A 58,710-nucleotide genomic window follows, 5' to 3' on the forward strand; every position below is an offset into this window, starting at 1 on the left:
GATTTTATCTCGCTCATTCAGCACTAATATATCGCACTTTGCTTTTTGCATTCATAATCATATCACTAACTTAATCATCGAATGGATCACACCAGAAACATCTCTGGCAGCCCTGTCCCCCTAACCGTATTTTTGTTTGTCCAGACCCCTGAGCACCAGCCCGACCTTAGCATCGACCTGACCTGACCCAACCCCAAAGCTTGGAAGATTTGAAGACCCGTTCACCAGACCGAACTCAAGATAAAATTTTGCTATCATCAGGAGGATTTCGTCCCAGAGCACACTCGTGAAGGAGGAGGAAAAAATATGACTATAGCTAGAAATAGAAGGCGTGGGCTTCGACGAAGAAGGATACACGATGTGGACAAAGATATAAGGACAAAGAGAAGTGAGAGAGCTAAGAAGTGGAGACAGTTGGCATTGATTACACGGGTTGTATCGAATAATACTACGCAGAGGTTAACGTTGTGGGATGACATGATTGCAGCTGAAACTAGAAACAATGGATTTCAATGCGAGAGGACAGGTAAAATATAGAGATCTATCTTACATGGTGATCTCATAAACGCTTGATTCTCACACAATTAATATCAATATCATTATGTTCTAATAGCAAAGAATATAGTTCTTGAGAAGGAAGCATGACCGTTGAGTTGTTAAAAATTTAAATAATTTGAGTCTTGTTTCTACTCGTTATAATTTTTGCGAATGATGACGAAGCTGATTTATTTATTCATATATTTTTTTTTTTTTTGAAAAAACATGATTTTATGTTTCTAACTCTAGATAAAAAATCCATCGTGATCTGCTTTCTGAAATAAGAAACATTGATTAATGTTGAAATTTGGCAGAAGGTTGACTTGGACGAGGAGCAAAGAATCATTGAATGCATATACACAAAGAAAACGAATTGTTGCTTTAAATAAACAACAAAAGATCCAAAAAATATCATACACGCACTATAACATCTGCAAGTACTGAAGATTTAAGAAATCTTCCCAAGAACAATATACTCATGAATGATCCAATCTTCTAACTCTCAACACCTTTATTCTTCAGTTTCCACGACATCGATAAATAGTTTGGTAACTTTTCATACCATAACGAAAATCGAAAACGACTTCATTGAGTAACTGTTGATCCTGAATGAAGAGTCGGGGCTTCCAAAACCGGCTCACTATCTTCATTTGCGGATTCCATGCGATAAGATTTACAACTGAAGTAGAAAACGGTGCTATTCATTGAGTCTACTAGCACCACAAAAGAATACATTGCGACAAGAAGAGGCCCTTCCCATATCCTGGAAGAGCCATCTCCATAGCTCAAAGTCTTCACTCTGTGCTCGTATAGACCCTCCACAAAAGCCATTCCAATTGTCGATCCAAGAAATAACAAGAGACCGACTTGAGTTTGCCCCTTGATTAATGAACTAGACCTTAACAAGGCCTGTGGCCCCAAAACATCCTCCAAAACAGAGATCACAATCGCAATGTTGCAAATAATGATAGCATTCGCCAAAGTGACCGAGAATATCAATCCTATTACCATAGCAGGATATAGAATCAGGTCTGGTGGGAATCCCATTACAGAAAATGCGCTGCTCACTACGACTAAAAGGACGAGGAACAATGTGATGCAGCCAGAGATCACACCACACACCCACAGATATGTGATCAAAACACGCTTCCAAATCTTGGAAATAATCACATAAAACTTCGAGGAATCGAACTTTTTCCTTGAATACGTACAATCGACAGAGTAAACTACAGCTGCTTTCGACAGAAGTGACAATGTGACGAATAATGGGAAGCACATTGTTGCAGAAACGACGGATTCCGACAACTTTTGGCACGACTGTTTGATAAAAGGCTTGATAGGGAGTCCACTAGAATTTGCAACAAGCAATAGTCTTACAGTCAGTCTCTTCACAAGGGATTGATCTATAAACAAGTTCGACAACAACACGGCTGAAACTGGACAAATTAACACTGCCGCAATGGCCATGAAACCCGACAAATTATACCTTAGAATCCTCACCGTTTCCCTTAAAATCTCCAACGCACTCGTGGAGTGAAACTGGTGATCCGGTCGAATAGTATTTTGCTCTCTGTTTATCGTAATTATGCCGTGTCTGGGACTTGGCCCATTCGACACCTCCATTTTTCACAATTCTTGCTTTATCTACAACCCCAACGAAATTAATTAAACCTATCACCCTCCAAACAAGCCTTACTCATGAAGAAAAAAATACCATTCATACCTGACCTACAAGCACCTAAATCATACCACTGAAAGCATTCGCCGCAGGCCATTGGATCCAAAAAAACCAAACAAAACTACACATTTCAGTAACAACCCAAAAAGTCAACATGATTTTATATATCAGTGACATCAAGAAACACGAGGGAAAGGGGACCTTCACGTGAAAAATGAGCAGAACACACAATAAAAGCTGGGTGGAGGTGAGAATGAGATCAATTATAAAGCAATTTCAAGAGAATTCATCGATTAATAATGCGAAGAATTAAATAATTCTGTGAAGAGGGCCGAAGTGTAGAACCTTTTCTTGATTTTGAGGCGTGAAAAGTAAGTGAATTATCGAAGTTTGGGATTTTTGGCTTCTTTACGTTACGTGGGAATGAGACCGAGAGGGAAAACTGGCGTGGCGCTGTAAGTTTTGCACTAAAGCTTCATGAGCTGTGCGAGTACTAAAACCTCACGATACAAGTTTGAGGGAAAAAAAAAAAACTAATTTACAATTTGGGACTTTTGTCTTTAAATAATTTTTGTAGCAATATTGTTGTATCCTTGAACGAATAATTATTAAGTTTTTCCAAAAAATTATAAATGTAAATAGTCATGATATTGTTGAGCTAATGGCGCTACGAGTGATTATTCTGTTAAAATCGATCGAACCTGACTTCTTAAAATTGAACTAACTGGTTTTTTTTAATAATTCGAATCAACCAAAGTTTGGTACTAAAATCATATAAACATAACCAATAAAAAAATCAATTATTTTGATTGATAACCAGAATAATTGAATTTTAGGAACAGTTTTAAAAATCATAGTAAACTTTATTTGATAATTAAATAATACAATATTTTTTTTTTAAATAAAAATTTCGATTTGTTTGGTTTAACCAAACATTCGTCTTACTAAAAATGGAAACCAAACCAAACTATTAACTATTTTGTTAAAATAAAACCGAACTAACCTAACCCAAAGTTTAAATTAATTTGGTCCCGTTGATTATTTTAAATGAAGTGATTTTTTGCAAACCTCTACTCGTTGGATGATATAATAAAAAATGAAATAATAAATTTAAAAATAACAATGACATATCTATTTTTTAATTTAATTATTATAAAACTTGAGCAAACAATATATGGTGCAATTAAGTTAAATCCCATCTCATCTTTCATACCATACGGTTTTCTAATTGATAGAGTTGGTCATTCTATTATTTTACTTATTAAAGATTTGTTTTATTTATCTTGTAAATTATAATTATTATTGAAATTTATTTTGATTGTATAATATTACACCACTTATGAAATCCTATATATATATATATATATACATATATACATATATTGAAAGTAGTTTTCTTCTCTGTTTAATGAAGATAGAATGTAATGATCCGAATCTTTATTTTAAATGAAATACTAAGAGATTAATAAAGAGTTGTTAATTAAGCATTATTAAAAAATTGATAATTCAGAATCAACCTGTTGGGTTCCACTGAATTTAAAATGGACAACCCAATCTATTTCAGCTTACGTTATGCCGAAAAATCCAACTAGACGAATGAGATTCTGACACGTGACAAATAAGATTTATTCGTATTTTCTGAACTAGTTCGGATGCATCCTGAAAGTTCCGTTTCCACAGTGTAAATGTGATGAAGGTGAGTGTTGTGTGTATCAGAATGTAGGTATTGTGCGTAGGTATTGTAACACCCACGACAACATGCAGCGGAAATTATAATTTAACACATTAACACGCAACTGGAATGATAACAAAACGAGAGACGAGATATAAATTATGCACGAGTATAAAATACTTGTGTGGTGTCCTCAGGGCAAAATAATTTACTAGAAAAAACTTGTATGTTTACAAAAACCAACACTACTGAAAGAATAAAACAACTCCCTTATTAAGGCGAGTAACAAACTTGCATCATAAATCTCTAACAAACCGTATAACCAATATACAGATGATACATCAACCGAGAAGTAAAAACTTTCAAAAATTAACACACTAATCAAAACAGTGATTAGGTGTTGTCTTCAGATGATGTCAGCACTTCCCAGCAACACTTTAACAATAGGAATGAGATTGCTTCGATCTCGAAAACTCTTTCAACCACACCGTCTCTCACGAACTTCTTTTCTTTTTTATATTATCTCGTCTACCCTCTCTCAACTTCTCTTTTTGAGTCCTATTAAACATGGAAAAACAATTTCATTAGGAAACAAACTCTTTTTAAAATAAGGATATCATATCTGAAGGATATTATGATATCATATCTTTGAGATATTACGAGTCATATCAAATATTAAATCTACACGAGATCATATCTGTAGAACCCGTAAATTAGACTACGTATAAGTCATGCATAATTCTAGAATTTTAAATTAAAATGATTTTACTGCATGATTATTTAAATGCTTTTCTTTAAAGTTAATTATTTTACGCAGTAGTTTAATTGTTATCTTTTCAGTTAAATAAGTGAGGCCGGACTGGAGATGGAGTATTGAGATAGGTTAATAAAGACTTATTTAAGAAGTGGTAATTTAGCATGTTAGTAAATATATTTTTTTTAAAAAAATAAGTTGGCATGCATGCAAGCTATTAAACTTCTTTGGTATTTTATTTAATTGTTTTTAAAGCATTAAATGCATGTTTATTTCATTAATTTATGTTTTAATTATTTTTATGCATTTTAAGCATAATTCATGCATGATAGGATTTGTTTCATGAAATTTTAAAAGTTCGTGCATTAAGATTTTTAAGTTGCGTCCGAACGAGGAACGGAGAGCGGAGAACTTTCAGAAAAATTATTTTTATTACACGAGTTATTTTTATAAATTTATTTAAAACATTTTAGAGTATTTTTCAAAAAAAAAGGGAATTTTTGGGTATTTTTACCAGCAGGATTTTTATTTGTTACGGTACGCAAATTTTATCAAATCGGAGGACTTTTTAAGGGATTCGGCTATTATTTTCAAAATCTTTCTAACACGAGATATTTTTCGGGAGTGCGTTTGGATTTAATGGGCCCATTTTTAAACCTATTAGACTTAAATATTTTCTTAAACTTTTGATTAGCATTGAAGGCACATTTAATTAATCCTAAACCCTATATTTTACACCAAAGTATCTCCCTAAGCTCCCCACTAAACCTAATTAAGTTTTCAGTAGCCGCCCACCTCCTCCACTCACATTTCCTCTCGTGTATTGCTGCTGCTGAGTGTCGGTGATACCATTTTCCTTCACTTCAAGCACGAAGCTTCATCCTCGGTTGTGATCCCTCGATCGTTTTCCTTAAGCAACCATCAGGCACGCTTTGTAACATCCTTTTTGCATCACCCATGTTCATATTACTGATATATGTGTGTATTCATGCAAGAAAACATTCGATCCAAGCTTGAGCAAGAAGGGCTTTCGGTTTTACATGTCTTTGTGCATTTCATGCTTTGACACTCACGTTTTTGTGCTTGGCTGCAAGGGGGCTGCCGATTTGTGGTTTTCTAGGGACAAAGTTGCTGTGTTTATGGTGTTTCGAGGCACTTGGTGAAATCTGAGAGGATCGCGCCTGTGGCTAGAGTGTCGGGTGGTTTGGTGTAAGGTTTGGGATAGTTCAGTCGGGCAGGGGCTGAACCATGATGAGGCTCGATCCAAGAGGGTCCAACCGAGGCTAGGGGAGGTCCACCACCTCCTGGTCTTGCCCTTGGAACCGCTGGGAGTCGGGTGATCGGGTTTGGCCGCGAGTGAGTGTTGTTGGGTGGATGGCAAGTGCGAATGCTTCTCAGTTTGCATGGGACTGTAGGCTATGTTTAAGTGAGTCCAGTAGGGTCCTAGGAGAGTCTAGGCGAGGTCGAGTCATGGCTGGAACGGTCGGTAGGAGGTTAGGGACGTGAATGAGGATAGTAATCAATTAGTGAACTAATTGAGTAAATTGCCAATTTTCCACCCACATTATCTAGTGATGGCCGGGGAGTCTAGGGGTATGTTCTGAGGATTTTCAGGCTGCCAATTGAGTGTTTTAAGTATGTCATAAGGTTGGGAAAAATTTGGTTGGGTTTCGAGTCAATTCAGATTAAAACCGGGACTCCGGTCCAAGTTTTAAAAAAAATTGGTTAAGTTATAAATTGGGCCGAGTTTACGTCTAGGAATGCTTTTAAAAATGTTTTGGGACATTATAAAGAGTTTGGTAAGATTCGGGTCAATTTAGAGGTCCAGGGTTGAAACGATAATTTTTGGGTTTTCAGGGGGCAAAATGGTCATTTTACACCCGGGGTGAGAATTTGGTCCTGGCAGCTGCCCTGAGCACAATCATGATATTTTTAAATGATCATGCATCACGTTTACGATTTTTTTTCGCTATTATAATAATTATGGTGCATGCTTGGTTTAAAGGAATTAAGAGATAAAAAGTAAGAAAGTGAAGAGCACTTCGTCTCCGCCGCGCCGCATCGTCATTTCGTTTGTTTTCTGTCAAAACAAACCAAGGCATGTTTATATCTTCTTTCACTCTTCAATCAAGCCATATAGGTATTTTTAAATATCGCAAGTACATGATTTTAATGCAAGAAGATCGAAATTGTTCATATTTAATGATGTTATTTAATTATATCACGTGCAAAATATTCATTTTGAGATTTATGCGATATTGCTTGTGGCCACTTTACTATCATGAGATTATTACTTCATCCGGTCGCCAGTTACCAGGTCATGGGAGCATTACTAAATCTGGTCGCCAGTTATCGGTCCGGTCGCCAGTTACCGGTTAGTTCAGTTGTTTCACACAGTATACTGTGGCAGTTGTCTGATCAGACGTACATTATTAAATCCGGTCCCCAGTTACCGGTCCGGTCGCCAGTTACCGGTCAGTTCAATTCAGTTCAGTTCAGGGGCCACTTGCGTAGACCATAATCTCACCAGAAAATTATTACATGCTATTTCAGTACATGGCTCCAACAAGCAAACATTTTCACTATGATTTTCAGTTCAGTTATGCACGTATTATAATTGCTCATGACAAGTTATTTTCACATTATGCCTTATGACATGATATTTTTAAATCATGCAAAATTTTACTATTCAGTTACTTGCTATTTACGATATATGCATGCTGAGTCTTTAGGCTCACTAGACTTGATTGTTGTAGGTACTGATGATGTTGGGACCGAGGGCGGGGACCAGTGAGCTAGCTTGGGTCGGAAGTAGTGGAACCCGAGGACCTCATTTACAGCACTTGCCATTTTTATGCTCAAACAATTTTTATCAGTTTTTGGATACTTTAACTTGTTATTTTGGCGAGTAATGATTTCTTCCGCTGCTATTTTGAACATTTATACTTGATTTATCAGTTGATTTTGTGAATGAGGCAATTTTGATTATTTTTAAAAGAAAAATTTTAATTTTTCCGCATATTTTCAAACATGAATTTTCGGGCCATTATAATATCATAAGTTCGAGATCATTCTCATGTCTAGAAAGGCAAAACATTAAATATATTTTAAAAAAGAAAATATATCAAGGAATAAAAATCCTTTCAATCTCCCCCTTTTTGCCTTTCTGGACAAAACAATCCAAAAATGGTTATACGGCTCAACTCTCCCTGAGTTAGCAAATCAGTGACTCAACCAACTTTAGTTGACTCCCCCTGAATTCTATCGTTAGGCCTCCCCTGAAACAACATAGTAATTGTATGTTAGATGATGCAACATTCAAATCATACCATCGAAGCAGTTCATTAATCAGGAGAAACTAAGATCAGAGAAAAATACAAAAAACTAAAGTACTAAAACCATCAAGAGAGAAAAATGAAAGAAAACTCAAAATCTCCTTATCTTTCATTACTGCCAACATCATCATCATCAGCCATTTTTGCTCCACTGGTCCAGCTGTATCTACTCCCCCTTTTTGTCCAGAATGGACACCAACATCCAGCAGAAGCTCATAATCAGCCACTTGATTTTCATAATGTTCAATGGTCTTCTTGGCATTTTCAATCTGTTGTCGTCCATAGGCAATTTGAGCTTGAATGTAGGAGATAGACAGTGTTACATAACCAGTAGGAGGGACATTTGTAGGAGGCGGTTTAGTAGTCTCAGGCACAGGCTCAGATGTTGTATCGTCAGTGTTGCCAACATCCAGAGCAACACTAGAATTTAGCCAAGGCAGATCGATCTTTCTGTTGCCTTTGAAATAAGCAGGAGAAATCTTCAGATGATCTCCGACAGGACAATAATCTTCATCAATATCCTCAATGAAACCTTGAGATTCCAAAATTCCATAAATCAGTGAAGGGTAGGGCAGCTTGGTTTTCTTGAAGTCTCCTTCAGCATATTGCAATGCTGTCTTGAACATCAGCTTTCCAAAGTTAAAGGCCCTTCCAGTACCAATAGAAAACAATACCAGGGCCTGAGATCTAGTCACAGTAGTAGAATTGGTTGATGGTGTCCAATTCCAAATTGAGGTCTTGTGCAGCACAGAGAAGAAAGAAGTGAGATTGGCAGCACTCAACTTCTTGGGATGGTCAGGGAACACTTTGATCAGGCCTCCAGTGAGCACAGAGGTTACAACATTTATGTCCAGTTCCTCTTCGACTTCCTTAACATCAGGAGTGTTGTAGAATGCATTGATCACAGAAGGTGTGAACTTGTAGATACGATCACGAAAAAACACTCTCCCATACTTCACCTGATTGCTCATCTCCAACACTGCCCAGGAGATTGCAGTAGAATTCCAACACAACACGGCGGCAGTAGGGCATAACAGTAGTGACAGTGGAGATCAACCTTCGGTTCTTTAAAAACTCAATTAAGTTGTGTTTCTCATATGCAGCAACATCAATATTTTTCTCCTCGATCAGCTCTCTCTCAATAAACAGGGGCCACAATGCCAAAGCATCCTCAGAATAGAACTTGGGGGAAAAATACTTACTTAAATCATAGTCAGTAGAGTCAATGTTGTGCTCGGTGTTGTCAACATCTACTTCAACACCGGCAGCAGTAGCAGCACCATCTTCAGAAGACTCACTTTCTTCAGAGCCAACATCTTCAGGTTCAACATCATCTTGTTCCTCAGACTCAAAATCAGACACAGAAGATGAAGAGGAATCATCAGAAGCTCTAGGCCTGTTTTGCTCAAATTCCCTCATCATTTCTGAATCAGGCTCATCATCGTTGGAAATTTGTTTCTTGGCAGCCTTTTCTTCTTTAAGTTGAGCAAGAAACTCGGCCAGAGATTGTTCATCTTCTTCAGGCTCAGCAGGAAATCTTCCTTCTGCAACATTTTATGGATCTGTGACTGGGTTTTGCTTTTGAACATCAGAAGTAGAACTGAGTTCCCTTGCAGTAACATTGGTTTGGGGCGAGCTAACAACTCAAAATCATCATCATCGGAGTCATCTCCAGATGAGAAATCGGGGTCCAGAAGATTTGAGGAGGTAGATGCCCGTGGCTTCTTGGTTGGAACAAAGTCAGGATCGAACCCTGTTTGTCTCTTTGACCTTCGGCGCATAAGAGCAGGGGGAAAAGCTTTATTCAGGGCTTCAAAGTCCGGTGTATTCTCAACGTTGATCTCGTTCCCAGGTTCACCAGGGGCGATTATTTCCAGTGGAATTGGTTCTTCTGGCACAGCCACAATTCCCATCCCCTCAACATTGGCTTCGACTGTGGGTGTTGTGTCAGGTGACTTTCCACGCATGTTTGCAGCCATTTCACTCCTAATGTCGTGAGGATCGAAGCCAGCCATCTGCGAAGTCAAGAACAAAAGAAGTAGTGTAGTTCGGAGAACACAGAAAATCGCGAATCACAAAGATAGTTTGCGCAAAAAAAAAAGACTAGTGATGGCAGGAGGAATTTTTAGAATGTGAGGGAAAATAATAAACGGTAAAGTTAATCCTCATCCATTCCTAATTATTTAAGCACAACCCTCCAACGGTAACATTTTATTGAGCCGCAACTTCAGCACCTTTCCAAACCAAATTTTTACTCTCACCCAACGGTAACTTTCTGAGACAGTGTAATCATTATCTCAAGAAATCAGTCATAATAAAACACCATGTCGAATTAACCCACAAACAGTTAGAGATCAAGATATTTCAAAATTAAGTCGGTTATGGTTTTTTTCGTATTTCATGAATTGAAATCTGATAGCCCACTGGACTTGATCAATTCACACAACATTAGAATGAATGACTTAAATTTATGCCTAAAATACGATCAAAAATGAAATACTCATGCATGTGATCAAACTGTGATCTGTCTGTACTTGGGTGTTGGTAACACCTCCTGGCAACACTCACAATTTGGACTCAAACTTTCTTGAACATTTTTAAATCACACATGGTAGCTCTCACTCTAGAAGAACGGTCTTCATTGGACTCCTCTAGGTAGCTTTTTCCATTTTCTTCTAAAATTTTTGTTCTATTTTTCTCCTCTTTTCTATGTTTCACCTTATTTCTCAAGATTTTTCCAAGTCATTTTTCACATTGGACAAGATCATGTGATACACGAACATCCTCAACTACTTAATGACTTAGACTGAGCATAATCCACACTTTAAAAAATTTTGAGAGAAAATTTGATTCTCAACTGAGAGCACACCATTCAGTATCCTTCACTTGTACAGGCATCACACAAAACATGATGAATGCAATACGTCTAGCATCCTAAAATAAAATGCACATGCATGATGAATGTTGTCCACAGGTGTTGTAATACCCCGGACAACATCCGTGAGTGATCATTGAGCATACAAGCTGAGAGACTTCCTGAGATTGGAAAATCTCTTGAAATCCAATGGTTTTGTAAAAATATCAGCCAGTTGGTTCTCAGTTCCAATAAATTCCATTCGAATTGTACCCTTCTCAGTCAAATCTCGAATAAAATGATGTCTAATGTCTATGTGTTTTGTTCGAGAGTGTTGTACTGGATTTTTTGAAATATCAATTGCACTTGAATTGTCACAGTATACAATTAAGGTGTCATTGTTGAATCATAATCTTTAATCATTTGATTCATCCACAAGAGTTGTGAGCAGCAACTAGCAGCTGCAACATATTCAGATTCGACAGTGGACAAAGACACACAATTTTGCTTTCTATTATACCATGACACCAAATTGTTACCAAGATAAAAACATCCATCAGTGGTACTCTTCCTATCATCTAGGTTTCCAGCCCAAACATCATCACTAAAACCCACTAAATTGGTGTTTGTTTCTTTGGTGTACCACAAAACCTAAGTCAACTGTTCCAGCTATATATCTCAAAATTCTTTTGACAGCTTTTAAATGAGTGACTTTAGGATCAGCCTGGTACCTGGCACACAACATACACTAACATGATGTCGGGATGACTTGCACTCAAGTAAAGAAGACTGCCTATGATGCTGCGATACTAGGTGTTGTCAACACCTGCGGCAACATCGTCTTTAGACAATTTTTCAGTCGACCCCATTGAAGTTTTCATGTGTTTAGTGTTCTCGGCAGAAAATTTCTTTACCAAATTCTTAGCATACTTGGATTGACACAGAAAAATACCATCATGCAATTGTTTAATTTGCAATCCAAGAAAGAAACTTAATTCTCCTACCATGCTCATTTCAAATGTGGTAGACATGCTTTTAACAAAATCATCAACATGCTTTTGAGAAGAAGCACCAAAAATGATGTCATCCACATAAATTTGACACACAAGAATATCATGCTTCGACTTTTGAATAAAAAGGGATTTTATCAACCTCACCTCGTTTGAAGCCTAAGTCAAGTAGATATTCAGTAAGTCTGCCATACTATGCTCGTGGAGCTTGTTTCAGTCCATAAAGTGTCCTTCTTCAACTTGTAGACATGGTCCGGGTGGTGTGGATCTTCAAATCCTTTAGGTTGGCTTATATAAGCTTCCTCATTCAAAATACCGTTTAAAAATGCACTTTTCACATCCATTTGATATAGTTTTATGTCCATGTGACAAGCAATGGCAAGTAGAAGACGGACTGATTCAATTCGGGAAACAGGGGACAAATGTCTCATCAAAATCAATCCCTTCAATTTGTGTATACCCTTGAGCAACTAACCTTGCTTTATTTCTCACAACAATTCCAGATTCATCAGTTTTGTTCTTAAAAATCCATTTGGTTTCAATAACATTCATATTATTAGGTCTAGGAACCAAATCCCACACATCATTCCTAACAAATTGTTCAAGTTCCTCATGCATCGCATTGACCCAAAATTCATCTTTTAAGGCTTCATTATTATTTTTGGGTTCAATGAGCGAAACAAAACAAGAATGACTTACTTGAGAGTACACGGAAGTCATGCATACCAGACCAATAATTTTTCGATAATCTACTTTCTCCTTTCTTCGAGTTTGTATTCCTTCAAATGCTTCTCCAATGATCTGGGTTGATGGATGATTTTTCTGAATCTTACTGGGAATATCAATCCCTTCATTGGTTACATCATCATCATTTACAGCATTCTCTCCTGGTTCTTCATTTGATTCTGCCAGTGCAGGTGTTGTCTCAGGTGTTATAACAACGGGTACAACATCTGTGTTAGGCAGTGTCTCACTCATGTTCAGTAGCCCATCAACATCATCCTCGATTGTTTTTCCTGTTAGATCTGCAAGATCATCAAAAAAAAGTTAATAGATTCCATAGTCATTCTTGTTCTAAGATTATACATGCGATATGCACGACTATTGGATGAATAACCAAGGAATAAACACTTATCACTTTTTGAATCAAACTTTGCAAGATGGTCTCGATCATTTAAAACATAACATACATACCCAAAAAAATGAAAGTACTTTAGGTTTGGCCTCTTTCCCATGATAATTTCATAGGATGTCATAGTAGAACCACTCCTTAGGTACACACTATTTGAAATATGACATGCTGTGTTTAAGGCATCGGTCCAAAATCGTTTCGAAATATTCTTTGAACTCAACATGACCCTAGCCATTTCTTGCAATGTCCTATTCTTCCTTTCGGCTATTCCATTTTGTTGAGGAGTTTTAGAGGCAGAAAATTCATGAGTTATCCTCCCTCTTTTCACAGAATGATGTAAAGTGTGAATTTTCAAATTCCTTACCATGATCGGTCCTTATTTTACCAACCCTCAAATCATGTAAATTAGTAATCTTAACATGTAATTTCTTAAAAGCAGCAAATGTGTCGGATTTTTCTCTAAGAAAGCTTACTCATGTAAAACGAGAGAAATCATCCACACAAACAAATGAATACTTCTTACCTCCAAGGCTTTCCACTTCCATTGGACCCATAAGATCCATGTGCAAGAGTTCAAGACACCGTGTTGTCCCAAAGTGTTGCAACACTTGATGGGGAACACGTGTTTTCTTACCCTTTTGACATGCACCACAAACATAAGGAATTCCAGAGGATAAATTAGGCATACCTCTCACAGCATCGTACTTACCAAGGTTCTTTAATGTCTTGAAGTTTGCATGACCCAATTTTTGATGCCACAAGTTTAATTCACTCACCTTTGAATGATTGCACACAAGGTCCTCTCCAAGTTGATAACAGTTGTCAGCAGAACTTGTACATGTCAAAATACAAGTATTAGTGTTATCAAAAACTTCACAATTGTCTTTATCAAACTTAACATGTAAACCATCATCACAAAGTTGACTTATGCTGATTAATTTTGAGTTAAGTCCTTCGACATGAAGTACATTGTGTAGGTTAGGCAATCCATCAACATTCAAGGTCCTTTTGCCGAGCAATTCTTCCTTTAGCACCACCACCATACGTCACATGACCATTCCTCAGTTCAACATAATCAATCAAATGGTCTTTAGAACCTGTCATGTGGCGTGAACAGCCACTGTCAAAGTACCATATTCCTGCAATGTTAGTCTTTAATGAAGTATAGATAACAGAACATTGAATATTAGCCTTTGGCACCCAAACCCTTTTTACCGATGGTTTCCTATTGGCAGTGTTGCGCCGGGTGTTGTACAATACCTGAGGCAACACCTGTTCAGATTCCCATATCTTGTAGTCATCTCTCAGTTTAAAACAATAGGGTTTGATATGTCCAGGTCTAAAACAATAGTGGCAGATAAAGTGGCGTTTCCTGGACTTGGACTTCTTGGTAAATATTTTCCTTTTTGATGAAACACCTTTTTCAGTGTGTGTAGCATTCGAGATTTCAGCACTTTATTTGACAAAGACAGTTGGTTTTCTTTCAATATTGGAAGATTCTCCAATTTCAAACAGGTTATTCGTATAACCAAGTCCAGCTTTGTCATTCTTTCCAATCATCAAGAGTGAATCATGTTTGGATGAACTTGAATTAAGTTTAGCAAGAATTTGAGTTGCTTCTTCAAGCTCCTCCTTGACTTTGCATAATTCCAGATCTTTCTTGCTTAAGATTACTTCAAGTCGTGATACTTGTGACTTCAGCTCAGTGTTATCTTTGGAGAGAATTGCATTTAATTTATTTCTTTTGATCCAGTCTTCATACAATTCTTCATACATTGTCTGCACACTTTCCAGAGTGACTTCATCATCATCGACTTCTTGGGTTTCGAATGACTTGATTCACCAAGGGTTGTATAATTAAGACACACTGAATTTGAAGAGATGTTGCGACCAGGTATTGCAACACCTGTGGCAACACCCAAAGGATTGATTTGCATTAAATGTTTCTCCTTGATCACAGCAGACAACGAAGTGTGATTTTCAGATTCATTTGATCCTTGATCATCATCAGACTCTTCATCACTCAAAGTGACAGCCATGTCCTTTGTTTCTCCGAAGTCGATTGGCACACTCATTGGCATAGTGTCCAAATCCAGAACACTCTCTACATTGCACTGAATCCAGATTTCTGACATTTGATTGGATTTGCAATTCATTCCTTGGTCGAAATTGTCCCTTCATAGGAGTAAACTTTTGAGCTTTTGCAGAAGTGGTGATATTGGGCAACACATATTTTTGTCCAATTTTCTTCTTCTCTCTCATTTTCTTCAGATAATCACCAAATTTCTTAGTAATTAGAGAGATAGAATCTTCACCTAGATCAGACTCATTCACCTCTTTAGATATTTGAAGAATTTCATCATAAGAGTTGGTTGAAACCTCAAGGGCTATTGTCTTCCTTTATCCTTCTTTTATAAATCAAGATTCATCTCAAAAGTTCTGAGAGAACTCATTAATTCATCCAGGTTGATTGTTTAAGTGTCTTTAGATTCTTCAATTGCACAAACTTTGACATTAAATCTCTCAGAAAGAGATCTTAGAACTTTGTTCACCATTCTTTCATTGGACATGGGATCTCCAAGACTGTGAGCTTCATTAGAAAGTTGTCTCAAACGGCTATCGTACTCAAGAATAGACTCCTTGTTCTCTATTCTCAAGCTTTCAAATTTTGATGCCACCATCCTTAGCCTAGTTTTGCGCACACTCTCGGATCCTTCACAATGTTTCTGAAGTATATCCCAAGCTTCTTTGGCACAGACACAATTGGTGATTAGATTGAACATCCTTGTGTCAACAGACGACAATATAGCATTGAGAGCCTTGGAATTAAAATTTTAAGTTTGCACTTCATCGATTGTCCATGTACTTTCAGGTTTGAGCCGAGTGTCTCCATCAGCATCCTCAATCTTTGGTGGACTCCAACCATCAAGAACACGTTGCCAGGCTCTTTCTTCAATGGATTTAATAAAAACCCTCATCTTTACTTTCCACAAAGCATAGTTTGATCCATCCAACACAGGAGGTCTAAAAACAATGTTTTTTGATACTTCCATAATCCTTTTTCACTGTGAGAACAAAACAAAACAAGATCTCACTTAGTAGTCGTCAAGTGGAGGCTCTGATACCAATTGAAAGTTCCGATTCCACAGTGTAAATGTGATGAAGGTGAGTGTTGTGTGTATCAGAATGTAGGTGTTGTGCGTAGGTATTGTAACACCCACGACAACATGCAGCGGAAATTATAGTTTAACACATTAACACGCAACTGGAATGATAACAAAACGAGAGACGAGATATAAATTATGCACAAGTATAAAATACTTGTGCGGTGTCTCAGGGCAAAATTATTCACTAGAAAAAATTTGTATGTTTATAAACACCAATACTACTGAAAGAATAAAACAACTCCCTTATTAAGGCGAGTAACAAATTGCATCCTAAACCTCTAACAAACCGTATAACCAATATACAGATGATGCATCAACGAGAAGTAAAAAGTTTTCAAAAATCAACACACCAATCAAAACAATGATTAGGTGTTGTCTTCAGATGATGTCAGCACTTCCCAGCAACACTTTAACAATGGCACGAGATTGCTTCGATCTCGAAAACTCTTTCAACCACACCGTCTCTCACGAACTTTTTTTCTTTTTTATATTATCTCGTCTACCCTCTCTCAACTTCTCTTTTTGAGTCCTATTAAACATGGAAAAACAATTTCATTAGAAAACAAACTCTTTTTAAAATAAGGATATCATATCTTAAGGATATTATGATATCATATCTTTGAGATATTATGAGTCATATCAAATATTAAATCTACACGAGATCATATCATAAGTTCGAGATCATTCTCATGTCTAGAAAGGCAAAACATTAAATATATTTTAAAAATAAAAATATATCAAGGAATAAAAATCCTTTCACATCCTATAAATGGAAGCAAATTGCATATTTATTTGTTTCCTACACTGCTTCTTTCAGCTGCTCTCGCTTGAGTTCTAGCCATACCTTAGATTTTCTAGCCACTTTCTAGGGCAGTTTGGTGTCTGAAAGTTTCAGAGCTAGTATCGACTATAGGAGAGGTCGGTGAACTGGGACGCAGATCGAGACATCATCAGCGGGCTGACGACGGACACATGTATAATCCTAAAGCCTTAAATAGTGATGTAAGGATCATTAAAAAGAAATTTGAAGCATGTTTGGTAATTCAGGATCTGGTTTGATAGTGATTTCATTATGTTGGTATTGTTTAGGTTTAGACGAGTAAGCTTTCTGTTAGATTGTTTTAGTGAAGTACGTGATGTACTGACTGAGATATCCAAGCTAGTATACACAATTATATGCTGCATATTTATATGTTGCATGATACATGTTTTACTGCTTTGGCATATTATGCATGAAATATCATGTTGGACCTGATATCTTTTGAAATGTACCTCGTATATTGGGGCCGCTCAGACCTGTTATGTATTGTAGACAGGTTGGACATCGAGAGTTATAGTGTCCGATGGGAACCACGGGCTCTGATGACCCTGGACATTATAGGTCAACGTCTTGATATGAGTGTAAAAGTCAAAACATGCCTAAGATAGCAATGCAAGAAGAATTAGAGGCATTATAAAAGAATAAAAATCGGGATCTTGTTATACTACAATGAGAGAGAAAAGTAATTGGTTACAGATGAGTCTATAAGATCAAGTGTAATGACAATAACCAAGTAAAGCGGTATCGTGCTAGATTGGTGGTAAAAGGTTATGCTCAGAAAGAAGACATTGACATCAATGAAATATTTTCTCCACTGGTTCGATTTACAATAGTCAGAGTAATGTTGTCATTGTGCTCGAGTATGACCTAAATCTAGAATAGCTAGATGTGAAAACAACATTTCTTCATGGAGATCTTGAAGAAGAAATCTATATGATCTAGCCAAAAAATTTTGCGGAAAAAGACAAAGAGAATTTAGTTAGCAGGTTGAACAAATCACTGTACAGTCTCAAACAAGTGCCGATATGTTGATACAAGATATTTGATTCCTATATCATTAGTCTTGGATACAACAGATTGAGTGCAGACCCTTGTACATATTCCAAGAGATTTGGTAAAGATTATATCATTTTGCTGTTGTATATGAACGACATTTTGGCAGCAGGCCCCAACAAAGATCAGGTCGAAGGATTGAAGACACAGTTGGCTAGGTAATTTGATACGAAGGACTTTGGACCAACAAACAAGATTCTAGGGATGCAAGTTCACCGAGACAGAACTAACACAAAGATTTGGTTTTCCCACAAAAATTATTTGAAGAAAGTCTTGCAATGCTTCAACAAGCAAGATAGCAATCTCGACCAGCTTCTTGTTAATTTGAAGTTATCCTTCGAAATGTGTGTTAGCAGTGAAGCAGATGGATTAAGATATCTCGAGTACCATATGCATCAGTAGTGAGAAGTTTGACGTTCGTCATGATCTGTACAAGACCTGACATTGCTCAAGTAGTGGGAGCAATTAGTCAGTATATGACGAATCCTAGACGAGAGCATTGGAGTATTTTTAAGAAGATCATTAGATACATTAAGGGTACCTCAATTGCTGCATTATGTTATGGAGGATCATATTTTTACACTCATGTGCTATGTTGATTCAGATTATACAGGTGATCTTGATAAGAATAAATATACTACTAGTTATGTGTTTACACTTGCACGGGGAACAATAAGCTATGTTTCAAAACTAAAAACAATTGTGACGTTATCTATGATGGAAGTAGAATATATGATAGCTACTTAAGCTTACAAGAAGGCAATATGGATTAAAAGGTTATTGGAGGAGATTAGACACAAAAAAGTAATTGTTCATTTGTTTTGCGACAGTCAGAGTACGTTGCACATCGCAAGGAGTCCAGCTTTTTATTCAAGGACTAAATACATTGGAGTTCAATTTCATTTTGTGCAAGAAGCAGTAGACGAAGAAAATGTGGATATGCAAAAAAGATCCATTCAAAGGATAACATAACCAATGTTCTGGCTAAGCATGTGAAGACTGATAAGTTTGAGTGGTGTAGATTCTAAAGTGACATAACATAAACGTAAGTAGGAGGAATGACAAAATTGAAATTATATGTGTTAATGTGTTTGATTTTCAATCAAATCTCTAAGTGAAAGAAATGTAGGCAAATAATAGGTTGGCGGCTGACAACAAATTAATAGTGCCTAGTTCTTTTGAATTATTGTCACAAATTACACAAGTTAAAGGTTTGTCAAAATGGTAGATGATTTTGAAAACGAAAATGCATTCAGACGAGGAATTCCTTCATAATTCAAGTATTTTATTCTAGTTTTTTTCTCGAGTTTGTATTCTTTTGAAAACACAGTGAATCATTATACACCATAAAATAATATACCAATTTTTTTTCATGTTTATCGTGTTTTTTATTTTAATAATTTAGTAAGTTTTCACGAGAATTTCGATATTCAATTTTTTATTTGCTTCATATTTATATATCCAAATTAAACAAGGAGATGTAGCTGGGTTTTTTTTTTTTAAAAATATTATAAATTAATAAAATCATTGTAAAAATATAGCAAATTGTAAAACTTTGTAAAACTAGTATAATCCGGGACTTACTGTCCTGGATTCAATTTTTTTTTAAAAAAAGGAAAAAAAGTTGAGGCTCGGATTTAAAAAAAATAAAAGGGAGATCGGCAACGGTTTGTGAAACCCGTCGCTATTTGCGACGGTTAAATAAAAACGTCGCTATTTGCGACGGTGAAACACAAACCGTCGCTAAGGTAAATCCGTGACACCCTGTCACGTATTCTAAGAAGCATTGTGTGTTTTCTTCCTCTAAGTAGAAATGCGGGTATTCTTTCTATCATCGTTCGAAAATAATTGTTCCTCATATTCATTCTCGCAACATATTTCTTTCATTTGATTTATACGTGCAAAATCCATCTTTTCTACTTCGATCATATATTAATATTATTTGTTGATTTTATCGTCCATTTCATTTGAAGAGATACGAAGATGTAATTATCGCGATTAATATTAAAAATATACTATTTATCTAAATTATACTTAATCATATAATGTTAGTGAACAAAATTATAATTACATTAATACAATATAAATAATACAAACAACATATTAAAGAAATTAATTAAATTACCTTCTCAGACGTAATTATACGGAACTTGTAATATCAACGGACGATGCTAATATCTGAAATAAATGACAAGTATTATAAAAAAAAATTACACAAAAAAATTATTTCTTAATATATAATTATAATATTATCAACGAAATTAAACATTACATTTTCGTATCTCTTAAAATAAAATGAACCATAAAATAAACAAATAATATTAATATATGATCGAAGTAGAAAAGATGGATTTTGCATAGGGATGTCAATCGGGTGGGTTGGGTCGGGTTTCGGATTAACCCACGAATTTTTTTTATTTTTTCCCAACCCGAACCCGAAGCAACCCGAAAACCCCCAACCCGAACACGACCCCGTATAACCCGACTCAACCCGTCTAATCCGCCTAACCCGAATTTTATTTTTTTTTAAATTTTTTTAAAAAAATTTATGAAAAAAATTCAAAAAATAAAAAAATATTTTAATTTAAACATATAATAACAAAATTTCCGATTTAAATTTGAAAGTTTAATCGTAGAAAATTAAAAGTATATTTACTAAATCAAATAAAAAATTGTTAGAAAAATAAAAATATGCAAAATAAATATAAAATGATGAAAATTTATCATATAAATATACAATAAATTTTGTTCAAACATACAATATATAAAAATATAGGTAATTTTTTTTAAAAAAAAAGTTCGCGGGTCAACCCACGACCCAACCCGACCCCGCCTAACATAGCACTAACCCGATTCCACTCAACCCGAACCCGAAAAACCCCAACCTGAACCTGATTTTTTTCTTGTTGGGTCGTGTCGAGTTGACGGGTTGTGTCACATTTTGACACCCCTAATTTTGCACATATAAATCGAATGAAAGAAATAAGTTGCGAGAATGAATATGAGGAAATATTATTTTCGACGATGATGGAAAGAATACCCGGATTTATATGTAAAAGAAGAAAACACATCTTAGAATCCGTGACTGATAGTGTGTCCCGGATTTACCTTAGCGACGGGTTTAGCAAAAACCGTTGCCAAGAGCGACGGTGTTTGTTAAACCGTCGCAAATAGCCACGGTGTTACATAAACCGTCGTCGATCTCCCTTTTATTTTTATTTTTTAAATCCGAGCCCCAATTTCTTTTTTTTTAAAAAAAAAATTTTTTGAATCCGGGACAGTAAATTCCGGATTGTATTAGTTTTACAAAGTTTTACCATTTGCTACATTTTTTAAATGATTTTATTAATTTATAATATTTTTAAAACAAACCCATTGCAGCTGCAGGTGGGACTTTAGTCGCATTTTTTCATCACTGCCATTGACAATGTGTGCTGGATCCTGCTAGTTTTTACGAGTAAATTGAAGTGTACCGTGTACGTTCAGCTTCAGCTTCAGTATTTTCCGACACTAAGCCAACAGTAAAGGTAGTTTATCTATGGCAATATCGGAGGAGAAATTTCACGTTTTTAAAATTATTACCGTTGATCTGAGAATGTTTCTTTCATATTTTCGGCGTGTGTTGAAGGCTTGAGATGGCTTGGTGGGAAGGCGTAAGCGAAACTCGTGTGCTAATCGCACCAGGTATTCCAGTACAGACCGAGGCTGTGTATCTGATATTTAATTCTCTCCGATTTTTGTTTTCCCAGTTCTTGCTTGTATGGTTTACCCCTTTTTCATATGGAGGATTTATTGCTAGTGGTTAATCATATCAGTGAAGCCCTTTGCTTTCAACACATTATTACAGTTGTGAACTAATTTCCCATTCCGTCTCTTTAACGCTTTGAACAGTCTGTCATATATTTTACCCTTATTTTAAATTGTTTGGTTTTTTCCATTTTAGCTTATGATTGCACTTTGCAGATATTTGTACAATAGAGAATCACGTGAATGATTTATTGTCACTCCGGCATCCAAAAACTGGTAACTTTCAGTTTTTGTTCATTGATGTGAGTCACTTGGACTCGAGCAAGAAAATTTTGACAACTCTGCTATATTAATTTTTGTTGATAGACCTCTCTTAAAAAAAATAAAAATGAATTTGTTAATAGATCAGAATTCTGTTATTGGTTCAGTTGTCGTCCCATGATAGTTTTTTCAGCTTTGTTTTCTTGTTTCGGTTTACTTTCCCCTGCATCATCCACTGAGTTAGCAAATTTTTTCTTATGATCTCTATGCTTGCGAGGCTTCAGTTTTCCGCTTCCATTGCTTTGATTTTTGTTTTCTCATGATCTTGGCATTAGACATTGTTGTGCGAAGTTATATAACTGACTTTGATACGATTCATTTATTTGGCAGGGGATGCGACATGCTACCTCTATAATGATGGAGTTCTTCACGAACTTCACTTTTTTAAACAATCTTATGGGTCCTGGTTCCTCGGCGATTATGTTTGTGAAGGTAAATGCATAGATCCTCTTACATATAGAATGACTGGATGGGCATTGTACCGAGTAATTAAAAACCTGCCACCATCTGCCCACATGCTCTTATTACATCCTGGTTTGTTTCTGACAGATGGTCGGTTGTATATTGCCACTCCAGTCGATCCAGTATTCATTCTTTTGCCAATTTTCGAGGAAGCACGGATGAAGGTTTGCAATCATTATTTTTGGTGGTTTTGACTTCTGGATTTTCGAAAGATTTTTTTTGGTTACTCTATCCTTTCTGTAAATGGCTTCTAGTTAGCTCTTTTGCTTGCACCAGTAAATTTTTTCAATTTCAAGCTGAACTAGATTTGATGCATGAAGGTCAAATGCATTTTGCAATTTAAATTAAGATCAACGTTCTTGAGGATTTCTAATGAGGTCAAAAATTTCCTAAGGAATCATTTTTATTCTTCTGAGATTTGGTGACCTCCATTATGCTGGATGCAGAAAGGGGATGATCCAGGGAAATTTAGGCAGCTAGACGAGATAATTTATGTTCCAGGCTTCCCAGGATATCAGTCTCTGTCATCAATGGCCGATAAGACAATGCAAGTAGTTTGTGATGTCAAAGGTACCTTTTTTTTTTTGCATTGGCAACTGTTGAAATGCTTTATATACAGTACAGAGGGACACATATCATTATTAGTTTTTGTTTTTCAACTCGATTAGACACTTGGGTTTTTTTTGGAAGTGAGCTTTTACTAGTTTTTTCACTGTCCGTCCATCTTCCTTGACTCATATGAAAACTATTTTAAGATAGAAATCTAACTCTAGCGGTCTAGCCTTGAAGATGCATTAAAACATCAATGGAATATTTCTTGCATAAGCCATGCTCAAGTTTTTTGAGTTCGAATGGACTTATTAAGTTGTATAAATCAGACTTTGGCTTCAAACTTCCATGTAAGATGCATAGTTCTTTCCTTGTATGATGTACTGTTCTGACAAAACAAAAATGAATTTGTAGACGAACCTTTGTTGAAGTGTGCAGTGAGCTGGTCTTACTAGTGATGAATTAACTGCAAAAATAATTATATGGAACACTTTCTAATTTGCCTAGGCTTACGTCATGCACTTGTTAAGCCTGGTACTTGACATTATTCGTTCCATATAGATTTGGCTAATTATGCTGCATTTCAGTTCTTCTATCCTCTCACAGGGTTTCAGACCTTGGTATTTTATTCATATCCTACAATTTAAATAATTTGTTGAATGTTGGAAGTTCGCAACTTGAATTGAAGGATATGCATCAAATATACAAGTTGAACTCCACGTGTGATTATGAATTTATGATAGAAAATGCTGATGAAGTTGATCTTACATCTCAATTTCATGCGCCTAAGACTCATCTCAATTTCATGCGCCTAAGATTTGTCTCACATGGCATATAGGCCATACAATGTGGGAGATGGGGGTTGGACTGGGAGGGAAGTACATATGATGGGATCTTTGAGAAAATACTAGATGATAATTTGATGTAATCCATCCAATATGTACCAATTTGTCTTTGAAAACTTGATCTACTAGTGTACAAGTATGTGAATACCTCGTTTGTAAATCTCAGGCACCTGAAAGCATTTTACCCTTTCGATAATATTATTGAAAAATGTTTGAAGGATCGTTCCATGTTTTTTTCTCCTCTTGGACAGAATTTGGGTCTAGCAAGTTTTTTAGGCTCAACGATTCAAAGGTACAGATTTGGTTGTGCTGTAAGGTTAGTCTTGACATCCTTTTAAATTAATTTGTGGCTAGTTATTTTACGTTCATTTGACTTTATTCTGAAGACTGATAGTATAACTGTGAATTGAGTTATGACAGACCAAAAATTGCCTTCCACAGGCATTATTAAAAAAAAAACAAATAGAGATTTTCACCTAAAAATAGGATCCTGATAGTCTGTCAATATATAGCAAATTTGCATAAGAAGTTATTCCTTCTCCTCTTCCCCAGTCTTCCTGCTCCTTATTGCTTTTGCACCTTGGTAAATTGTAGGTACGCCAATTGAAGCGCACACTGCCGACACTGGATAAGAATTTTGCTGCTCAAGACGAGAAAGATACATGTATATTTATAGTGAATAAAATTTGAGACTCTTTTCCTTTCAGCTGAATGAATTGACCAAGAGTAGCTCTGAAACAAGAAAGAACATCCTTAAGGCTGGTGGTAGGCTATGAGGATGTTAGAGCATTTACAGCATGGTTTGTTATGTACAACTTGCATGTTTGCAATTACAGGGAAAGAGAAATATTGAAGGATCTAGGAAGAATTTAAAGGGAGCATGATTAAGGAAACTATGGAAATTCACTTTCAATATGCTCGCAAAGTTGTTCGATAAAATTGATTGGGTGAAGGAATCGTATTGATCAATTCAAACTTAAGGATTCTTTTGACCTAGTTCAACTTTTGGATTCAGGTTAATAACTTCACTATGGGAGGCAATGGGGTTAAAATAATATAAACAATAAAAGGTTGTCGGGCCATGTGAAGAAAATAAATGGTCCAAATATAAGGACCAGCGTGTTTGGATGATTGAATTTTATATCCCATAGTGTGGAAATACAACCATGTATTTGATCCAAAGCATTATAGGGCAGCGAGCTTCGCTGTTTGTTTGTTAAGCTTTTTCTGGCGATCATTTGTAGCTCAACTGTTTTTCATGTTGAAGTATGTAATTCGTGAATGGTTCAAACATGCAGTAATTCACCACCTCTATGCTATACTAAATTTTCATCCGTCATTTCATTTACACAAGGACATGAGCATGGGATTTGTCTATCCATATATCATGCACTTTCAGATGCTACGATGTTGAAAGAAAGCCAGCAATAACTGTAGTCCTGATTAACATCTGTTTATGCCAACAGTATTTGATGCAGTGTCAATATTGGGAGAGTACCTGGTGGAAGAGCCTTGGCTGAAACTCCTCTGTGACAAATTACAGTATATCTTTAAGCATCTTAATCTTAGTTTTTTCTTCCAAAGTTTTATATGTATCATGTAAGACAAACAATGGTAATCCACATATTACTTCAGCGTAAAAACTAAATTGTCAAACATTGATAAAGGTAGAATACTAAAGTATTATCTCAAGCCCTTAAAAATACATTACAATATTTATAGTAGATTAAACTTTGTTTATGTTTAAAAAGGGCTGTATCATGGCTCCATTGATATTCCACGGAAAGCTAGAGATTTAAAATATTGCAAAATAACTCAACTATTTTGAAAAATCAAGGATTTAACATGCTCGCGTTTCTTGAGTGACAGCTAAGTCTCTCCTTATCTGTATGTTCCTTTAATACTTTCCTGTTTGCACTTGCAGAGTAAACTTAAATGACAGAAGAAATGCACCAGCAATTGAAATACCCCCAACTTCATCAGGAAGTGATCTTGCCCCATTTAATCCGATACAGGTATATCCACTTACACACTCTGTTTCATGTATGTGAGTAGAGTGTGTGTTGTATAATAAGAGCAGGCGAAGACCTTGTTTCCTTGCTGGGAACTCGAGTTGTTTTATGCTGGCATTTTTTCTTAAACTACAGCCATATGATACATAAAGCAAGCAGCTGAACTGTTATGATCACCGGTAGCTCTAAGCTTAGTTCTTGTGTGTTGACATCATCAAGATTAGGAACTACAAGTGTCTTTTCCCATTGCAGATGAACAATGGCGTCGACAAGAGATCTACCCGAACCACACGACAGGCTAAGAAGACTAAAGTGGAGAAAGATTCACATAATATCAAGGACATGTTTGGTCGGGCTACAAGAAAAGGAAGATGATATCTTCGAAACAAATGCAATGTGGCATCAAAACTAAATAGTTGAACGATGAACACAATCTCAAAATCCCATTTGATTTTTCAGGGAAAAAAGGTGGAAGTGGAATCCTTAATGATTTTGATGTATGGTTGTATCTTATTTATTAAGTTCATATAACGTTCATTCATAATTTGAAGAACTACTTTTTTTTCTTAACTCGTTTTTTATGTGCTCAGCGCCTTTGCTTCTCACAGGTGGAGGTCTGTGTAATTTTATGTACTCTTCCAAATATGAATCGTAATTTGCAGACACGATTTCTCTATAAATGTATATATTTTGGTTGGAATTATGATTTCGATTTTATTATGTTATCTTGATTAACCATTGTTTTTTGTTTATATTTTTTAGATATCTATTATTTTAGGAATAAATATATCAGATAAATTAATGCTTATCACATCGACGGGAAAAGTATATAATTATTTTAGCTCAACTCAAAATTGTATTTTCAAAAAGCCTTATCTCTTAAACATTTTACAATATAGTCTTGTACTATAATTTAAAAATCATATTTTTTTTTCATTTCAAAACTTTTTTTAAGATTAAGATATCTTCATTATTACATTTGATTGAAATAAAACTATTTTTTCAATAAAAAATTATTTTTGCCGAAACAAATTTATTCTATTGTGCATTTTTTAAAATATCTATGCCTAAGTTTCTCTTCAGTTGTCATAAAAAAGTTAAATTTATCCTTGGCAATATCAATATTGAGAGAAGCTCGACCCTTCTGTGATCCAATTCCACTCTACCAACTCTGGTCAGTTTTCTATATTTTCTCTCGGATTTTTTTGCTGATTTTTTTTAAAAAATTATTTGATTTTCATTGTTCATGTGAATGTGTGATTAACGCTAATTTGATGGGGAGAGGAGGAAATTTTAATTGTTGACTGCAAAATTTTGAGCAAAAGGGTGTGTTGAAATGCAGAAATTTCTTACCTTTTCAGTTTTGTTGGACTGCTCAATAAAATGTGGAATAGGAACAGTGGTCGTGTCTGGATGAACCCAAGGCGGAACGAAGCCGTGGGTTTGGGTGGGATAGGGATGATGCAAAGACGATTCAATTGAAAATACTGATAATTTTTTCGTAGTCAATCTAACCATCGAGGAATTACGAATGTTTCTTTTTACTTGTTTGGAAGTGGAATCTGTTGATTTGTTGATTCTTTGTTTTTTTTTCCGTCTTTTTAACCTTTATATGTACTCTTTGAGAGATGCATAATCCCAAGATTTGTTAGATATGTTGATTCGTTAGTGATTTATTAATGAAGTCTTTACACGATTTAGTTTTTGGTTCGACTGTGTAGTGTATTGCTTTTGTCCGAAAGTTCAAACCTTTTTCTTATGCTCTCTCGAGAAAGTGAAAGATATTATTGGAGGATATAGAATGGACGAAGTTGAAGATAGTTTACAGTCGAAAAGGATAGTCTTTGTTACTGTTGGGACTACCTCTTTTGACTCCTTGGCTAGAGCTGTAGATACTGAGGAAGTTAAGGAAGCATTGTTCGAGATGGGATACACCCATCTTCTCATTCAAATGGGGCGCGGTTCATACATCCCAATGAATGTAATGTGAAGTTTTTTTTATGATTTTTTTCTCTTTGATTAACATGTTGATCTTAGTGAATAAATTTATGCTGTCTCTACAATCTAGCTCTAATCGTCTTGAAACATTGATCTCGTAGCTACTAGGTTTAAATATGAAATATAAATATCAGAAAAATCATGGATAGAAGACACTTTAAGCACTGTTTATTTGTGTCACTGTGAAATTGGTGACATTTCTGGGCATCATATTTCATGTTAGTTTCTTTCAATCTTATGCCCACAACAAATGCTCTTGAGTCATTTTTAATATTTGTGTTTGAGCATGGTCTATTCTGCATCCCTCTTTTTTTTTTTTTAGATTGACATGTCATCTCATCTTATTTCTTTTAAGTTTAGTACATCAAATGATTTTAGTGTCCATCCCGTCTTGAATTTGACATCATCATTTTGAAGTGAACGATATTTTGGTTTGAGTTGTTCCTCTGCTGGAGATAGCCAACTAACTCTTAAAGGTGTGATTTTCATGATTTTAGATGTGTTCAATTTTTCAGAGTGAATCTATCTAGAGTTATAGAAAAGTAGAATTTGGACATGCCGAATAGAGTCTATCGAATGTCTTTATCTTGTCAACATGGTTTCATGGCCTACTATTATTTGCAATTTTTACATAATGGCTCTCATTTCCAGTCAGCTGGAGAAGGTGGGTTTGTCTCAGTAGATTATTTTACGTTTTCACCAAGCATTGCTGACCATTTGAGATCAGCCTCTCTTGTTATCAGTCATGCAGGTCAGTCATTTGCTGCGTTTGCTTTACAAACTTCAGAGTTCAGAATGTTGAGGTTTTGCATAAGAGTAGGTCGTCTCCATTCATTTGCCACAACAACTTTAGTTCAGTGCTTATCTTGGGCTTTATTTGTTTATTATTTACGGAAATATTTTCATAGGCAAACATACCCTACTTAGTTTCAAATTCTTGAATCGGAAAAAGCATTATTTTTTCCTTTTCATTTCCCCATTCAAATGTAACTTTTTGCCATTTTGAAGTATGTAATTTTCAATTTACAATATCAACCTATTCTTAATAGAAAGTTAAGTGACCAACTCCAGCGAATGTGGTTCCGGATCAATTGCATCGGTCGGATTTGGATCCTCTACTTCAAAACACTTGAGGATGTACACTTTTTACACGAGATGATCATGTGATCATCTCATATTTCCTGACTTTCTATGTCTTGTACTTTACCACGAGTTTGCATATTATTTGGACTTGATAATTTCTCTGAGTTCTGAAAAACTTAAGACGCTCAAGAGAGCTTATCACCTGAATACAAATAGCTTTACGCTGCTGTCATTAACATATAAAAAAGACAAAATGTTTTCAAGTATTCATTCAATATCTGACTCAGGTTTTTGAAGATGAAAATGAAGCTGCGAAGTACTGTGATTTACTCAAGGGAGGAGGTCAGAATTGTGAGGGTGTTGCAGAGATAGAAGCCTCATCAGTAAGCTAAACGGTTTCGTATAATCCTGACTCAACTCTCTAATGATTCGTATATTCACCACAATCTCCATGCAGGTCTTTGATCTTTGCCGGAAGAACAAGGTACTCGCCGTTCTATTCCGTAGGGGTAGGACGCCTCCTGTACCAGAAAACCAGAAACCTTAAGCTTAACTTGCACGCACGGAAGAGATCCCTTGAGGACCAAGAGGATTTGGTGTGAAAACTGGGGCGTATAGGAGGGTAAATAACTTACGTAACAAATATTGGGTCTAAGATGGTAAATAATACGAAGTTATAACACTGGAAGACCATTGATTTGTATTTTCAAAAAGCCTTATCTCTTAAACATTTTACAATATAGTCTTGTACTATAATTTAAAAATCATATTTTTTTCATTTCAAAACTTTTTTTAAGATTAAGATATCTTCATTATTACATTTGATTGAGATAAAAACTATTTTTTAATAAAAAATTATTTTTCAAAATAATGGAAACAAATGAGTGGGTCTCATGTGAGACCGTCTCACGGATACTAATCTGTGAAACGGGCCAACCCTACCCACATTCACAATAAAAAGTAATACTCTTAACATAAAAAATAATATTTTTTCATTGATGACCCAAATAAGAGATCCGTCTCACAAATTCGACCCTTGTGACCGTCTCACACAAGTTTTTGCCGAAACAAATTTATTCTATTCTGCATTTTTTAAAAATATCTATGCCTAAGTTTCTCTTCAGTTGTCATAAAAAAGTTAAATTTATCCTTGGCAATATCAATATTGAGAGAAGCTCGACCCTTCTGTGATCCAATTCCACTCTACCAACTCTGGTCAGTTTTCTATATTTTCTCTCGGATTTTTTTGCTGATTTTTTGTTAAAATTATTTGATTTTCATTGTTCATGTGAATGTGTGATGAACGCTAATTTGATGGAGAGAGAAGGAAATTTTAATTGTTGACTGCCAAATTTTGAGCTAAGGGTGTGTTGAAATGCATAAATTTCTTACCTTTTCAGTCTTGTTGGACTGCTCAATATAACGTGGAATAGGAAAAGTGGTCGTGTCTGGATGAACCCAAGGCGGAACGAAGCCGTGGGTTTGGGTGGGATAGGGATGATGAAAAGACGATGCAATTGAAAATACTGATAATTTTTTCGTAGTCAATCTAACCATCGAGGAATTACGAGTGTTTCTTTTTACTTGTTTGAAAGTGGATATATGTGGATTTGTTGATTCTTTTTTTTTTACCTGCTTTTTAATCTTTATATGTACTCTTTGAGAGATGCTTAGTCCGAAGACTTGTTAGATTTGTTGATTCGTTAGTGATTTATTAATGAAGTCTTTACACCATTTAGTTTTTGGTTCGACTGTGTAGTGTATTGCTTTTGTCCGAAAGTTCAAACCTTTTTCTTATGCTCTCTCGAGAAAGTGAAAGATATTGTTGGAGGATATAGAAAGGACGAAGTTGAAGATAGTTTAAAGTCGAAAAGGATAGTCTTTGTTACTGTTGGGACTACCTCTTTTGACTCCTTGGTTAGAGCTGTAGATACTGGGGAAGTTAGGGAAGCATTGTTCGAGAAGGGATACACCCATCTTCTCATTCAAATGGGGCGCGGTTCATACATCCCCATGAAGGTAATGTGAAGGTTTTTTTATGATTTTTTTCTCTTTGATTAACATGTTGATCTTAGTGAATAAATTTTATGTTGTCTCTACAATCTAGCTCTAATCGTCTTGAAACATTGATCTATAGCTACCAGGTTTAAATATGAAATATAAATATCAGAAAAATCATGGATAGAAGACACTTTAAGCACTGTTTATTTGTGTTACTGTGAAATTGGTGACATTTCTGGGCATCATATTTCATGTTAGTTTCTTTCAATCTTATGCCCACAACAAATGCTCTTGAGTCATTTTTAATATTTGTGTTTGAGCATGGTCTATTTTGCATCCCTCTTTTTTTTAGATTGACATGTCATCTCATCTTATTTCTTTTAAGTTTAGTACATCAAATGATTTTAGAGTCCATCCCGTCTTGAATTTGACATCACCATTTTGAAGTGAACGATATTTTGATTTGAGTTGTTCATCTGCTTGAGATAGCCAACTAACTCTTAAAGGTGTGATTTTCATGGATTTAGACGTGTTCAATTTTCCAGAGTGAATCTATCTAGAGATATAGAAAAGTAGAATTTGTACATGCCGAATAGAGTCTATCGAATGTCTTTATCTTGTCAACATGGTTTCATGGCATGCTATTATTTGCAATTTTTACATAATGGCTCTCATTTCCAGTCAGCTGGAGAAGGTGGGTTTGTCTCAGTAGATTATTTTACGTTTTCACCAAGCATTGCTGACCATTTGAGATCAGCCTCTCTTGTTATCAGTCATGTAGGTCAGTCATTTGCTGCGTTTGCTTTACAAATTGAAGCACCGCTTTTGATAGTAGAACGATCTTTCAAAATCGAGTCTTCCCTTTTTTGGACAGGTTCAGGGAGCATATTCGAGACCCTGCAACTGAGAAAACCTCTGATCGTGGTGGTTAACGAGGATCTAATGGACAACCATCAAAGTGAGCTAGCAGAAGAACTTGCAGAAAGGAAGCATTTGTTCTGTGCCCGTCCCCAGACACTTTTTAACACCATTTCAGAAATGGATACCGAAAACCTTGTATCATATGAGCTTGGTGACACCTCGCCTGTCGCTAGGTTTATTAACCAGTTTCTGGGTTTCTCTAGTGAATGATTCAATGAAACGAAGAAGGATATACTTCAGAATGTTGAGGTTTTGCATAAGAGTAGGTCGTCTCCATTCATTTGCCACAGCAACTTCAGTTCAGTGTTTATCTTGGGCTTTATTTGTTTATAATTTACCGAAATATTTTCATAGACAGACATACCCTAATTAGTTTCAAATTCTTGAATCGGAAAAAACATTATTTTTCCCTTTTCATTTCCCATTCAAATGTAACTTTTTGCCACTTTGAAGGATGTAATTTTCATTTTACAATATCAACATATTCTTAATAGAAAGTTAAGTAACCAACTCCAACGAATGTGGTCCCGGATCAATTGCATCGGTCTTCCTACGGCCTATCGTATAATTCTTGCGAGAGCTGGATGAGCGTCTGTGCCAAAAATGAGTCGATCAAAAAAAATGTCACATTATTGCTATTTTACAAAATTTAAGTTTGACCTGATATGTCGTGTCCAATTTTATCCATTTCTGAGACCCGACCCGACCACATCTAAAATATCTGAAGATTCACGCAAGCAGATCTTTCAGTTCCAACTCCTTCTCTCCAAACTGTCAACCTGCTACAATTTTCTTTTGCTGAAGACTGCGGATCGAGAGAGAAACGAACCACGAAACGTCTTCGATGGATTTTCTGCGTGCTTCCTCTCCGCTGTCACCAGTACCACCACCGGCGGCGACAATCGGAGCTTCCTTGGACGAGGAGTAGATTTCTTCCTCAATTCAGTGTTTCAAGCGAGTTTTGTAGAAGGCGGGTGGAAGTGGAGGGGTGGCGGAGAAGATGGAAAGGACGTGGAGAATGATCGTAGAGATGACGAGTTGGAGAGGGCGATGCGGATGGACGGAACGATCCCCGGGACTCCCGACGCGTTTGCGAGGCAGGTGTCTTCATGCGCCTATGACATGCGGAGGCATCTCCAGCAGAGTTTTGATAGCAGTAGCTACGATGGTGTGCTCTACCAGGAGCAAGTGTTTTTGCGTTCTCAATTATATTTGCGGGAAACAGACTAAATTTGATTTGATAGGTGCATCTCAAGCATTTGTTCTCTGTTTGTTTGTTTTGTTTGTTTTTAATTTCAAATAACTGCTCTGATTAGCTATGGTTTGATCCAATTGATGGTGTGTGAACTGCGTTTTGATACTCCAAACTTTGTTTCAAATTGGTGAATTACACATGTATTTTTCCAGACTTGAACATATAGAAGAGATATTGAAATTTGAAATGCAATGCCAACTTGTTAAGCAGTTGAAACTTGAAATTAAGGCTACCAGCCTTTGTACTGTCTGAGTAAAAAAAAATGAGAAATCCCGACTTTTTTGCATAATCATGAACGAGGTATAAAATTTGTCGGCACTTGGATCAAGTCTTTGAGTGTTTTTTTCTTATTACACTACAAAAAAACGGAAGTTATAGCGACGGTTTAAAACAAAACCGTCACTAATTAAATAAGCTACGGTTTTCTCATACCCGTCGCTATTATAGCAACAGTTTTGAATATACCGTTGCTAATATTGCGCCGGTTTTACGAAACCGTCGCCACTTTGTACGACGGGTTTCTTAACCGTCGTCTTTGGGGACATATATTGAAGTCCGTCGTCAATGCAAGCAGTAGATAAACCGTCGCTCTATAGCGACGGCTGCTACTGTAAACTGTGGCTAAAAAACGTTGCTTTTTGCGACGGTTTTGCGTACACCGTCGCCAATATAATCGCCGACGGTTTCTGACAAAGCTGTCGTGATTAGCGACGGTTTTATTTCTTTCAGTCGTAAATAGCGATTGGGTTTTCAAAGACCGTCGCTATTCTTCTGGATCGGCGACTGTTTGAAGCCGTCGCTACTAGCGACTGTTTACTTCTTTCCGTCGCAAATAGCGATGGTTTTTTTAAAGACCGTCGCTATGATTCTATATATACCGAGGTTCGAGAACATTTTCCTCATTCGATTTTCGCCCATCTCTGGTAAACTATATAAATTTTTCGAAGTTTCGATTTTTTATTTTGTACTAACACTTTTCGTATTTATTTCGTAGATTTGCTAGTCGGTGCGATCTTCCAGCACGTGGAACTGCATATCTTCGCGCACATCAGGTTTTAAAGTTTGCATAGTCCCAAGACTTGTTAGATTTGTTGATTCGTTAGTGATTTATTAATGAAGTCTTTACACCATTTAGTTTTTGGTTCGACTGTGTAGTGTATTGCTTTTGTCCGAAAGTTCAAACCTTTTTCTTATGCTCTCTCGACAAAGTGAAAGATATTGTTGTTGGAGGACATAGAATGGACGAAGTTGAAGATAGTTTTCAGTCGAAAAGGATAGTCTTTGTGACTGTTGGGACTACCTCTTTTGACTCCTTGGTTAGAGCTGTAGATACTGGGGCAGTCAGGGAAGCATTGTTCGAGAAGGGATACACCCATCTTCTCATTCAAATGGGGCGCGGTTCCTACATCCCCATGAAGGTAATGTGAAGGTTTTTTTATGATTTTTTTTCTTTGATTAACATGTTGATTTTAGTGAATAAATTTTATGTTGTCTCTACAATCTAGCTCTAATCGTCTTGAAACATTGATCTAGTAGCTACCAGGTTTAAATATGAAATATAAATATCAGAAAAATCATGGATAGAAGACACTTTAAGCACTGTTTATTTGTGTCACTGTGAAATTGGTGACATTTCTGGGCATCATATTTCATGTTAGTTTCTTTCAATCTTATGCCCACAACAAATGCTCTTGAGTCATTTTTAATATTTGTGTTTGAGCATGGTCTATTCTGCATCCCTCTTTTTTTTTTTTTTAGATTGACATGTCATCTCATCTCATTTCTTTTAAGTTTAGTACATCAAATGATTTTAGTGTCCATCCCGTCTTGAATTTGACATCATCATTTTGAAGTGAACGATATTTTGGTTTGAGTTGTTCCTCTGCTGGAGATAGCCAACTAACTCTTAAAGGTGTGATTTTCATGATTTTAGATGCGTTCAATTTTTCAGAGTGAATCTATCTAGAGATATAGAAAAGTAGAATTTGGACATGCCGAATAGAGTCTATCGAATGTCTTTATATTGTCAACATGGTTTCATGGCCTGCTATTATTTGCAATTTTTACATAATGGCTCTCATTTCCAGTCAGCTGGAGAAGGTGGGTTTGTCTCAGTAGATTATTTTACGTTTTCACCAAGCATTGCTGACCATTTGAGATCAGCCTCTCTTGTTATCAGTCATGCAGGTCAGTCATTTGCTGCGTTTGCTTTACAAATTGAAGCACAGCTTTTGATAGTAGAACGATCTTTCAAAATCGAGTCTTCCCTTTTTTGGACAGGTTCAGGGAGCATATTCGAGACCCTGCGACTGAGAAAACCTCTGATCGTGGTGGTTAACGAGGATCTAATGGACAACCATCAAAGTGAGCTAGCAGAAGAACTTGCAGAAAGGAAGCATTTGTTCTGTGCCCGTCCCTAGACACTTTTTAACACCATTTCAGAAATGGATGCCGACAACCTTGTATCATATGAGCCTGGTGACGCCTCGCCCGTCGCTAGGTTTATTAACCAGTTTCTGGGTTTCTCTAGTGAATGATTCAATGAAACGAAGAAGGATATACTTCAGAATTTTGAGGTTTTTCATAAGAGTAGGCCGTCTCCATTCATTTGCCACAGCAACTTCAGTTCAGTGCTTATCTTGGGCTTTATTTGTTTATAATTTACGGATATATTTTCATAGGCAAACATACCCTAATTAGTTTCAAATTCTTGAATCGGAAAAAAAATTATTTTTCCCTTTTGATTTCCCATTCAAATGTAACTTTTTGCCACTTTGAAGGATGTAATTTTCAGTTTACAATATCAACCTATTCTTAATAGAAAGTTAAGTAACCAACTCCAGCGAATGTGGTCCCGGATCAATTGCATCGGTCTCACAGGGTTTCAGACCTTGGTATTTTATTCATATCCTACAGTATAAATAATTTGTTGAATGTTGGAAGTTCGCAACTTGAATTGAAGGATATGCATCAAATATACAAGTTGGACTCCACGTGTGATTATGAATTTATGATAGAAAATGCTGATGAAGTTGATCTTACATCTCAATTTAATGCGCCTAAGATTCATCTGAATTTCATGCACCTAAGATTTGTCTCACATGGCATATAGGCCATAGAATGTGGGAGAGGGGGGTTGGACAAGGAGGGAAGTACATATGATGGGATCTTTGAGAAAATACTAGATGATAATTTGATGTAATCCATCCAATATGTACCAATTTGTCTTTGAAAACTTGATCTACTAGTGTACAAGTATGTGAATACCTCGTTTGTAAATCTCAGGCACCTGAAAGCATTTTACCCTTTCGATAATATTATTGAAAAATGTTTGAAGGATCGTTCCATGTTTTTTTCTCCTCTTGGACAGAATTTGGGTCTAGCAAGTTTTTTAGGCTCAACGATTCAAAGGTACAGATTTGGTTGTGCTGTAAGGTTAGTCTTGACATCCTTTTAAATTAATTTGTGGCTAGTTATTTTACGTTCATTTGACTTTATTCTGAAGACTGATAGTATAACTGTGAATTGAGTTATGACAGACCAAAAATTGCCTTCCACAGGCATTATTAAAAAAAAAAACAAATAGAGATTTTCACCTAAAAATAGGATCCTGATAGTCTGTCAATATGTAGCAAATTTGCAGAAGAAGTTATTCCTTCTCCTCTTCCCCAGTCTTCCTGCTCCTTATTGCTTTTGCACCTTGGTATATTGTAGGTATGCCAATTGAAGCGCACACTGCCGACACTGGATAAGAATTTCGCTGCTCAAGACGAGAAAGATACATGTATATTTATAGTGAATAAAATTTGAGACTCTTTTCCTTTCAGCTGAATGAATTGACCAATTCTAAGTAGCTCTGAAACAAGAAAGAACATCCTTAAGGCTGGTGGTAGGCTATGAGGATGTTAGAGCATTTACAGCATGGTTTGTTATGTACAACTTGCATGTTTGCAATTACAGGGAAAGAGAAATATTGAAGGATCTAGGAAGAATTTAAAGGCAGCATGATTAAGGAATCTATGGAAATTCACTTTCAATATGCTCGGCTCGCAAAGTAGTTCGATAAAATTGATTGGGTGAAGGAATCGTATTGATCAATTCAAACTTAAGGATTCTTTTGACCTAGTTCAACTTTTGGATTCAGGTTAATAACTTCACTATGGGAGGCAATGGGGTTAAAATAGAATAAACAATAAAAGGTTGTCGGGCCATGTGAAGAAAATAAATGGTCCAAATATAAGGACCAGCGTGTTTGGATGATTGAATTTTATATCCCATAGTGTGGAAATACAACCATGTATTTGATCCAAAGCATTATAGGGCAGCGAGCTTCGCTGTTTGTTTGTTAAGCTTTTTCTGGCGATCATTTGTAGCTCAACTGTTTTTCATGTTGAAGTATGTAATTCGTGAATGGTTCAAACATGCAGTAATTCACCACCTCTATGCTATACTAAATTTTCATCCGTCATTTCATTTACACAAGGACATGAGCATGGGATTTGTCTATCCATATATCATGCACTTTCAGATGCTACGATGTTGAAAGAAAGCCAGCAATAACTGTAGTCCTGATTAACATCTGTTTATGCCAACAGTATTTGATGCAGTGTCAATATTGGGAGAGTACCTGGTGGAAGAGCCTTGGCTGAAACTCCTCTGTGACAAATTACAGTATATCTTTAAGCATCTTAATCTTAGTTTTTTCTTCCAAAGTTTTATATGTATCATGTAAGACAAACAATGGTAATCCACATATTACTTCAGCGTAAAAACTAAATTGTCAAACATTGATAAAGGTAGAATACTAAAGTATTATCTCAAGCCCTTAAAAATACATTACAATATTTATAGTAGATTAAACTTTGTTTATGTTTAAAAAGGGCTGTATCATGGCTCCATTGATATTCCACGGAAAGCTAGAGATTTAAAATATTGCAAAATAACTCAACTATTTTGAAAAATCAAGGATTTAACATGCTCGCGTTTCTTGAGTGACAGCTAAGTCTCTCCTTATCTGTATGTTCCTTTAATACTTTCCTGTTTGCACTTGCAGATTAAACTTAAATGACAGAAGAAATGCACCAGCAATTGAAATACCCCCAACTTCATCAGGAAGTGATCTTGCCCCATTTAATCCGATACAGGTATATCCACTTACACACTCTGTTTCATGTATGTGAGTAGAGTGTGTGTTGTATAATAAGAGCAGGCGAAGACCTTGTTTCCTTGCTGGGAACTCGAGTTGTTTTATGCTGGCATTTTTTCTTAAACTACAGCCATATGATACATAAAGCAAGCAGCTGAACTGTTATGATCACCGGTAGCTCTAAGCTTAGTTCTTGTGTGTTGACATCATCAAGATTAGGAACTACAAGTGTCTTTTCCCATTGCAGATGAACAATGGCGTCGACAAGAGATCTACCCGAACCACACGACAGGCTAAGAAGACTAAAGTGGAGAAAGATTCACATAATATCAAGGACATGTTTGGTCGGGCTACAAGAAATGGAAGATGAAATCTTCGAAACAAATGCAATGTGGCATCAAAACTAAATAGTTGAACGATGAACACAATCTCAAAATCCCATTTGATTTTTCGGGAAAAAAGGTGGAAGTGGAACCCTTAATGATTTTGATGTATGGTTGTATCTTTATTTATTAAGTTCATATAACGTTCATTCATAATTTGAAGAACTACTTTTTTTTCTTAACTCGTTTTTTATGTGCTCAGCGCCTTTGCTTCTCACAGGTGGAGGTCTGTGTAATTTTATGTACTCTTCCAAATATGAATCGTAATTTGCAGACACGATTTCTCTATAAATGTATATATTTTGGTTGGAATTATGATTTCGATTTTATTATGTTATCTTGATTAACAATTGTTTTTTGCTTATATTTTTTAGATATCTATTATTTTAGAAATAAATATATCAGATAAATTAATGCTTATCACATCGACGGGAAAAGTATATAATTATTTTAGCTCAACTCAAAATTGTATTTTCAAAAAGCCTTATCTCTTAAACATTTTACAATATAATCTTGTACTATAATTTAAAAATCATATTTTTTTTTCATTTCAAAACTTTTTTTTAAGATTAAGATATCTTCATTATTACATTTGATTGAAATAAAAATATTTTTTTCAATAAAAAATTATTTTTGCCGAAACAAATTTATTCTATTGTGCATTTTTTAAAAATATCTATGCCTAAGTTTCTCTTCAGTTGTCATAAAAAAGTTAAACTTATCCTTGGCAATATCAATATTGAGAGAAGCTCGACCCTTCTGTGATCCAATTCCACTCTACAAACTCTGGTCAGTTTTCTATATTTTCTCTCGGATTTTTTTGCTGATTTTTTTTAAAAAATTATTTGATTTTCATTGTTCATGTGAATGTGTGATTAACGCTAATTTGATGGGGAGAGGAGGAAATTTTAATTGTTGACTGCAAAATTTTGAGCAAAGGGTGTGTTGAAATGCAGAATTTTCTTACCTTTTCAGTTTTGTTGGACTGCTCAATAAAATGTGGAATAAGAACAGTGGTCGTGTCTGGATGAACCCAAGGCGGAACGAAGCCGTGGGTTTGGGTGGGATAGGGATGATGCAAAGACGATGCAATTGAAAATACTGATAATTTTTTTCGTAGTCAATCTAACCATCGAGGAATTACGAGTGTTTCTTTTTACTTGTTTGAAAGTGGATATATGTGGATTTGTTGATTCTTTTTTTTTTTACCTGCTTTTTAACCTTTATATGTACTCTTTGAGAGATGCTTAGTCCGAAGACTTGTTAGATTTGTTGATTCGTTAGTGATTTATTAATGAAGTCTTTACACCATTTAGTTTTTGGTTCGACTGTGTAGTGTATTGCTTTTGTCCGAAAGTTCGAACCTTTTTCTTTTGCTCTCTCGAGAAAGTGAAAGATATTGTTGGAGGATATAGAAAGGACGAAGTTGAAGATAGTTTAAAGTCGAAAAGGATAGTCTTTGTTACTGTTGGGACTACCTCTTTTGACTCCTTGGCTAGAGCTGTAGATACTGAGGAAGTTAAGGAAGCATTGTTCGAGATGGGATACACCCATCTTCTCATTCAAATGGGGCGCGGTTCATACATCCCAATGAAGGTAATGTGAAGTTTTTTTTATGATTTTTTTCTCTTTGATTAACATGTTGATCTTAGTGAATAAATTTATGATGTCTCTACAATCTAGCTCTAATCGTCTTGAAACATTGATCTCGTAGCTACCAGGTATAAATATGAAATATAAATATCAGAAAAATCATGGATAGAAGACACTTTAAGCACTGTTTAATTGTGTCACTGTGAAATTGGTGACATTTCTGGGCATCATATTTCATGTTAATTTCTTTCAATCTTATGCCCACAACAAATGCTCTTGAGTCATTTTTAATATTTGTGTTTGAGCATGGTCTATTCTGCATCCCTCTTTTTTTTTTTAAGATTGACATGTCATCTCATCTTATTTCTTTTAAGTTTAGTACATCAAATGATTTTAGTGTCCATCCCGTCTTGAATTTGACATCATCATTTTGAAGTGAACGATATTTTGGTTTGAGTTGTTCCTCTGCTGGAGATAGCCAACTAACTCTTAAAGGTGTGATTTTCATTATTTTAGATGTGTTCAATTTTTCAGAGTGAATCTATCTAGAGATATAGAAAAGTAGAATTTGGACATGCCAAATAGAGTCTATCGAATGTCTTTATCTTGTCAACATAGTTTCATGGCCTGCTATTATTATCGATTTTGGCATAATGGCTCTCATTTCCAGTCAGCGGAAGAAGATGGGTTTGTCTCAGTAGATTATTTTACGTTTTCACCAAGCATTGCTGACCATTTGAGATCAGCCTCTCTTGTTATCAGTCATGCAGGTCAGTCATTTGCTGCGTTTGCTTTACAAATTGAAGCACCACTTTTGATAGTAGAACGATCTTTCAAGATCGATTCTTCCCTTGTTTGGACAGGTTCAGGGAGCATATTCGAGACCCTACGACTGAGAAAACCTCTGATCGTGGTGGTTAATGAGGATCTAATGGACAACCATCAAAGTGAGCTAGCAGAAGAACTTGCAGAAAGGAAGCATTTGTTCTGTGCCCGTCCCCAGACACTTTTTAACACCATTTCAGAAATGGATACCGAAAACCTTGTATCATATGAGCCTGGTGACGCCTCGCCCGTCGCTAGGTTTATTAACCAGTTTCTGGGTTTCTCTAGTGAATGATTCAATGAAATGAAGAAGGATACTTCAGAGTTCAGAATGTTGAGGTTTTGCATAAGAGTAGGTCGTCTCCATTCATTTGCCACAGCAACTTTAGTTCAGTGCTTATCTTGGGCTTTATTTGTTTATTATTTACGGAAATATTTTCATAGGCAAACATACCCTACTTAGTTTCAAATTCTTGAATCGGAAAAAACATTATTTTTTCCTTTTCATTTCCCCATTCAAATGTAACTTTTTGCCATTTTGAAGTATGTAATTTTCAGTTTACAATATCAACCTATTCTTAAAAGAAAGTTAAGTGACCAAATCCAGCGAATGTGGTTCCGGATCAATTGCATCGGTCGGATTTGGATCCTCTACTTCAAAACACTTGAGGATGTACACTTTTTACACGAGATGATCATGTGATCATCTCATATTTCCTGACTTTCTATGTCTTGTACTTTACCACGAGTTTGCATATTATTTGGACTTGATAATTTCTCTGAGTTCTGAAAAACTTAAGACGCTCAAGAGAGCTTATCACCTAAATACAAATAGCTTTACGCTGCTGTCATTAACATATAAAAAAAACAAAATGTTTTCAAGTATTCATTCAATATCTGACTCAGGTTTTTGAAGATGAAAATGAAGCTGCGAAGTACTGTGATTTACTCAAGGGAGGAGGTCAGAATTGTGAGGGTGTTGCAGAGATAGAAGCCTCATCAGTAAGCTAAACGGTTTCGTATAATCCTGACTCAACTCTCTAATGATTCGTATATTCACCACAATCTCCATGCAGGTCTTTGATCTTTGCCGGAAGAACAAGGTACTCGCCGTTCTATTCCGTAGGGGTAGGACGCCTCCTGTACCAGAAAACCAGAAACCTTAAGCTTAACTTGCGCGCACGGAAGAGATCCCTTGAGGACCAAGAGGATTTGGTGTGAAAACCGGGGCGTATAGGAGGGTAAATAACTTACGTAACAAATATTGGGTCTAAGATGGTAAATAATACGAAGTTATAACACTGGAAGACCATTGATTTGTATTTTCAAAAAGCCTTATCTCTTAAACATTTTACAATATAGTCTTGTACTATAATTTAAAAATCATATTTTTTTTATTTCAAAACTTTTTTTAAGATTAAGATATCTTCATTATTACATTTGATTGAAATAAAAACTATTTTTTTAATAAAAAATTATTTTTCAAAATAATGGAAACAAATGAGTCGGTCTCATGTCAGACCGTCTCACGGATACTAATCTGTGAGACGGGCCAACCCTACCCACATTCACAATAAAAAGTAATACTCTTAACATAAAAAATAATATTTTTTCATTGATGACCCAAATAAGAGATCCGTCTCACAAATTCGACCCTTGTGACCGTCTCACACAAGTTTTTGCCGAAACAAATTATTCTATTGTGCATTTTTTAAAAATATCTATGCCTAAGTTTCTCTTCAGTTGTCATAAAAAAGTTAAATTTATCCTTGGCAATATCAATATTGAGAGAAGCTCGACCCTTCTGTGATCCAATTCCACTCTACCAACTCTGGTCAGTTTTCTATATTTTCTCTCGGATTTTTTTGCTGATTTTTTGTTAAAATTATTTGATTTTCATTGTTCATGTGAATGTGTGATGAACGCTAATTTGATGGAGAGAGAAGGAAATTTTAATTGTTGACTGCCAAATTTTGAGCTAAGGGTGTGTTGAAATGCATAAATTTCTTACTTTTTTAGTCTTGTTGGACTGCTCAATATAACGTGGAATAGGAAAAGTGGTCGTGTCTGGATAAACCCAAGGCGGAACGAAGCCGTGGGTTTGGGTGGGATAGGGATGATGAAAAGACGATGCAATTGAAAATACTGATAATTTTTTTCGTAGTCAATCTAACCATCGAGGAATTACGAGTGTTTCTTTTTACTTGTTTGAAAGTGGACATATGTGGATTTGTTGATTCTTTTTTTTTTTACCTGCTTTTTAACCTTTATATGTACTCTTTGAGAGATGCTTAGTCCGAAGACTTGTTAGATTTGTTGATTCGTTAGTGATTTATTAATGAAGTCTTTACACCATTTAGTTTTTGGTTCGACTGTGTAGTGTATTGCTTTTGTCCGAAAGTTCGAACCTTTTTCTTTTGCTCTCTCGAGAAAGTGAAAGATATTGTTGGAGGATATAGAAAGGACGAAGTTGAAGATAGTTTAAAGTCGAAAAGGATAGTCTTTGTTACTGTTGGGACTACCTCTTTTGACTCCTTGGTTAGAGCTGTAGATACTGGGGAAGTTAGGGAAGCATTGTTCGAGAAGGGATACACCCATCTTCTCATTCAAATGGGGCGTGGTTCATACATCCCCATGAAGGTAATGTGAAGGTTTTTTTATGATTTTTTTCTCTTTGATTAACATGTTGATCTTAGTGAATAAATTTTATGTTGTCTCTACAATCTAGCTCTAATCGTCTTGAAACATTGATCTATAGCTACCAGGTTTAAATATGAAATATAAATATCAGAAAAATCATGGATAGAAGACACTTTAAGCACTGTTTATTTGTGTTACTGTGAAATTGGTGACATTTTTGGGCATCATATTTCATGTTAGTTTATTTCAATCTTATGCCCACAACAAATGCTCTTGAGTCATTTTTAATATTTGTGTTTGAGCATGGTCTATTTTGCATCCCTCTTTTTTTTAGATTGACATGTCATCTCATCTTATTTCTTTTAAGTTTAGTACATCAAATGATTTTAGAGTCCATCCCGTCTTGAATTTGACATCACCATTTTGAAGTGAACGATATTTTGATTTGAGTTGTTCATCTGCTTGAGATAGCCAACTAACTCTTAAAGGTGTGATTTTCATGGATTTAGATGTGTTCAATTTTCCAGAGTGAATCTATCTAGAGATATAGAAAAGTAGAATTTGGACATGCCGAATAGAGTCTATCGAATGTCTTTATCTTGTCAACATGATTTCATGGCCTGCTATTATTTGCAATTTTTACATAATGGCTCTCATTTCCAGTCAGCTGGAGAAGGTGGGTTTGTCTCAGTAGATTATTTTACGTTTTCACCAAGCATTGCTGACCATTTGAGATCAGCCTCTCTTGTTATCAGTCATGCAGGTCATTCATTTGCTGCGTTTGCTTTACAAATTGAAGCACCGCTTTTGATAGTAGAACGATCTTTCAAAATCGAGTCTTCCCTTTTTTGGACAGGTTCAGGGAGCATATTCGAGACCCTGCGACTGAGAAAACCTCTGATCGTGGTGGTTAACGAGGATCTAATGGACAACCATCAAAGTGAGCTAGCAGAAGAACTTGCAGAAAGGAAGCATTTGTTCTGTGCCCGTCCCCAGACACTTTTTAACACCATTTCAGAAATGGATACCGAAAACCTTGTATCATATGAGCTTGGTGACACCTCGCCTGTCGCTAGGTTTATTAACCAGTTTCTGGGTTTCTCTAGTGAATGATTCAATGAAACGAAGAAGGATATACTTCAGAATGTTGAGGTTTTGCATAAGAGTAGGTCGTCTCCATTCATTTGCCACAGCAACTTCAGTTCAGTGCTTATCTTGGGCTTTATTTGTTTATAATTTACCGAAATATTTTCATAGACAGACATACCCTAATTAGTTTCAAATTCTTGAATCGGAAAAAACATTATTTTTCCCTTGTCATTTCCCATTCAAATGTAACTTTTTGCCACTTTGAAGATGTAATTTTCAGTTTACAATATCAACCTATTCTTAATAGAAAGTTAAGTAACCAACTCCAACGAATGTGGTCTCGGATCAATTGCATCGGTCTTCCTACGGCCTATCGTATAATTCTTGCGAGAGCTGGATGAGCGTCTGTGCCAAAAATGAGTCGATCAAAACAAAATGTCACATTATTGCTATTTTACAAAATTTAAGTTTGACCTGATATGTCGTGTCCAATTTTATCCATTTCTGAGACCCGACCCGACCACATCTAAAATATCTGAAGATTCACGCAAGCAGACCTTTCAGTTCCAACTCCTTCTCTCCAAACTGTCAACCTGCTACAATTTTCTTTTGCTGAAGACTGCGGATCGAGAGAGAAACGGACCACGAAACGTCTTCGATGGATTTTCTGCCTTCTGTCGTGCTTCCTCTCCGCTGCCACCAGTACCACCACAGGCGGCGACAATCGGAGCTTCCTTGGACGAGGAGTAGATTTCTTCCTCAATTCAGTGTTTCAAGCGAGTTTTGTAGAAGGCGGGTGGAAGTGGAGGGGTGGCGGAGAAGATGGAAAGGACGTGGAGAATGATCGTAGAGATGACGAGTTGGAGAGGGCGATGCGGATGGACGGAACGATCCCCGGGACTCCTGACGCGTTTGTGAGGCAGGTGTCTTCATGCGCCTATGACATGCGGAGGCATCTCCAGCAGAGTTTTGATAGCAGTAGCTACGATGGTGTGCTCTACCAGGAGCAAGTGTTTTTGCGTTCTCAATTATATTTGCGGGAAACAGACTAAATTTGATTTGATAGGTGCATCTCAAGCATTTGTTCTCTGTTTGTTTGTTTTGTTTGTTTTTTAATTTCAAATAACTGCTCTGATTAGCTATGGTTTGATCCAATTGATGGTGTGTGAACTGCGTTTTGATACTCCAAACTTTGTTTCAAATTGGTGAATTACACATGTATTTTTCCAGACTTGAACATATAGAAGAGATATTGAAATTTGAAATGCAATGCCAACTTGTTAAGCAGTTGAAACTTGAAATTAAGGCTACCAGCCTTTGTACTGTCTAAGTAAAAAAAAATGAGAAATCCCGACTTTTTTGCATAATCATGAACGAGGTGTAAAATTTGTCGGCACTTGGATCAAGTCTTTGAGTGTTTTTTTCTTATTCCACTACAAAAAAACGGAAGTTATAGCGACGGTTTAAAACAACACCGTCACTAATTAAATAAGCTACGGTTTTCTCATACCCGTCGCTTTTTTAGCAACGGTATGTTTACAACCGTCGCTATTATAGCAACAGTTTTGAATATACCGTGGCTAATATTGCGACGGTTTTACGAAACCGTCGCCACTTTGTACGACGGGTTTCTTAGCCGTCGTCTTTGGGGACATATATTGAGGTCCGTTGTCCATGCAAGCCAGGAGATAACCGTCGCTAAAAAACGTTGCTTTTTGCAACGGTTTTGCATTCACCGTCGCCAATATAATCGCCAACGGATTCTGACAAAGCCGTCGTGTTAGCGACGGTTTTATTTCTTTCCGTCGTAAATAGCGATTGGTTTTTCAAAAGACCGTCGCTATTCTTCTAGATCGGCGACTGTTTGAAAGCCGTCGCTACTCGCGACGGTTTTTTTATATCCGTCGCAAATAGCGATTGTTTTTTTAAAGACCGTCGCTATGATTCTATATATACCGAGGTTCGAGAACATTTTCCTCATTCGATTTTCGCCCATCTCTGGTAAACTATATAAATTTTTCGAAGTTTCGGTTTTTTATTTTGTACTAACATTTTTCGTATTTATTTCGTAGATTTGCTAGTCGGTGCGATCTTCCAGCACGGGGAACTGCATATCTTCGCGCACATCAGGTTTTAAAGTTTGCATAGTCCCAAGACTTGTTAGATTTGTTGATTTGTTAGTGATATATTAATGAAGTCTTTACACCATTTAGTTTTTGGTTCGACTTTGTAGTGTATTGCTTTTGTCCGAAAGTTCGAACCTTTTTCTTATGCTCTCTCGACAAAGTGAAAGATATTGTTGGAGGACATAGAATGGACGAAGTTGAAGATAGTTTTCAGTCGAAAAGGATAGTCTTTGTGACTGTTGGGACTACCTCTTTTGACTCCTTGGTTAGAGCTGTAGATACTGGGGAAGTTAGGGAAGCATTGTTCGAGAAGGGATACACCCATCTTCTCATTCAAATGGGGCGCGGTTCCTACATCCCCATGAAGGTAATGTGAAGGTTTTTTTATGATTTTTTTTATTTGATTAACATGTTGATTTTAGTGAATAAATTTTATGCTGTCTCTACAATCTAGCTCTAATCGTCTTGAAACATTGATCTAGTAGCTACCAGGTTTAAATATGAAATATAAATATCAGAAAAATCATGGATAGAAGACACTTTAAGCACTGTTTATTTGTGTCACTGTGAAATTGGTGACATTTTTGGGCATCATATTTCATGTTAGTTTCTTTCAATCTTATGCCTACAACAAATGCTCGAGTCATTTTTAATATTTGTGTTTGAGCATGGTCTATTTTGCATGCCTCTTTTTTTTTAGATTGACATGTCATCTCATCTTATTTCTTTTAAGTTTAGTACATCAAATGATTTTAGAGTCCATCTCGTCTTGAATTTGACATCACCATTTTGAAGTGAACGATATTTTGATTTGAGTTGTTCATCTGCTGGAGATAGCCAACTAACTCTTAAAGGTGCGATTTTCATGGATTTAGATGTGTTCAATTTTCCAGAGTGAATCTATCTAGAGATATAGAAAAGTAGAATTTGGACATGCCGAATAGAGTCTATCGAATGTCTTTATATTGTCAACATGGTTTCATGGCCTGCTATTATTTGCAATTTTTACATAATGGCTCTCATTTCCAGTCAGCTGGAGAAGGTGGGTTTGTCTCAGTAGATTATTTTACGTTTTCACCAAGCATTGCTGACCATTTGAGATCAGCCTCTCTTGTTATCAGTCATGCAGGTCAGTCATTTGCTGCGTTGCTTTACAAATTGAAGCACCGCTTTTGATAGTAGAACGATCTTTCAAAATCGAGTCTTCCCTTTTTTGGACAGGTTCAGGGAGCATATTCGAGACCCTGCGACTGAGAAAACCTCTAATCGTGGTGGTTAACGAGGATCTAATGGACAACCATCAAAGTGAGCTAGCAGAAGAACTTGCAGAAAGGAAGCATTTGTTCTGTGCCCGTCCCCAGACACTTTTTAACACCATTTCAGAAATGGATGCCGAAAACCTTGTATCATATGAGCCTGGTGACGCCTCGCCCGTCGCTAGGTTTATTAACCAGTTTCTGGGTTTCTCTAGTGAATGATTCAATGAAACGAAGAAGGATATACTTCAGAATGTTGAGGTTTTTCATAAGAGTAGGCCGTCTCCATTCATTTGCCACAACAACTTTAGTTCAGTGCTTATCTTGGGCTTTATTTGTTTATAATTTACGGAAATATTTTCATAGGCAAACATTAACTAATTAGTTTCAAATTCTTGAATCGGAAAAAAAAAATATTTTTCCCTTTTCATTTCCCATTCAAATGTAACTTTTTGCCACTTTGAAGGATGTAATTTTCAGTTTACAATATCAACCTATTCTTAATAGAAAGTTAAGTAACCAACTCCAGCGAATGTGGTCCCGGATCAATTGCATCGGTCTCACAGGGTTTCAGACCTTGGTATTTTATTCATATCCTACAGTATAAATAATTTGTTGAATGTTGGAAGTTCGCAACTTGAATTGAAGGATATGCATCAAATATACAAGTTGGACTCCACGTGTGATTATGAATTTATGATAGAAAATGCTGATGAAGTTGATCTTACATCTCAATTTAATGCGCCTAAGATTCATCTTAATTTCATGCGCCTAAGATTTGTCTCACATGGCATATAGGCCATAGAATGTGGGAGAGGGGGGTTGGACAGGGAGGGAAGTACATATGATGGGATCTTTGAGAAAATACTAGATGATAATTTGATGTAATTCATCCAATATGTACCAATTTGTCTTTGAAAACTTGATCTACTAGTGTACAAGTATGTGAATACCTCCTTTGTAAATCTCAGGCACCTGAAAGCATTTTACCCTTTCGATAATATTATTGAAAAATGTTTGAAGGATTGTTCCATGTTTTTTTCTCCTCTTGGACAGAATTTGGGTCTAGCAAGTTTTTTAGGCTCAACTATTCAAAGGTACAGATTTGGTTGTGCTGTAAGGTTAGTCTTGACATCCTTTTAAATTAATTTGTGGCTAGTTATTTTACGTTCATTTGACTTTATTCTGAAGACTGATAGTATAACTGTGAATTGAGTTATGACAGACCAAAAATTGCCTTCCACAGGCATTATTAAAAAAAAAAAACAAATAGAGATTTTCACCTAAAAATAGGATCCTGATAGTCTGTCAATATGTAGCAAATTTGCAGAAGAAGTTATTCCTTCTCCTCTTCCCCAGTCTTCCTGCTCCTTATTGCTTTTGCACCTTGGTAAATTGTAGGTACGCCAATTGAAGCGCACACTGCCGACACTGGATAAGAATTTCGCTGCTCAAGACGAGAAAGATACATGTATATTTATAGTGAATAAAATTTGAGACTCTTTTCCTTTCAGCTGAATGAATTGACCAATTCTAAGTAGCTCTGAAACAAGAAAGAACATCCTTAAGGCTGGTGGTAGGCTATGAGGATGTTAGAGCATTTACAGCATGGTTTGTTATGTACAACTTGCATGTTTGCAATTACAGGGAAAGAGAAATATTGAAGGATCTAGGAAGAATTTAAAGGCAGCATGATTAAGGAATCTATGGAAATTCACTTTCAATATGCTCGGCTCGCAAAGTAGTTCGATAAAATTGATTGGGTGAAGGAATCGTATTGATCAATTCAAACTTAAGGATTCTTTTGACCTAGTTCAACTTTTGGATTCAGGTTAATAACTTCACTATGGGAGGCAATGGGGTTAAAATAGAATAAACAATAAAAGGTTGTCGGGCCATGTGAAGAAAATAAATGGTCCAAATATAAGGACCAGCGTGTTTGGATGATTGAATTTTATATCCCATAGTGTGGAAATACAACCATGTATTTGATCCAAAGCATTATAGGGCATCGAGCTTCGCTGTTTGTTTGTTAAGCTTTTTCTGGCGATCATTTGTAGCTGAACTGTTTTTCATGTTGAAGTATGTAATTCGTGAATGGTTCAAACATGCAGTAATTCACCACCTCTATGCTATACTAAATTTTCATCCGTCATTTCATTTACACAAGGACATGAGCATGGGATTTGTCTATCCATATATCATGCACTTTCAGATGCTACGATGTTGAAAGAAAGCCAGCAATAACTGTAGTCCTGATTAACATCTGTTTATGCCAACAGTATTTGATGCAGTGTCAATATTGGGAGAGTACCTGGTGGAAGAGCCTTGGCTGAAACTCCTCTGTGACAAATTACAGTATATCTTTAAGCATCTTAATCTTAGTTTTTTCTTCCAAAGTTTTATATGTATCATGTAAGACAAACAATGGTAATCCACATATTACTTCAGCTTAAAAACTAAATTGTCAAACATTGATAAAGGTAGAATACTAGAGTATTATCTCAAAGCCTTAAAAATACATTACAATATTTATAGTAGATTAAACTTTGTTTATGTTTAAAAAGGGTTGTATCATGACTCCATTGATATTCCACGGAAAGCTAGAGATTTAAAATATTGCAAAATAACTCAACTATTTTGGAAAATCAAGGATTTAACATGCTCGCGTTTCTTGAGTGACAGCTAAGTCTCTCCTTATCTGTATGTTCCTTTAATACTTTCCTGTTTGCACTTGCAGATTAAGCTTAAATGACAGAAGAAATGCACCAGCAATTGAAATACCCCCAACTTCATCAGGAAGTGATCTTGCCTCATTTAATCCGATACAGGTATATCCACTTACACACTCTGTTTCATGTATGTGAGTAGAATGTGTGTTGTATAATAAGAGCAGGCGAAGACCTTGTTTCCTTGCTGGGAACTCGAGTTGTTTTATACTGGCATATTTTCTTAAACTACAGCCATATGACGCACAAAGCAAGCAGGACTGTATGATCACCGGTAGCTCTAAGCTTAGTTCTTGTGTGTTGACATCATCAAGATTAGGAACTACAAGTGTCTTTTCCCATTGCAGATGAACAATGGCGTCGACAAGAGATCTATCCGAACCACACGACAGGCTAAGAAGACTAAAGTGGAGAAAGATTCACATAATACCAAGGACATGTTTGGTCGGGCTACAAGAAATGGAAGATGAAATCTTCGAAACAAATGCAATGTGGCATCAAAACTAAATAATTGAACGATGAACACAATCTCAAAATCCCATTTGATTTTTTCGGAAAAAAGGTGGAAGTGAAACCCTAATGGTTTTAATGTATGGTTGTATCTTTATTTATTAAGTTCATATAACGTTCATTCATAATTTGAAGAACAATTTTTTTTACTCGTTTTTTATGTGCTCTGCGCCTTTGCTTCTCACAGGTGGAGGTCTGTGTAATTTTATGTACTCTTCCAAAGTATGAATCGTAATTTGTAGAGACATGATTTCTCTATAAATGTATATATTCTGGTTGGAATTATAATTTCGATTTTATTATGTTATCTTGATTAATAATTGTTTTTGCTTATATTTTTTATATATCTATTATTTTAGAAATAAATATATCAGATAATTTAATGTGTATCACATCGACAGAAAGAGTATATAATTATTTTAGCTCAACTCAAAATTGTATTTTCGAAAAGACTTATCTATTAAACATTTTACAATATAGTCTTGTACTATAATTTAAAAATCATATTTTTTTTTCCATTTCAAAACTTTTTTCCATAGTTATAAAAAGTCCGCTTAAGCGGAAGTTCGACAAAAATGTTCTGCTTCGGAGAAAAGCGGTTAAATTATAGTTTGACCGAATTAAACGTAATTAAGACTTTTAATTAAGTGTGTTTAAGCATAATTAATCGCATCTATTTATTTTTAAATTTTTTTATTTTGAATGTATGTCTTTTTATTTAAAAATAATCAATTAGGTTTATAATTTAGATGTTTATTTTCTAAGTTTAATTATGCTTAAAATGTCTGATAATGATTCGACAAATATTTAACATCTTTTAATGTAGTCTAGTTGCAAAAACAAATAAAGATTGTAATTTTGAGATTTTATGTTTTTATAAACATGATAATTAATGCATCAGGCTTAAATTATCATATTTATGCATTATTTTATCTATTTATTGGTTTGAAATAATTACAATTACACTAAAGATAAATTTTTTTTTTCACGCTTAAGCATGTGTTAATCTCATTTAAGCTTGAAAAGCTTGGAGCTAAACATCCACGCTTCGAGACGCTAGTTTGCTTTTTTAAGATTAAGATATCTTCATTATTATATTTGATTGAAATAAAAATAATTTTTTTTAAAAATTATTTTTCAAAATAATGGAAACAAATTTATTCTATTGTGCATTTTTTTTTTTTATCTTTGCCCAAGTTTCTCTTCAATTGTCATAAAAAAAGTTAAATTTATCCTTGGCAATATTGAGAAAAGCTCGACCCTTCTGTGATCTAATTCCACTCTACCAACTCTGGTCTGTTTTCTCTATTTTCTCTCGGATTTGTTTGCTGATTTTTTGTTAAAATTATTTGATTTTCATTCTTCATGTGAATGTGTGATGAACGCTAATTTGATGGAGAGAGGAGGAAGTTTTAATTGTTGACTGCCAAATTTTGAGCAAAGGTTGTGTTGAAATGCAGAAATTTCTTACCTTTTCATTCTTGTTGGACTGCTCAATATAACGTGGAATAGGAAGAGCGGTCGGGTCTGGATGAACCCAAGGCGGAACTCAGCCGTGGGTTTGGGTGGGGTAGGGATGATGAAAAGATGATGCAATTGTAATTACCGATAATTTTTTTTCGTAGTCAATCTAACCATCGAGGAATTACGAATGTTTCTTTTTTACTTGTTTGGAAGTAGATATCTGTGCATTTGTTGATTCTTTTTTTTTTTTAACCTGATTTTTAACCTTTATATACTCTTTGAGAGATGCATAATCCCAAGACTTGTTAGATATGTTGATTCGTTAGTGATTTATTACTGAAGTCTTTACACCATTTAGTTTTTGGTTCGACTGTGTAGTGTATTGCTTTTGTCCGAAAGTTCAAACCTTTTTCTTATGCTCTCTCGAGAAAGTGAAAGATATTGTTGGAGGATATAGAATGGACAAAGTTGAAGATAGTTTACAGTCGAAAAGGATAGTCTTTGTGACTGTTGGGACTACCTCTTTTGACTCCTTGGTTAGAGCTGTAGATATTGGGGAAGTTAGGGAAGCATTGTTCGAGAAGGGATACACCCATCTTCTCATTCAAATGGGGCGCGGTTCATACACCCCCATGAAGGTAATGTGAAGGTTTTTTTATGATTTTTTTTCTTTGATTAACATGTTGATCTTAGTGAATAAATTTTATGCTGTCTCTACAATCTAGCTCTAATCGTCTTGAAACATTGATCTCGTTGCTACCGGTTTAAATATGAAATATAAATATCAGAAAAATCATGGATAGAAGACACTTTGAGCGCTGTTTATTTGTGTCACTGAGAAATAAGTGACATATCTGGGTAGTTCATCATATTTTATGTTAGTTTCTTTCAATCTTATGCCCACAACAAATGATCTTTAGTCATTTTTAATATTTGTGTTTGAGCATGGTCTATTTTGCATCCCTCTTTTTTTTTAAAAAAAATTTCACTTGAATGTGATAAAGCGACATGTCATCTCATCTTATTTCTTTTAAGTTTAGTACATCAAATGATTTGAGAGTCCATCCCGTCTTGAATTTGACATCACCATTTTGAAGTGAACGATATTTTGATTTGAGTTGTTCATCTGCGGAGATAGCGAACTAACTCTTAAAGGTGTGATTTTCATGATTTATAGATGTGTTCAATTTTCCAGAGTGAATCTATCTAGAGATATAGAAAAGTAGAATTTGGACATGCCAAATCTAGTCTATCGAATGTCTTTATCTTGTCAACATAGTTTCATGGCCTGCTATTATTTGCGATTTTGGCATAATGGCTCTCATTTCCAGTCAGCTGGAGAAGATGGGTTTGTCTCAGTAGATTATTTTACGTATTCACCAAGCATTGCTGACCATTTGAGATCAGCCTCTCTTGTTATCAGTCATGCAGGTCAGTCATTTGCTGCGTTTGCTTTAAAATTGAAGCACCGCTTTTGATAGTAGAACGATCTTTCAAAATCGAGTCTTCCCTTGTTTGGACAGGTTCAGGGAGCATATTCGAGACCCTACGACTGAGAAAACCTCTGATCGTGGTGGTTAACGAGGATCTAATGGACAACCATCAAAGTGAGCTAGCAGAAGAACTTGCAGAAAGGAAGCATTTGTTCTATGCCCGTCCCCAGACACTTTTTAACACCATTTCAGAAATGGATACCGAAAACCTTGTATCATATGAGCCTAGTGACGCCTCGCCTGTCGCTAGGTTTATTGACCAGTTTCTGGGTTTCTCTAGTGAATGATTCAATGAAACGAAGAAGGATATACTTCAGAATGTTGAGGTTTTGCATAAGAGTAGGTCGTCTCCATTCATTTGCAACAGCAACTTCAGTTCAGTACTTATCTTGGGCTTTATTTGTTTATAATTTACGGAAATATTTTCATAGGCAAACATTCCCTAATTAGGCAAACATTATTTTTCCCTTTTCATTTCCCATTCAAATGTAACTTTATGCCACTTTGAAGGATGTAATTTTCAGTTTACAATATCAACCTATTCTTAATAGAAAGTTAAGTAACCAACTCCAGCGAATGTGGTCCCGGATCAATTGCATCGGTCTTCCTACGGCCTATCGTATAATTCTTGCGAGAGCTGGATGAGCGTCTGTGCCAAAAATATGAGCAAAGTGGAGAAGCCAGTCAAATCAGTCAGAAACCAGCACTAAATTTCCTATGCTTGTGGAGGATGTCCTAGAGGGTGTACGTGCTTGTAAGTTCTTCCTCACCTGCTCTTGTTTTTTTTTTTCTCTTTTCATTTGATATCACAGAATTATTAGTAACAGTATCTGTTCTTAGAGTTATGATTTACTCCTAACTGTTTGGTTGTGATGCTGCAAGTCTTGTCTTGAGATGTAAATATTTTGAGATTTGAATCTATGCTAAATGAAAAGTTAATTCAGCATCCAACATAGTGTCGTATACCTCAGTGTTTCTTTCTGGCCTGAACACCTACTTATTCCTCGTGGGAAGTCCCCTGATGTTTGATGCGGTGTTGCAGATTTACGCAACACATGCCTAATCATCAGTCATCACATACCCAATACACATTGCGCCACCCCCCCCCCCCCCCCCCCCCCCCCCCCCCCCCCAACTCAAAAGTACACAAAACTCTGGGTAACAGAAGAGACTATCATCTTCCTTTTCAATTTGTTTTTACTTTGACTATGTTAGTATGGATTGTATCACACTGAGTCTTTCTTTCGTAATCAAAATATGGAAGTTGGTTCCTGGTGTTTTAATTGTAGTCAGTAAGATTTGGTGATTTTTTTTCTTCCGCTAACGTCTATCCCATAATTTAATCATGATAAAATGTTGATATTTTCTTATCAATAGCTTTAGCACATATTATAAAGCTCGACAAAAAGCAGAAGAATCAATCTTCGCACTTTAAAAAAGAATGTATGACGGCGACTTTGTTATTATTTTAGTCAAATATTTTTGTAATACTTGGTTTTACCCAAAAATTGTTATTTTGAAGGAAACATAGATACATTTTATTAGTACATTCTCCACGTGAAGGGGAGATGTATTATGTCATATTTCCTCACTTTCTATGTCTTGTACTTTACCATGAGTTTGCATATTATTTGGACTTGATAATTTCTCGAGTTCTGAAAAACTTAAGACGCTCAAGAGAGCTTATCATCACCTGAATACAAATAGCTTTACTCTGCTGTCATTAACATATAAAAGATACAAAATGTTTCCAAGTATTCATTCAATATATGAGTCAGGTTTTTGAAGATGAAAATGAAGCTGCGAAGTACTGTGATTTGCTCAAGGGAGGAGGTCAGAATTGTGAGGGTGTTGCAGAGATAGAAGCCTCATCAGTGAGTAGGGATGTCAATGGATCCGGGGTTTATCCAGACCCGCAATAGACCCGCGTGTATGGGGTGGGTTTGGGCATACTAAATGGGTTATGGGGTGAGTCTCGGGTCTAAATTTGCAGACCCGTCCGGATATGGGGCGGGTCATGGGTCCTATAATACCCGCCTCATACCCGCCCCATATATGTGAATATAAATATTTTAGGGTTTTAGTTTTTTTAATTTTCATTTTTTTAGTAGCTCACATCAACCATAACGATCTTAGTTATTCCTATGTCAACTGTTGTATTTGAATCTGCTTTTAGAAATAGTGGAAGAATAGTTGGTCCTCATCTTAGTAGACCTAAATATTGCCTACTCGCTGATTTTATATTGATCTGTTTAAATTATGTTATGATTATTTTTGGGGATGTCAAAATTTTTTTGGAGAGCTAGTAACTCTTTTTTTATGTAATCTTTTATGTCGTGAAAATACTTTGTTTGTTATTATTAAGTGTGGTCGAAGACATGAATTAATTTTCCATAATGTTGTATTTAGATTTTAGAGACTTGTCTGTTTCATAATTCAGTCATGTGAGAAGAAATATTATTTTTTTATTTTAAAAAAATTCGGTTCTCACGGGTCTCACAGGTCTACCCGGTCCCGTTTCGTATTCGTGGTGGGGTGGGTCCGAAGAATATTTAACCGGGGTGGGGCGGGTAATGGGTCAAATTTTTTTTCATGGGGAGGGTCTTGGGTTTAGCCAAACCCGTCCCATACCCGCTCCATTGACATCTCTATCAGTGAGCTAAACGGTTTCGTATAAACCTGACTCAACTCTCTAATGATTCGGATATTCACTACAATCTCCATGCAGGTCTTTGATCTTCGCCGGAAGAACAATGCACTCGCAGTTCTATTCCGTAGGGGTAGGACGCCTCCTGTACCAGAAAACCTTAAGCTTAACTTGCGAGATCCCTACAGGACCAAGAGGATTTGGTGTGAAAACTGGGGGGTATAAGAGGGTAAATAACTTACGTAACAAATACTGGGTCTAAGATAGTAAATAATACGAAGTTATAACACTGGAAGACCATTGATTTGTATAGTTTAATTTACTGTTTATAGTGGAAATTGCGTGTTAAGGGATATGCAATTTCTTCCATACGTATTTGTTTCGACGAGGTCAACTTAGCTAATCTTCTGTTTCATCAACGTCTCATCCTATATTTCATGTATGTAATAACATATTTGTATATAAGAAATTGTAAAGAAATTAAGGTCATTAAAGTATCACGTGTTATATTTTTACAAAAATTCATATGAAATCGTCTGTCAAGTTTGTGACACATATCACCGATTTGAGTTATGAAAAATATATTTTTAATGTCAATTTATTTCATAAACATGATTTCACAAGTTACTTATTTTTATATGTTTAGGTAGATATGAGATTGAGTATATTTTTAGAATAGAGGATCCAATTTTCCATGTTATTATTAGGGGTGATCAAAATTTTTTATTAACCGCCCGAACTGTCTGAACCGAATTACACTGCACCGTTTTTCATAATAGTTTCTAAAAACCGCGATTAAAAATATTAATCATAAGCCGCACCGCATACGCGGTTCGTTTATTTTTTTTGCTAAAAACCGCACCAAAGCGCACCGCCTAAACCGCTTGCCATAATATTTGGCCTAGAATTATAATAATTTGTAAACAACATATTCAAATAAAGAAGTCATCATTCATTATATCCGAACTCTCTTTAAAACTATTATTCTTACAAATAAAACTTATCTTTTTCTTCATTATTCTTAATATTAGTCTTTTATTAAAATATTTTTTTTTTTGCTACAATATTTTGTTTGTAGTCTGAAAGTAAAAAAATGATAAAATAGTGTACATGTCATTTTTGTTGTGAATGTGTTGTGTTGTTAAATTATTAACTTAGTTTTGAATCTTGATTATTGTTTAATTTATAATATCTATTTTGATCTTTACATGCTTTGAACTATATTTTATATTTGAAAACAATATATTGTTGTTGTTTTCAAATAAATTAGAATATATGTTCTAATATTTTTCATTAAAAAAACCGTAAAACCGACCGCAACCGCTCAAAACCGCAAGTATTATTTTTTTACGTAAAACCGCGATTAATTTTTCAAAATACTAACCGACCGCATATGGTAATTTAGTTTGAATTTTTTTTAAAAAAACAGCAAAACCGCACCGTGATCACCCCTAGTTATTATATCAGAGTTGGAATATGAAAAATTTGTTAAAATACGTCCATTTGGGCCGTAGGCGTCACATGTTATTTTTTTAATTGTTTTGAAAATTTCAAACCCGATGACTATCACAATGATCTCGTGATAGATGCTAATTTTTTCATT

The 58,710-nt window shown here is 35.7% G+C and overlaps 10 protein-coding genes across 18 annotated transcripts; 9 read left to right on the forward strand and 1 right to left on the reverse strand.

Annotated features, from left to right (window-relative positions):
* Positions 1–894: 894 nt before the first annotated feature.
* Positions 895–2,657, reverse strand: LOC140807438 (uncharacterized). The gene has a single exon (XM_073164276.1). It carries the CDS (start codon positions 2,158–2,160, stop codon positions 1,123–1,125), a length of 1,038 nt encoding a protein of 345 aa, XP_073020377.1. The 5' UTR covers positions 2,161–2,657; the 3' UTR covers positions 895–1,122.
* An 18,740-nt stretch (positions 2,658–21,397) lies between these two features.
* On the forward strand, positions 21,398–26,462 carry LOC140807601 (uncharacterized). Of its 3 annotated transcripts, none has more exons than XM_073164534.1 (11): positions 21,398–21,538; positions 21,638–21,696; positions 21,976–22,035; positions 22,411–22,512; positions 22,630–22,706; positions 22,989–23,112; positions 24,188–24,252; positions 24,531–24,600; positions 25,403–25,478; positions 25,861–25,951; positions 26,201–26,462. In XM_073164534.1, exons 2-11 carry the CDS (start codon positions 21,648–21,650, stop codon positions 26,321–26,323), a joined length of 837 nt encoding a protein of 278 aa, XP_073020635.1. In that variant the 5' UTR covers positions 21,398–21,538; positions 21,638–21,647; the 3' UTR covers positions 26,324–26,462. The 3 variants fall into 3 exon arrangements, with proteins under 3 accessions (XP_073020635.1, XP_073020634.1, XP_073020636.1); XM_073164533.1 differs by having other exon boundaries at positions 21,398–21,539; positions 21,641–21,696; positions 26,201–26,460; XM_073164535.1 differs by lacking the exons at positions 25,861–25,951; positions 26,201–26,462 and having other exon boundaries at positions 21,398–21,539; positions 21,641–21,696; positions 25,403–25,836.
* Positions 26,463–29,899: 3,437 nt separating this feature from the next.
* On the forward strand, positions 29,900–32,238 carry LOC140806781 (uncharacterized). The gene is made up of 4 exons (XM_073163315.1): positions 29,900–29,924; positions 30,753–31,048; positions 31,712–31,811; positions 31,905–32,238. Exons 1-4 carry the CDS (start codon positions 29,900–29,902, stop codon positions 32,159–32,161), a joined length of 678 nt encoding a protein of 225 aa, XP_073019416.1. The 3' UTR covers positions 32,162–32,238.
* Positions 32,239–32,549: 311 nt separating this feature from the next.
* Positions 32,550–36,297, forward strand: LOC140807602 (uncharacterized). The gene is made up of 5 exons (XM_073164537.1): positions 32,550–33,195; positions 34,201–34,258; positions 34,342–34,624; positions 35,294–35,393; positions 35,487–36,297. The coding sequence occupies exons 1-5, from the start codon at positions 32,952–32,954 to the stop codon at positions 35,624–35,626; spliced, it is 825 nt and encodes a 274-aa protein (XP_073020638.1). The 5' UTR covers positions 32,550–32,951; the 3' UTR covers positions 35,627–36,297.
* On the forward strand, positions 34,138–55,573 carry LOC140807603 (uncharacterized). Of its 6 annotated transcripts, none has more exons than XM_073164541.1 (4): positions 34,138–34,258; positions 53,346–53,605; positions 54,299–54,398; positions 54,491–55,573. In XM_073164541.1, the coding sequence occupies exons 2-4, from the start codon at positions 53,426–53,428 to the stop codon at positions 54,745–54,747; spliced, it is 537 nt and encodes a 178-aa protein (XP_073020642.1). In that variant the 5' UTR covers positions 34,138–34,258; positions 53,346–53,425; the 3' UTR covers positions 54,748–55,573. The 6 variants fall into 6 exon arrangements, 5 of the variants coding, with proteins under 5 accessions (XP_073020642.1, XP_073020639.1, XP_073020641.1 ...); XR_012112722.1 differs by lacking the exon at positions 34,138–34,258 and having other exon boundaries at positions 52,696–53,605; positions 54,491–54,835; positions 55,012–55,573; XM_073164540.1 differs by lacking the exon at positions 34,138–34,258 and adding an exon at positions 52,707–52,797 and having other exon boundaries at positions 52,964–53,605.
* Positions 36,172–38,934, forward strand: LOC140806782 (uncharacterized). Its single transcript, XM_073163316.1, has 7 exons — positions 36,172–36,237; positions 36,319–36,404; positions 36,492–36,641; positions 37,061–37,095; positions 37,802–37,877; positions 38,260–38,350; positions 38,600–38,934. The coding sequence occupies exons 1-7, from the start codon at positions 36,172–36,174 to the stop codon at positions 38,720–38,722; spliced, it is 627 nt and encodes a 208-aa protein (XP_073019417.1). The 3' UTR covers positions 38,723–38,934.
* Positions 39,733–41,720, forward strand: LOC140806783 (uncharacterized). Its single transcript, XM_073163318.1, has 4 exons — positions 39,733–39,796; positions 40,036–40,331; positions 40,999–41,098; positions 41,192–41,720. The coding sequence occupies exons 1-4, from the start codon at positions 39,733–39,735 to the stop codon at positions 41,446–41,448; spliced, it is 717 nt and encodes a 238-aa protein (XP_073019419.1). The 3' UTR covers positions 41,449–41,720.
* On the forward strand, positions 41,458–44,983 carry LOC140806784 (uncharacterized). Its single transcript, XM_073163319.1, has 6 exons — positions 41,458–41,505; positions 42,060–42,155; positions 42,230–42,281; positions 43,534–43,793; positions 44,457–44,556; positions 44,650–44,983. The coding sequence occupies exons 1-6, from the start codon at positions 41,458–41,460 to the stop codon at positions 44,904–44,906; spliced, it is 813 nt and encodes a 270-aa protein (XP_073019420.1). The 3' UTR covers positions 44,907–44,983.
* Positions 46,873–48,694, forward strand: LOC140807604 (uncharacterized). Its single transcript, XM_073164543.1, has 4 exons — positions 46,873–47,012; positions 47,116–47,375; positions 48,038–48,137; positions 48,230–48,694. Exons 2-4 carry the CDS (start codon positions 47,196–47,198, stop codon positions 48,484–48,486), a joined length of 537 nt encoding a protein of 178 aa, XP_073020644.1. The 5' UTR covers positions 46,873–47,012; positions 47,116–47,195; the 3' UTR covers positions 48,487–48,694.
* LOC140807607 (uncharacterized) lies at positions 48,719–51,791 on the forward strand. 2 transcript variants are annotated; one of them, XM_073164549.1, is made up of 5 exons: positions 48,719–48,844; positions 49,666–49,735; positions 50,547–50,622; positions 51,005–51,095; positions 51,341–51,791. In XM_073164549.1, exons 1-5 carry the CDS (start codon positions 48,797–48,799, stop codon positions 51,461–51,463), a joined length of 408 nt encoding a protein of 135 aa, XP_073020650.1. In that variant the 5' UTR covers positions 48,719–48,796; the 3' UTR covers positions 51,464–51,791. The 2 variants fall into 2 exon arrangements, with proteins under 2 accessions (XP_073020650.1, XP_073020649.1); XM_073164548.1 differs by having other exon boundaries at positions 48,838–49,385.
* Positions 55,574–58,710: the final 3,137 nt, after the last annotated feature.

Source organism: Primulina eburnea, chromosome 12 (assembly GCF_022965805.1).
Source record: "Primulina eburnea isolate SZY01 chromosome 12, ASM2296580v1, whole genome shotgun sequence".
NCBI lineage: Eukaryota > Viridiplantae > Streptophyta > Magnoliopsida > Lamiales > Gesneriaceae > Primulina > Primulina eburnea.

Coding starts and splice junctions, on each gene's coding strand:
- LOC140807438 (XM_073164276.1), bottom strand. CDS start 2,160: ATGGAGGTGTCGAATGGGCCAAGTCCCAGACACGGCATAATTACGATA.
- LOC140806784 (XM_073163319.1), top strand. CDS start 41,458: ATGAAGAAGGATACTTCAGAGTTCAGAATGTTGAGGTTTTGCATAAGA. Junction 42,156..42,229: donor CAGAGATAGAAGCCTCATCA/GTAAGCTAAACG, acceptor ATCTCCATGCAG/GTCTTTGATCTTTGCCGGAA. Junction 44,557..44,649: donor TCTTGTTATCAGTCATGCAG/GTCATTCATTTG, acceptor TTTTTTGGACAG/GTTCAGGGAGCATATTCGAG.
- LOC140807603 (XM_073164541.1), top strand. CDS start 53,426: ATGGACAAAGTTGAAGATAGTTTACAGTCGAAAAGGATAGTCTTTGTG. Junction 53,606..54,298: donor GTTCATACACCCCCATGAAG/GTAATGTGAAGG, acceptor TCTCATTTCCAG/TCAGCTGGAGAAGATGGGTT. Junction 54,399..54,490: donor TCTTGTTATCAGTCATGCAG/GTCAGTCATTTG, acceptor TTGTTTGGACAG/GTTCAGGGAGCATATTCGAG.
- LOC140807601 (XM_073164534.1), top strand. CDS start 21,648: ATGGCTTGGTGGGAAGGCGTAAGCGAAACTCGTGTGCTAATCGCACCA. Junction 22,036..22,410: donor ACTCCGGCATCCAAAAACTG/GTAACTTTCAGT, acceptor TTTATTTGGCAG/GGGATGCGACATGCTACCTC. Junction 24,601..25,402: donor TCAAGACGAGAAAGATACAT/GTATATTTATAG, acceptor TTATGCCAACAG/TATTTGATGCAGTGTCAATA.
- LOC140806781 (XM_073163315.1), top strand. CDS start 29,900: ATGGAAACAAATGAGTGGGTCTCAT. Junction 29,925..30,752: donor AACAAATGAGTGGGTCTCAT/GTGAGACCGTCT, acceptor TTATTAATGAAG/TCTTTACACCATTTAGTTTT. Junction 31,049..31,711: donor GTTCATACATCCCCATGAAG/GTAATGTGAAGG, acceptor TCTCATTTCCAG/TCAGCTGGAGAAGGTGGGTT.
- LOC140807604 (XM_073164543.1), top strand. CDS start 47,196: ATGGACGAAGTTGAAGATAGTTTTCAGTCGAAAAGGATAGTCTTTGTG. Junction 47,376..48,037: donor GTTCCTACATCCCCATGAAG/GTAATGTGAAGG, acceptor TCTCATTTCCAG/TCAGCTGGAGAAGGTGGGTT. Junction 48,138..48,229: donor TCTTGTTATCAGTCATGCAG/GTCAGTCATTTG, acceptor TTTTTTGGACAG/GTTCAGGGAGCATATTCGAG.
- LOC140806782 (XM_073163316.1), top strand. CDS start 36,172: ATGCATCAAATATACAAGTTGGACTCCACGTGTGATTATGAATTTATG. Junction 37,096..37,801: donor GAACATCCTTAAGGCTGGTG/GTAGGCTATGAG, acceptor TTATGCCAACAG/TATTTGATGCAGTGTCAATA. Junction 38,351..38,599: donor CCCCATTTAATCCGATACAG/GTATATCCACTT, acceptor TTCCCATTGCAG/ATGAACAATGGCGTCGACAA.
- LOC140806783 (XM_073163318.1), top strand. CDS start 39,733: ATGTGGAATAAGAACAGTGGTCGTGTCTGGATGAACCCAAGGCGGAAC. Junction 40,332..40,998: donor GTTCATACATCCCAATGAAG/GTAATGTGAAGT, acceptor TCTCATTTCCAG/TCAGCGGAAGAAGATGGGTT. Junction 41,099..41,191: donor TCTTGTTATCAGTCATGCAG/GTCAGTCATTTG, acceptor TTGTTTGGACAG/GTTCAGGGAGCATATTCGAG.
- LOC140807602 (XM_073164537.1), top strand. CDS start 32,952: ATGGAAAGGACGTGGAGAATGATCGTAGAGATGACGAGTTGGAGAGGG. Junction 34,259..34,341: donor CATATCTTCGCGCACATCAG/GTTTTAAAGTTT, acceptor TACACCATTTAG/TTTTTGGTTCGACTGTGTAG. Junction 34,625..35,293: donor GTTCCTACATCCCCATGAAG/GTAATGTGAAGG, acceptor TCTCATTTCCAG/TCAGCTGGAGAAGGTGGGTT.
- LOC140807607 (XM_073164548.1), top strand. CDS start 49,278: ATGTTTGAAGGATTGTTCCATGTTTTTTTCTCCTCTTGGACAGAATTT. Junction 49,386..49,665: donor AGATTTGGTTGTGCTGTAAG/GTTAGTCTTGAC, acceptor GGTAAATTGTAG/GTACGCCAATTGAAGCGCAC. Junction 49,736..50,546: donor TCAAGACGAGAAAGATACAT/GTATATTTATAG, acceptor TTATGCCAACAG/TATTTGATGCAGTGTCAATA.